At 35.5% G+C, this 72,089-nt stretch overlaps 1 protein-coding gene across 1 annotated transcript; it reads right to left on the bottom strand.

Moving 5' to 3' along the window:
• Positions 1-33,994: 33,994 nt before the first annotated feature.
• Positions 33,995-61,094, bottom strand: CHRM2 (cholinergic receptor muscarinic 2). The gene is made up of 3 exons (XM_054559871.1): positions 59,650-61,094; positions 34,877-35,069; positions 33,995-34,214 (listed from the first exon to the last, which is right to left on the bottom strand). The coding sequence occupies exons 1-2, from the start codon at positions 61,044-61,046 to the stop codon at positions 35,027-35,029; spliced, it is 1,440 nt and encodes a 479-aa protein (XP_054415846.1). The 5' UTR covers positions 61,047-61,094; the 3' UTR covers positions 33,995-34,214; positions 34,877-35,026.
• Positions 61,095-72,089: the final 10,995 nt, after the last annotated feature.

The following is a 72,089-nucleotide window of genomic DNA, read 5'->3' as shown; positions in this document are numbered from 1 at the left end:
GGATCATTTACTGGATTCTCCCACCTGGTGCAGGAAGTCTTTCTGCTGCATCTCTGACAGATGGTCAGCGAGCCTTTGCTGGGAAACCCCAGCCGTGAGAAACTTAGCAAACGCCCACTGCCACCACCACTGTGGGGAAGAAGGCTTGTTCAACCCTACAGGCATCCTTGCTAACTTCTTTTTTTTGTGTTCTTGCTTTTTGGAGCATTAAAAGACAGGCACTTCGTTTCTACTATATGACAACCCTTCAAATCAATGAAAGAGCTTTTGTGATTGTCCTACTATGATCCTAAGTTAAACCCATGAGTTTTCCTCATCTGCTCAACATGTGGCATTGCCTTCAGAATCTTCACTAGTCTGGTCACTCTACTCTTGATAGAATCAACCTGTTCATGGTTGCCCTAAAATGTGATTACCCAGGGAGGGATCACTTAGTTTGGGCTGCAGTGGGACTATGAATCCTGTGTGGAGATTACAAACTACTTTTATTGGCCTGGCCTAAGATTGCATTGCTTTTTAATGGCTGCATCAACATTATTTGCTTTTTGTAAGGATTAGAGTTACATAAGCTCTGTAAACATCTAAATTTTTCCATTTAACATGATTTTAGCCCATAATAGGTTTTTTAACCACATACTTAATGGTAAGATCATAGGCTAAGTTTTTTTTAACCACATACTTAATGGTAAGATTATATGCTAAATCTAATAAAATTAATCAGAATTTAGAAATTTATATCAGAATTCGTGAATTTTGACAAATTCACGAGTTCTGATAAATTTATCAACAACAAATTTGGATGTGGTGGCTCATGCCTATAGTCCCAGTACTTTGGGAGGTCTAGGTGGGGGGATCACTTAATCCCAGAAGTTTGAGACCAGCCTGGTCAACATAGTGAGACCCCTATCTCTACAAAAAAATGTAAAAAAGAAAACTTGGTCAGGTGTGGTGGCTTATGCCTGTAATATCAGCTACTCAGGAGGCTAAGGCAGGAGAATCACTTGAGCCTAGGAAGCAGAGGTTGCGGTGTGCCACGATGGCGCCATTGCACTCCAGTCTGGGCCACAGAGTGAGACCCTGTCTCGAAACAAAACAAAAAATAAAACAAAACAAAACAAAGAAAAGCAAAGCATATTTTGTGGTGGTGGCACACACCTGTGATCCCAGTTGCTCTGGAGGCTAAAGTGAGATGATTTCTGGAGCCTTGGAAGTTGAAGCTGCAGTGAACCATAATCTTGCCACTGCACTCTAGCCTGGGCAGCAGAGAAATACCCTGTTTCAAAACAAAAAATCAGAATTGCATGTACACCAACTCCCTCCAAAATTCTTGATTTTTGAGCTACAGATACATTATCCAAACTTTCTTGTAGGTAAGTCTTATTTTGAATCATCTTTGTATGTAACCTAAATATTTTTTTCTTTTTCTTTTTAAGACAGGGTGTTTCTCTGTCACCTATGCTGGTGTGCAGTGGCAAGATCACAGCTCACTGTAGCCTCAACCTCCTGAGTTCAAGTGATCCTCCAGCCTCAGCCTCCTGAGTATCTGGGGCTACAGACCTAAATATTTCTATGTAACTGGAGAATCTGGAACTTGTACCTTACTCACATGTGGTAGGAATAGTCATGTCTGACTATATTATGTGCATAACCAGGATATTGAGCAAGGATACTAATATGAAGTAGTATTCTTTATATTTTTCCTCTTTTTTTTTTTAAACTTATTTTAACGAATACTTTTTTCTATCCTTAACAACCCACTGGCAGCTTCTGTGGCTTTTCCTGCCGGTTTCAATTAATGTAAATTCATTTTAAAACACCTTTCACACTCCCACTTAAATGTCATCTTCCTTTCTCCCACTAGTACCAGGTAGGCCTCGGCTTGAGTTACTTGGAGTGGGTAGGATGCTCTTTCACTCTCCTTCAATCCCTGGGAGGGGAAGGGGCAGGAAGGCAGGGCTCAAGGAGGTTTGCTCTGTCTTGGGACCCAGATTATCTTCCTATATCAATGTATAACTCCTCTAGTGTTGAGGGTTGTGATTGGCAAGAGTGGAGAAGTGATGCCACTTGCATGATTTCTCATAGTTCCCATCCCTCTGCCTGACACTGAGTGCCACTTCATGGTCTTAGGAAGCAAGTGTCAACATGCTGAATCTTGCATGGAACACTGCACAGTTCTCTCACGTCCTGTGGGAGGTCTCTATCTGGCTGAACCTATAGCACCATTTCTTCCTCATAGATCTCAACACTGGCAGAATGTCCCAGGCCCCCTTAGCAATTGGCAGTTGAGTCTTGTAGTCTTGCACTTGTAGTCTTGACAAGTGATATTTTTGAAATCTCTTTTCTTTGGTTTGGGGAAGGGAAAAGACCCTTCCATTTCGTTATTTGAAAGGGAGAGAATTAATGTCTTAGCACAAGCACTGGACATGTCCTAAGGACCGTGATCTCATGGTTCTCTCTTTTGCTTCTCACACGTTGTCTACATGTAGAGTGAAGGCAATTGATGGGGATAATGGAGGTTCTTCTAATTCTTAGTGGGGTGTGTATGTGTGTGTGTGTGCACATGCACACATGTAGAGTGGTCTTCTTTAATAATAAGAGTTTCTGTTGAGGTTGTAGGGAATACCTCTTGATCTTCATCTGTTAGTTCCCTTGATAATTTCAGGGGAATAGAAACAGGAAAACAAGAGTCAACCAAATCTGCCTGGTTTCCTTTTCCAGTTTGGATGGATCATAAGACTCTCTCATTGTACTTTGCTAAGAAACATATATTTCCAGTGATTCTGATTTCATGGTTCTGGGTGGGTCCCAGGAATATATACAGACTCTTGATTGCACTCTCAACATCACATTGGTTGTGGGGTAATCTGAGGAAGTGTCTTAAGACCAACCATTTCCACTCTACATCTTAGGGTTCTTGTTAGATGCAGGGCTGCTCTACTGCCTTCAATCTCCTGTGCTACATTCTGAGAATCCAGACAAATACATTTTTTGCTGTAGAAGCCCCTCAGTCTTTCTTGGAGTACTCTTAGCGTCCCACTCGTATCTCTCTTCTTGGACTCCTAGAGGAACAGGGCTAGTTTCACAGGTTGAGATACCTTGAGGGCAGTTAATGTTGAAAGCACGTTCAGCTGCTTGCTCTTTTGGTGAGACAAAATTGAAAAATTAAAGTCAGGTGAGCAGTAATAACAACAATTGCAATAAGAAATTAATAAACGTATTAATAATGAAAATGTATTACAAATGAAAATTTGTAAATAATGAAAACTTCCCCAGTGCTGTCCAACCTCTTCCACCATGACGGCCCCTCACTCTCTCCATATATATGTATATCTCAAATATATATAGGATTAAATAGATGCTTATTGTGAGCATTCACATAGAAGAGAGTTTTCCCTGTTCTAATTCAATTAATTCAGGCATCTAGAATATTGATATTGATATTAATTTTGATGTATGCATATCCCAAATCTTATTATTCCTGCTTTTACTAGCAGCTTTTTCTTCTCTTTGAAGTCTTTTTACAGGAAGACACATGCTTTGATAAGAGTGGCAATTAGTAATTTTATTAATTGTAAATTATCAAGTAGACTTATCAAGCATAAAACCAGGAGTGGGATGGGGTGTTAGGGTAAAAACAGGTTTGACAGTATAAACTTACAAACTTACTGTCATCTACTTTGTATAAATACTTCACTTTTAAAGCTGATTCTTTGGGAAGTAAAAAGATGTCACAGCATACAAAATACTTGGCTGAGAGAATACTAAGTCAAAGAGAAACATACATAAGTCAGGGAAGAAAATTGTATTTTGAACCAGGAATGCAAAGTCTTATAGAGTGTAACTATATTTAGCAACACCTTGAAGGGCACTTCTTGGTTTCATCTGGTCTGTTTTGTATAGGGTTAGGCTCTCAACAAGTCAGACATTTAGGTAGAACTGTTTTTTTCCTAACTCTTCAATTATATAGTTGGTATATCATGAACTTCTTTTTGATCCTTTATGTTTGTTTAAAACACTACTAGATCTGAAGCTTTGTGTAGGGTTTGGCTTTTTACAAATGGATCTTTTCACAAGTGGATCTTCAGGTATTGTGCCCGAAGTTTCAGGTAGTAGAAATAACAAGGCATAATTGGAAAGATGAAAGCCAGTCTTATGGTATGATTATCTAAAGGATTCAGATGTGGGTGCAATTCATTTAAGTGAGACTGTTCATGGAGATTATAAATAAAGGTGCAAGAAAGAGGCTCAAAACACTTGCTTTTAGATTCAGGATGTAAAGAAATGTTTGTTGGCAAAGATAGCAGAATTGCCTGATGCCCACTGGTAGACATGAGAGAAACAGATTTGGCTGTACCATCAGATGGGGGAAATAATTTCCTTTTATATTAGGTGTTCTGTGCTAGTTTCTTTGTCTATTTGATTCTCTTCCACCGGAACAGAACCTGTTCTTTGACCAGCACTCTCTCACCAGCAGAACCAGGGAGCAGTACACTCCCCCTCAGGAAGAGAAGTCTCCTCTGGTAACTGCAGTATACACATGAGGTGTCCTACATTGACCTCTAAGTGTCTTCTTTGCTCTTATCCTTTCCTTTTATTTATTTATTTATTTATTTATTTAGTAGTCCTGCCTTGTCTTGGCTTGAGTCCAAGGTCCTTGGTTTGAATCTAGGCATTGATTTTTGATATTCTGATCATTCCAGGATGCTATCACCTTCCTTCTAGCTGAATAAGATGCCTTTTTTTTCCTTTCTCTCTCTAAGAAGAATTCTGAACTCTCAGGAAGATAGTAAATTTCCATTAGAGTGAATGATCATTTCCTCCAGAACCTCACAACTTTGAAACAGATTTACTCTTTGAGGAAAACTAGCTTGAAGAAACTCAGAAATTGCTGAGACATTTAGGTAGAATGTTTTTTAACTCTTCAGTTACATAGTTCTTATGAGCTTCTTTTTGATCTTTTGTTTGTTTTAAAATACTACTAGATCCAAAGCTTTGGCTCTAACAGTATCATATAATTAAGTTTATGTTTGTTGCCTTATAGGAAAATAGGTGTAAAAAGTAATAACTTTTAATTTGAGCCCCAAACTACCTTTGTTTTAAGGTAAGTCCAAGACCCTGTTGAAATACAACTAAAATGTATTCTGAATGTAATGTTCAGACTGCTTAACATATATAAACAGAACACCATAAAATCACAACATTGGCATTGGAGCTAGAGCTTCCTAATTTTTAAAAAGTATTGATCATGAAATATAAGGGAATTTAAACTTAACAAATATTTAAAATAAATAATCAGTTTATTTTATTGCTTGGAAGGAGGTGTTATTTAGTGAAGGTCAGTCAGAGAGTTGATTGTTACTTTAGCTTGGGGCTCGAGTTCACACAGACAAATACTAAATAATGTCAGGTATCAGCTCATTCATACAAAAAATTCATTTCATTGTCTGATTGAAGCAAATTTTATCCAAGAAAGGTCAACATTCCATATGTGATGGGGATTTTTTTTTTATTTCATTGAATATATGGTGTCCCTTCAAAGTAACTTCATTTTTCCCCATCCATCCTTGGTGAGTGAAGGGGAAGGCAGTTCACTTCTATTCTTTTCTGAATCTATAATCATTTAAAAAGGCAAAAAGTGGTGTTTCTAATTAATTGTATAATAAACGCAATTCCTGTATTTGCCAGCATGGCCTAGGGTGCTATGGATAATTGACTGAACAATAATTCTCTACTCCTGCCCTCTTTCTCAGAAATGTGCAATTAGAAACGCACTTTCAGTAATTCAACTATCACCATCAGTTGTTATGAGGACCCTACCCTATCATCTCTTTGCATTTAGTCATTTTAGAAGGAGAAGAAGCTTATTCTTACTGGTAAGAGTCCAGAGTCCTGGGCCTTGCACATCTCATCTATTCCTGAGTACTTAGCAGGTCTGTTAGGGTGTGAATACCTTGTATTCCAGTCTTGATTTCCTGAGAGGAACTTAGAGGAACTTATAAGATAGGCCACACTCTCCAATATTCTTCAGTTCACCTGTTCTGGGAAATAGGGATGATGATTGGAAGGGTCAATATGCCCTATTGCCTTGAGTCTAGAACCAGTGGTAAGCAGCTTGAACTCTGACTCCAGGATCTTTGCCTTGATCTTTCTTAGCCCTCCAGAACCAAAGATTCTAGAAAAATAAAGAAAAACCTCCCAGTCTCATTTCCCTAAGGGGCTCCAAAGATGTTTATAGAAATGTTCAAGGCACAAATGTCACATACTTTCTATAATCCTTTGCTTCACACTTCCAATTAAGATCCTGCCCCAGGCTTGTGACGTTGTAATCCCTGGCAAGAAGGAAAAGAATGAAAGCTAGTCTTGGTACCATTGCCACTCTCTCTTCCTCTTTTGACTCTTTCCATCCTTCTTTGCTGCGGTTTAGATGGCATAAAGGAGGCCCCAGGGTATGTACACAGTACTTATCATCTGATGTCTAATAAAGAGAAATTGAGGAGTCATTTGCGACCATTTGCTGAATTTCTACTGGATAATCTTATCTAGTATGAAGTAAATACTGAATTTAAAAAAATGAGTAAACTTTGTTTTAATGACTCAGACATCAAAATCTGTAACATTTATAAGCTATGAGCCATGAGCAACACTTTATCTCTCAAGAATTCTTTATTAGGAATACACAAACTACACAGTGGAATGATGTTGCTCTTAACCTTGAAAGTAAATAGAACACTTCTAATTTTTTTTTAATTTCTTGTTCAGATCTGCCGCAAATAGCACATTTGCAAAAAATCACAATGATGATTTATAATTTCTTAATTTTCATCAAGAAAACAAACAGGAGAAGAAAAAAACAAACAAAAAAAAAGCTTTACAGTCTTTCGTATTCTCTTCTCACTTGTTTGCATATAATTGCCCCTTGTCATAGACGGCTAAAGTTGTATGATGGCAGCCCAATACTCACTACCTGAAAAACTATTTTTGACCCAAAAAACTTGCTAAAGTCAAAAGTAGTTGTAACCTCATGCTTTAGCTGATTTGTAAACAAATAAAAACTGAAGTTTTCTGTAGAAATACCAATCAATGACTCATAGGCCATTTTGCATGTGTGGAGTTTAACTCTCTAATTAGTGTTTTTGAGAACAAATACTACCACTTAATAAACATTCAAAAATGATTAGGTAAGGCCATTGTGTTAAGTGGAAAGGCCTTTGAAGAAAATACGTTTTCCACCCCTTCATATTCATGTGCTTCTTTTACCTAATGCTTCCTGTATCAGATGGGAGTAAGCGTAACACTCCATGAATTTGTCCTCCTCTCCTTTTAAGTTGGTAAAATGAGGCCCACGTGTATTGTCTGGCATTTCCTGAGGGACCCAGATTGAATTGAAGAGTTCATTGAAACCCATAGGTCTTGGGACAGAATGAGGCATCACCTCATTGGAACTTAGTTGACTGCATGAGTCCTCTGTCCTCAAGTCTTTCTCAGATCATTTCTCAAGCTGGCTCCCAGCTTAGGGCAAAGAGAATCTCCACGATGTGCTGACTTCTAGCTTGCCACAGACACAATTCTACTCCAAAGTCAGCCTGGCATAGTAACATTGATATCAGGGAAGACATATCAGTTTGAGGCCATACAAAAGAAGAAAAATACCAGACACCATTTCAGCATCACTACAGTGAAAAGTAACCAATCTGGCAGGGGGCTTAGTAATGGCAACAGTGCCAGAAGGTAAGAGATTCATGGTAAATGTTTCCTGAATCTGTCCTTTTGTCCATTTTATTTCAGCTGAAATCCGACACTTTCCTCAGTGAAGTATAGGATGTGGGAGAGTATAGGAAGCGGGAGGAGTGGGAGAAAGACATTGTATTAGTCACCTTAAGTCAATATAACAAAATGCCACAGAGTGGGAGGCTTGAGCAACAGAAATTTATTTTCTCACACTTCAGGGGGCTGGAGGTCTGAAATGAGGGTGCCAGCATGGCCAGGCTCTGGTGAGGGCTCTCTTTCTGGTTTGCAGATAGCTGCCTTCTTGCTGTGTCTCACATGGCCTTTCCCCAGTGGTGTGTGTGTGTGTGTGTGTATGTGTGTGTATGGTGGGGGGCTCGGTGGGGGGGGGGTGCGGGGGGCAGGAGTGAGGAGAGAGACAGAGACAGCAAGAGAGAGAGAGATCTTCCTCTCCTTATAAGCCACCAGTCCTATCAATTAGGGACCCTCCCTTATGACTTCATTTAACCTAAATTATCCCCTAAAGACCCTATCTCCAAATACAGTCACAGTATCCAATTATGGTCCTAAAGACCCTGTTATCCAAATACAGGGTTAGAGTGTCACATATAAATTTTGGGGGGGGGATAAAATTCAGTCCATAGCAGATATAAAGATTGTGTTATATGACAGTGGTGGAAGAAAATCTTATCTATCCAGTGGAGAATAAGAATAAGGAAATAAAATCAACTGAATGAAGTAAGAAATAAGACCCACTCTAACAATCTGAAGTTGCAATATTGATCTCTGACAAAACAAGGATTTAATTCAGCAGATATCTTATGTGACAAAAGAGATGTTACATGTTAGTTCACAGAGCAATCAGAAAATAATTGTATTCATTAAAAATGAATATTAACATATACATCTAACAGTATAGCTTCAAAATATATAAAGCAATGATCAACCCACCTGAGAATTTCATTTTTACGAAAAATTTTATTTTATGCTAAGTCTATAAAATTCCTTAACTTCTACTGATATAATCGTTTATTTTTTTCACTTTTTTTTTGAATTTTTGAAATTCATTATCAGTTTTCAAGTTGGTACTCTTTGTTGTTTGTGGCTTATTATAATTTTGATTTGTGCTGAATTCTTTCTGCTAATATCATAAGTAGATTGTATGCATATGTATTTGTAAATACATATGCAGCCATCCCATTACTGGGTATATACCCAAAGGACTATAAATCATGCTGCTATAAAGACACATGCACACATATGTTTATTGCGGCATTATTCACAATAGCAAAGACTTGGAACCAACCCAAATGTCCAACAATGATAGACTGGATTAAGAAAATGTGGCACATATACACCATGGAATACTATGCAGCCATAAAAAATGATGAGTTCACGTCCTTTGTAGGGGCATGGATGAAATTGGAAATCATCATTCTCAGTAAACTATCGCAAGAACAAAAAGCCAAACACCGCATATTCTCACTCATAGGTGGGAATTGAACAATGAGAACACATGAACACATGGAAGGGGAACATCACACTTCGGGGACTGTTGTGGGGTGGGGGGAGGGGGGAGGGATAGCATTGGGAGATATACCTAATGCTAGATGACGAGTTAGTGGGTGCAGCGCACCAGCATGGCACATGTATACATATGTAACTTACCTGCACATTGCGCACATGTACCATAGAGCCTAAAGTATAATAATAATAATAATAATAATAATAATAATAATAAAAAGAAAAAAAAGATTTTCCTGAAAAACACTTTATACCGTCTTTATCAAGTTTTAATTAAAAATGTGATGCCCTCATAACATAAATTAATAAAGATTGTCATCTTTTCCTATTGTCTATTTTATTAGAATTATCTGATTACCAATAGTTTAGTTGTGGAGCCCTTTTTTTGTGATGCTTCCTTGTTAGATATCTATGTCTCATAAACCTTCTATGGTATTAATATCTTTTTGTTTTCTTGCTGCTTCTTTTTTTTTTTTTTTTAGACATAGTCTTGCTCTGTCGCCCAGGCTGGAGTGCAGTGGTGCAATCTCTCAGCTCACTACAACCTCTGCTTCCTGGGTTGAAGTGATTCTCCTGCCTCAGCCTCCCCAGTAGCTGGGATTACAGGCCACACAACCACACCTGGCTAATTTTTGTATTTTTAGTAGAGACAGTGTTTCACCATGTTGGCCAGGCTGGTCTTGAACTACTGACCTCAGGTGATTCACCAGCCTTGGCCTCTCAAAATGCTGAGATTACAGGTGTGAGCCACCATGCCCAGCCTCTTGCTTCATTTTGAGTCAGATTTAGAAATATATGTATATATATGATATATATATATAGAGCTAAGAAATTATTCATTTCCTTTAGTTTACAGCCTATTTGCCAAGAAGCTTGCATATAGTATTTTTTACACTTTTAAAATTTCTTCTGTATTTCATGTGGCTCTCCATTCTTATACCCAGTCTTTAATAATTTTGCACTCTCTCTCTCTCTCTCTCTCTCTCTTTTTCTTCTCCCTCTCCTCTTTCCTCCTTATTTAGATGTGCTGCATTGTCGGGATAGTGACACTGGTTTAGAAAGTTTCCTGCCTGGCCTGAAGGTGCCTTGGGATTAGCTTTTCTTCCTCCTAGTACTTGTCTATCAGGGAATCACAGGGATGGAGCACAGGAGCATCTGGGGCTGTGCGGGGTTCAGCATTTCAGATTTCAATGCTTATGGCCTTTAGACACATGCTTAAAGTTATAGACCTGTTTAGTCTTTCTAGTTCAACCTTATTCATATTGGCCTTTCTATACAGTGGATTCCTCGTTGCATCATTATTTGTTTTCGTTCAGTATTTGGCAGGTTTCATTCCTGCTTCTGACTGCCTCATTTCCCACATATAGGAATATGGGAGGAGGACATGTCTGTGAACATCTTTTTGGGCTGTGCCATATGAATAACAATTCGGCAGTGTAGAGAATTCTTATACACCCTAAAAAGCGTGTAGACTGCCTCATTTTTCTCTAACACCTAGTGGTCTGATCCTCCGAGATGTCTAGTATTTCTCCTCTGGCAAGGGAGCCCTTCTCTGTTTAGATTCTAACAAGTCCAACCAAAAATAGAAGGCACCAAAATATTGGCTCTTAGTAATAAGAAAAGATACATAGCCTTATATACAGAAGTTGTATGTTTAATTGCTAATAAGAATACTATATGCAACTCTGTTGCAACAGTTATGAAAACTGAAAGGAAAAACACTTTCCTAAGAAAATATCGTTTACCAAATTGATCCAGGTAGAAATAGAAAGCTTAAATAGATCTATTTCAGACAAGAGATTAGAAAGAAGATTATGATTTAGATATTCACACAAAATAGATTTCCTGCCAGGACTATCTTCCAGAAAGTGGAAATTATTTATACAGAATCTTGATGCAATAAAACTCAAGGCTTTTGTACACTGAGGATCTTTGTATTGGAACATCTAGGACTTCAGAATCCTGGTGGCCTTCTGTGTACACTAGCCACAGAGATATTTAAACAAAGAGAGAAATTGATAAAACCAATATTTAGGGGCTTTTAGTTCCCAAATTTAAGTAAAAAAAAAAAGCAAGAAAATAAGCTAAATATTCCCTTTTTTGAAATTTTCAAGGAAAAAGAAAATTAGGAGTATTTACAGTTTGGGACTAGTGAGAAATTGTTACTTGGGTATTATTTACGTCTCAGAGCTTTTTCAACTTTTTTTGTTTTTTAATAAAGCCTACTGATATTAAATTTAATCAATTTAATAAATATTAAATAATAAAGTTCAATGATTTTGCATATTCCCCAAAGTAGTAATTTCCTTTGGACACAGTATACCACTTTGCTTCAAAGGGTTGCACAGAAGGATAAAAAACAGAGTATGTGAGTTTGTGGAGCTATAATTTTCCACACTAAGCTAAGTGTGTGAAGCAGGTTCACTGTGCACTAGTTACCAATTTGTCTGAATCTGGTGAGACCGAACACCCATGCCTACAACAAGTTACATGAAGCGGGTTTGTTACTTACAGATACGCAGCAAGGAACAACTGAAGCCTAGGATTAACTGCCAGCTAATCCCCTAAGGCTCAGAAAAACTGCCCAGGATGGATGGAGTCACAACTACCCATGCCTCCCTTGCACCTACTGAGGGACCCACAAAAGCAGCCCATTCTGGGTTTTATACCTCAGGGTCACGTGACATGTTGTACTGAAGCCTGGAAGGACATCTTGTTTCCAGAAGGAACTGGAACAGGGCCTAGGCTGTTTCAGCCAACCCCCTCTCCCAATCCCATTTCAGGTTGTTGCATTCCCAGCACATTCTACAATTATTCTTGAGAACTATAAGCAGGCAAAGGTGAGAGACCTAGGTCGGTGCCAGGCCACCTAGAGAATAGTCTGCAAAATGAAAGTTACTTGGTAGAAAAGCTCAGAGCACCTTTCAATTGTCCTTTAATGGGAAGCTCGTCTTATCTCAGTGGCTACTTTTGCAATCTGAACTCTAAGCCAATTGTGAAATGTTTGACATGATCACAACCAGGCTACTAAATCATCTCTGCCTGGAAACTCCTCCAGAAGCACAGCAGGATGGAGCCACTTGGGACCTCAAAACTAATCTAGACCAAATCTGCACTCTGCCTGGGCAGGTCAACTTAAAGCTACTTTGCTCAAGGAGCAACCGAACAATAGGATTATTTGCAGCTTTACTCTTGTGGATCTCCTCTGTTTTTATCACAAATCTGTGTGTGAGGTAAGGTACCAATACAGAAAATGTAATGGAAAACATACCACTTGTCATAGCAAAAAAAATTTATAAAATGCCTATAAATTAACTTGGCAAAAATTTGAGAATTCATTTATACATCAATACTCAAAATAGTACAAAATACAAAAGATGACTTGTTTGCATGTAATAAAATAAATATCTCTGAATGAGAAAACTCAATATTCTAAAGATAAAATTTAGACTCAGATTTATATATAAATACATGCAATCCTCATCAAAATATACATAGGCTTTGGGGGAGGGTACCTATTGCAAAATGATACTAAATATTATGATTAGGTGTAAATAAATAAAAAGAACCAAGAAAAATCTGAACAAGAAGAATGAAGTGGTATGTGCCATGCTAAGCATTAACATATGTTATGTTGGCAGAATAAATAAAATCACATGATGTAAGAGAGGTTAGGTTAATGGAGCAAATATAGAGGAAAATCATGTATATTATTCTAGGTCCTTTTCATCTAGAAATACATTTTTCAACCCAGGGGAATTTTCTTGAATTATTTTGTTAATAATTTTATCTCCTCCATTTTTTTTCTACTGAGTTTGGAAGCCCTTTTAGTAATGTGTTAGATCTTATGGACTCTTTATTTAACTTTCTTATATTTTCTCTCTTGTTTTCCTACACAGTTGTTTTCTCCTTCTGCTATCTGGGTGATCACCTTAACTTTGTTTTTCACACTTTCTACTGCTATGATGCATTTACATTCAAGAGTTATTATCTACTATTATGCCTTTCATTCAAGAGTAATTATCTAATCTTTTTCAAGAATCCTTAATGTTTATAAAAATATTCTCTCTTTATTTCACAGTTAGAAAGTCTTATCTCTTTGATGTTGCTAATAATAGCTTCTTTCCTTAATGTTTCCCCTCTTAGATCTCATGCCTAAAACCTTAACCAAGTGACCAAATTGAGCATCATTAATTATTCTTAAGGGGGCCAATCGAAACGTATGTGTCCTTTTAATGTGATATAATAAGAATAAAAATAGCATCATCTATTGAGTAGATCTATGTTGAGAAATATAGAAATAAGTTAAATGACATCATGATAAAACAGTCGGTCAAATCCAGAATGTAGGATGTTATATCTACAAGACAACTTGACTAGGCTCCTTAAAATACAAATGTCATGAAAACAAAAAGCAGAAGGACTGCTTTATGTTAAAGGGTCTAAAGAGACAGAGAAACAAAATGCAATTCATAAAATCTAATTGCATTATATAATAAAAATGAAGCATTAATAACAATCACTTGTGGGAAAATTAAGTATGTAAGGGAAATGATATTATAGAATTATTAATTTTATTAGATGTGAAAATGACATTATATAGAAAAATCGCTTATTAGGAGATAAATGCTGAATTATATAGGAGTGATGTTTCATGATTCAGCACTTCAGAAAGAGAGAGAGAACACACAAATGTGGTAGGTAAAATGTTCTCTGCACTATCATCTTTTCTTTAGGATTGACACTTTTGAAAATAAAAGTTGAGGAAAGAGGTTATCTTCCTTAAGAATCTGTTTCTTTTAAGTTACCTCTTTTTTTATGTCTTTTTTTTTACGTTCACGTTTACAGGATATCCTCAGATGGCAAGGTAATCTCGGTTGTTATCTGGAGGGTTTAAGGCTGAGTGCTTGGGTGCTAGTAGGAAGAAAAAGTCAGGAATTTGGAATTTCAACATTCATTTTATAAACCTACACTTAGTTCTCCATTTTCACTTTAGCTCGCTCCCCAACCACATGTATTCCTCCAGCCCCCTAGTGTAGAGACCTTCTAATTTATCCTATTCTAAGCATCAACTTCAAGTAAGAAAGAGACGGTTAAGTAGTTAGGTAATGGAAGACGAAGATCAAGAGGGTATAACAGACTTTGATGTGAGCCTCTGCCTTTCATTCCACCCTCACTTCTACTCAGAGGTACCTGGCACTGTCAATCCCTGTGGCTATTTGGGATTCCCCACGGCCACCTAGGATTCAGCTTTCTTGTATTTGCTAAATCAGTTACAACTCATCCACTTGCTTTCATCTTCCAAAAGTCTGCTATATTTGTCTCTTTCTCAGCTATTTTAGTTCTTATAGATTTCTGACTGCTGCTTTTAAAAAATCCGTTCACTCTTAGTAGAATTTCAGAGATAAGCAAGGATATATATGTGTCTATAGTTCATCATATGTAACCAACTTTCCCAGGACAATAGATGGATAAAGAAAACATTGAAGATATGTTGCTAAAAAGCACAATATATCTTTTTCTTTTTAAAAGCTAATATTCAAGAATCCTAGTTTTATAATTTTATTAGTCCGTTATCATGCTGCTAATAAAAACATACCAGAAACTGGGTAATTTACAAAGGAAGGAAGTTTAATGGACTCACAGGTCCACATGGCTGGGGAGGCCTCACAATCATGGTGGAAGGTGAAGGAAGTGCAACGGCACGTCTTACATGGTGGCAGGCAAGAGGGCTTGTGCAGGGGAACTTCCATTTATAAAACCATCAGATCTCGTGAGACTTAACCACTACCACCACAAGAACAGTATGGGGGAATCTACCCTTATGATTCAGTTATCTCCACCTGGCCTCACCCTTGACACGTGGGGATTATTAAAATTCAAGGTGAGATTTGGGTGGGGACACAGCCAAACCATATCATATAATGTTAACTTATATATGCACAGAAAGGGTATTGAGATGTCATACCTCCAAATTGTATTTATAAATTGTATTTATAAAAATTGCTAGGATAAAACTTCAGGTGAATTTTTATTTTCTTGTTTATCTCTATTGCTAAATTTTTATAGTAACAAATGTTAATTCTGTAAAATGAAAAACATGTAAAAGCTGCCCCCACCCAAAAAAGCATATAACTTGTACATTTTGTCTGTTTCTTTATAGGAAGAGAATAGCAGAATTTAAAACAATACTAGGAATATGAAGTGGAATTCATGTGATTTCAAATAATGTTCCCAGTCTTAACTATTAGCGTGCTTTTCTTCAATGGCAAGTCTCTTTCTGCTAAACACTATATGGTATGACTGCAATAGAGAACCAAACATTTTTCATAATTGTTCAAAGAATGGATTTTGCTGTCTCCCTTCATGATCATATTTTAAAGGCCTAGTCTTAATAGAAAGGTAGACTTACTCTTTTTCCTTAGCTAGCAATAAGGGTTTTTTTTCTCCTATGCAAACCAGAGCTTCCAAACTATGGCTTCTAGGTAGATGAGATGAAAGAAGTGTCAGCTTAAGTCCATCAGGCATAGCTAAATCTGATTTTGAATAAGTATCCATCCATAATGAATTCAGTAACACACTTGGAAGGAGGAAAGCAATCATAAGATCTCTATATAAAAGCTTTCAGAGGAAATGATGGCACCCAGTTCTGCTCTCTGATTGTCTTTCACAAGGAAGCCAGTCCCAGGACGCCATGGAGTCATGTTCGTTTGCCTTCTTGCCTCTTCTTTTTCCAGTAAGCTGAGCAGAAGTAGACAGATAGGGCATACACTTTCAAGAATTCATTTTCACATTTTATTATTTCAAGTGTAAATCAAAATTGGAGAATGATACATTACTTGATGAATTGCAAATTTCTAAGAGGAAAGGGTGCTAGTAAATTGATCTTTCAGATAGCTAGGAAACATAGATCAATAGACCAGTGTCATGAATTTCCTTGCTTTCTATTCTGCTGCCCTTAACATTTAAGTCCATATATCTCTCTGTGTCTCCACCTTTAGACAATCTGATCTTGGAATCAGGAGGAGAGCTCTAATTCACAGACTTTGTAGCTTAGCATCAATTTCCATTTTTTCCTATTGATGCCCTGCATTTACCACTGAAGTCTCTTAACTAGCAGCTGACCTGTTCTTGCACCAGATTTTTTTTTCTAGGTTGCTTTTAGTTTCCATTCTCCTACTGTGGTTCCCATTCCAGGCTACCAAATTCTTGTACTTTGGAACTCTGGCAGACTTAAATCTGTGCTTCTACCTGCTCCTCTCCTTTAGCTGCTTTCTGCAATTATGATCCCAAAGTGGCTTTGCTTACAGAATCACTGCTAAAAGTGCACTCCCTGTCAACCACTTTCTTTTTTCACTTCTTTTTATTTTAAAAAAATTATTGAAAATAAAAATTGTATATATTTATGGTGTGCAATGTAATTGTTGAATATATGTAAACATTGTAGAATGGCTGAATAAAGCCAATTGACATATGTATTACCACACATACTTATGTTTTAGTAGTAAGAACATTTAAAATTTACTTACTTAGCAATTTTCAATAATATAATATACATATATTTTTATTAATTATAGTCACAATTATGGGCAGTAGATCTATGGATCTTATTCTTCCTGTCTAACTTAATTTTGTATGCTTTGACCAGCATCTCCCCAGTCCCTCCACCCTCTGGCCACTGATAACCACTATTCTACTCTCTGTTTCTATGAGTTTGACTTTTTTAGAATCTATATGTACATGAGATCATGTGGTATTTGTCTCTCTGTTCCTGGCTTGTTTTATGTAACAACCATGTTGTCACAAATGACAGGATTTCCATCTTTTTTAAGGTTGAAGAGTATTTCCTCATATATATGCCACATTTTCTTTATCTATTCAACTACTGATAAATACTTAGATTCTTACAATATCTTGGCTGTTGTGAATAAGCTACAATGAACATTGCAGTGCAGTTGTCTCTTGGACACACTGATTTCATTTTTTTAACTTTTATTTTAAGTTCAGGAGTACATGTGCATGTTTTATGTGCATGCAAATTGTGTCATGGTGGTTTGTTGTTCAGATTATTTCATTACCCAGGTATTAAGCTTAGTGCTTATTTATTATTTTTCCTGATCCTCTTTCTCCTCCTACCCTCCACCCTCCTAAAAACCCCTGTGTGTGTTGTTCCCCTCTATGTGTCTATGTGTTCTCATGATTTAGCTCCCACTTATAAGTGAGAACATGTGGTATTTTTTGTTTGTTTCTGCATTCGTTTGCTAAGAATAATGGCCTCCAGCTCCAGCTCCATTCATGTCCCTGCAAGGGAAATGACCTCATTCATTTTTATGGCTGCATTTTATGCCATGGTGTATATGTACCACATTTTCTTTACCCAGTCTATCATTGATGAGCATTTAGGTTGATTCCATGTCTTTGTTATTGTGATTCGTGCTGCAATGAACATACACATGCATGTGTCTTCACGATAGAATGATTTCATTTCTTTAGGATACATACCCACAAGTGGGATTGCTGGATCATATAGTAGTTCTATTTTAACTTTTCGAGAACCCTCCATACGGTTTTCCTTATGGTTGCATAAATTTACATTCTCACAACAATGTATAAGGGTTCCCTCACCTCCAGTATTTGACAGTAGCAATCCTAATACGTGTGATGTAATATTTCATTGTGGCTTTCATTTGTATTTCCTTCATAACTAATAATATTGAACACCTTTTCATATACCTGTTGGCTACTTATATGTCTTCTTTTGAGAAATGTCTATTCAAGTCTTTCGCCCATTTTTTGACCAGATTATTTGTTTCCTTTGCCACTGGGTTAAGTTCCTTATATATTTTGGATACTAACTCCTTGTCAGTTGTATGGCTTGCAAATATATTCTCTTATTCTCTAGGTTGTCTCTTCACTCTAGCGATTGTTTCCTTTGCTGTGCAGAAGCTTTTTAGTTGGATTCAATCCTATTTTTATATTTATGTGTTTGTTATCCATGCTTTCAGAGTCATATAAAAAATCTTTGCCCAAACCAATGTCATAGAACTTTTCCCCTATGTGCTCTTCTAGTAGTTATATATAGTAGTTTCAGGTCTTATATTTGAGTCTTTAATTTTTTTGCGTGTGTTGATTTTTGGGTACAGTATGAAATGAGGGCCTCATTTCGTTCTTCTACATGTGGATTTTTAGTTTTTGAAAAATAATTTATTAAAGAAACTGTCTTTTTGCCACTGTGTGATCTTGGCATCTGTGTTGAATAATAATTGACCATAAATGCATCGGTTTATTTCTGGGTTCTCTATTCAGTCTCATTACTCTATGTGTATGTTTCTTTGATTACTATAGCTTTTGTAGTAGGTTTTGAAATCAGGTATTGTGATGCCTCCAGCTTTGTTCTTTTTGCCCAAGATTTCTTTTGCTGTTCAGGGTTTTTCATGGTTTCAAATAAGTTTTAAGATTTTTTTCTCTTTCTGTAAAAAATGTCATTGGAATTTGGGTAGGAAATTATTGAATTTGTAGATCTCTGCCAACTACTTTCTAATCAAGTCCAGAGTCCTAGTTCTCTTAGTATCTTCCATGTAAGATTCTCTATGTATAAACTCAGAAGGTATAAAGCTGGTATCTCTTTGCTTAGTGAAAATAATCTGGAGCATTTCTTCTTCTTGTATGTGGATTTCACTCGATTATAGGAATCAAGAGTTTTGAATCACTCAGCTCCTAGCTGGTGGTCTTTATAGACTGCATTTAATCTCTTTCGAATTTGGAGCAGGATGAAAACCACTAGCTGTACCTGCTGGAGAAGTATTCTCTGCAGATATTTGGGACTCCAACTCTATCAAATTTTCAGATGAGCTTTTCCCTGCAGCTTGTCCTAGGCAGGCTGTAGCTCAGGGGTCCATGGTCTTAGTTTATCTGGAACAAACCTAGTTTATATCGATATTCCCAATGTTCCATTTGGTTAGCCATACACCTTACTCCCCTCTCTTGCCTTGACCAGCTACTTTTATTCTCAGAAGTGTCCTGGTTTGAATGGTAAATTATCTGACCACTCTTGTTATACAATCTTATTTTAATTCTTCCATGTAAATATCTAAAGACAATGATCTTTGATCATTAAATTGCATCTCTGTTGTATTAGTATCCTTGCTATGTTCAAGAATAGGGAAATGTTCATTATTAAAATAAGTCAGAAGGTAAAATTAGTCTTTATAAACTGGTCTGGAGGATTTTGGTTAATCAACAATTCTAATTGAGAGATAATTACTAATGTATTACTCAAAGATTAATGTTTCTTTCAACATATATTTGAAGTTCTTCTAATCTTCAAAGTAGATTTTCTACGTGTTGAAGCATGCTATAAATATAACCTGGACACATTAGTAAAGGGCTTATACTCAGGGTATTACTACATATTTGTCATACTAAATCTTATCTATTTTGGAACTGTGTATCTGAGTTCACCCATGGTTCTCTCATTTAATTCTATACAGATATATCTATACACATACAGTTTTGTTGTTGTTGTTATGTGAAGGCTTATTTAACCAAAATAGACATCACATACTATTTTATGTATCTTGCTTTTCACACTCAAAAAATCTTATATAAATCACTTCAAAGCAAGTTATGTTAGAATAATTCACTTTTAATTGCAATATAATATTTATACATACTATACCAAAATATATCCAACTATTCTTCTGTTGATGGACATTTACATTGTATCTAGTAGTATGAACAATACTATTATAATCATTCTTAAATAGATGCATTTAAAATTATTATTTTTATTTTTACGAACTAGATTCGCAGAAATGAAATAATTTCTGAGCCCACATATCTGTGTGTTGTTAATTTTCATTGAAGTTTTCAGTTGGTCTACTGTATTAGGTGATTCTCACACTGCTATAAAGATACTACCCGAGACTGGGTAATTTATAAGCGAAGGAGGCTTAGTTGACTCACAGTTCTGCCGGCCTGGGTGGGGGGTCTCAGGAAAGTTAACTATCATGGGGAAAGTGGAAGCAAGGACCTTCTTCACATGGTGGCATGAGAGAGAAGTGCAAGCAGGGAAAATGCCAGATGCTTATAACTCACTCACTGTCATGAGGACAGCAGGGGGAAACCACCCCTATGCTCCAATCACCTCCCACCAGGTCTCTCACTTAATACCTGGGGATTACGTTTCAAGGTAAGATTTGGGTGGGGACACAAAGCCTAACCATATCAGTCTTCTACATGGGCAGAGTATTTCTTCTTGGTATTTCTTTCACTAATGAATAAATATCATTCATCATGGCAATACGTATTAAAGCATTTCATGTATATGTTTTGTTGTAATGGTTAAATGGTAAGTAATGGCATTGCTTCTTATATTTCTTTTTATATTTTAGAGTTTTATTTATATATAAGTTAAACGACAAAACCACTCATTTTAAGAGTACAGTTTGATGAGTTTGCTAAGTTAAAACAGCCATGAAATCACCACAAAAATGAAGCCTGGTATTGACTACCTAATATGCAGAGCACAGTGCAAAATGAATGTGGGTCTCTTTGTTCAAATATTGTTAAGAATTTCAATACTAAATACCCCGATTTGATTGTTATACAATGTCTACATGTATGGAAACATCAAATTGTACCACATAAATAGGTACAATTATAATGTGTCAATATAAAAAAGAAATGAAAAATAGTGACAGCAGAGCATTAAATAAAATGCAGAGTTCTAAGGACTTGTGTGACCGCACATGTCAAACACCCATGGAGCTGGCCCTGCTTCCATCAGCTCCCAAAAGTTCTCATTCCTTTTCAGTTAGTCTTTTGCGTTGGGTAGCCATTGCTCTAAATGTTGTCCGTCAAGTTTTGCCTTTTCTAGAATTTCTTAAAAATTGAGTCACATACTATATTGTCTTTTATGTGCAGCTTTAAGTTTCATTGTTTTTCACTACTATTTATTCATTTTCTCTTGCATAAATTTCCTTTATGATATTTATTTCTCTTCTTACTCTACTAAACTATTTTCAGGTTTAATTTTTATAGCTTCTTAAGGTTGACACTTAGATGTTGGTTTTTTCTTTCTTGCCTTGTAGTATAAGTATTTATTATTCTAAATGTCCTTACAAACACTACTTTAGTTGCATTTCATAAATTATGATATGCCATATTTTCATTTTCACTGATTTCAAAATATTTTCTTATTTCCATTGTGATTTCTTCTTTGACCTCTGGGCTATTTAGAAAATGTGCATGTTAAAAAAACAAAACAAACAAACAAACAAAAAACCCAAAACTACATATTTGTAGATTTTCCAGACCTCTTTTGTTATTGATTTTTTTGTTGTTCTTTGTTTGTTTGAGACGGAGTCTCACTCTGTCACCCAGGCTAGAGTTTAGTGGCACCATCTTGGGTCGCTGCAACTTTCACCTCCCGGGTTTAAGCAATTTTCTTGCCTCAGCTTCCTGAGTAGCTAGGACTACAGGTACACGCCACCACCCCTAGCTAATTTTTGTATTTTTAGTAGAGGCAGGATTTCACCATGTTGGCCAGGCTGGTCTCAAACTCCTGACCTCAAGTAATTTCCCCCCCTCAGCCTCCCTAGTGCTGGGATTATAGGCATAAGCCACCACGCCCGGCTTTGTTATTGATTTCTAATTTAATTCTGTTGATTTTCAGAACATACTTCATATAAATTAAATCTGTTTTAATTTATTGGGACTCTTTTTCTGGTATAGCATGTTGTCTATACTGAATATTCTGTGTGCACTTGAAAATAAATTTATTTCCTTGTTATTGAGTGTTTGGTAGATATCAATTAAAACAATTTGATTGATTGTGCTGTTCAAGTCATCTATGACTTTACTGCTTTTCTGTATACTGGATATGTTTGCTAGAGAGAAGTGTGGCAATCTCCAGTGATATTTGTCCATTTACAGTTTTATTTTTTCAATTATGTTAGTTTTTTTTTCAGGTATTTGTTAAATGTACATAGATTTGTAATTGTTATGTGATCCTGCTATAGTGACTCGTATCATTATGGAATAATATTTTTCTTTGTCCCTAGTAATATGAATTTTGTTAAAGTCTATTTTTCTCTATATTAATATAGTCACTCCAGGTCTCTTATGTTTACTGTTACTGTGGTATATTTTTCCATTATTTTGTTTTCAACCTATATTGTCTTTGATTTTAACTACATCTCTTATAAACAGCACATAGTTGACTTTGCCTTTTTTATTCAAATGAATAATCTCTCCTTTCATTAGAATGCTTAGACCCTTTACATTAATATTAGTTGAAGTATGATGGCTCTATTGTTATTCTGGCCTGCCATTTTACTATTTGTGTTTGATTTAACATATTTCTTGTTGCCCCTTCCTTGCCTTGCTTTGTGTTAAACAAATATATATATTTAAATGCTTTATTGATGTTTTAGCTATGTATCTTTGTGTGATTTTAAGGGTTGCTTTTGTGATTATAGTTCTTTAACTCTTTAAAATTTACTTCATTTTATTCTCATTTACTTCTGTTAAAGTATAGAAAATTTATACCAACAGAGATCCATTTCCCTGCTTTGTCATATATTAATATCTAAAGGCATTATTAACCTAACAATACATGGTTAATGGTTTTGCTTTAAAAAGGCATGTCTTTTAAATACATTGATTAAGTTTTTGCAAGGCACATCTTTAAAATAAATTAATAAAATAGGATAAAATGTATATAATATTTTTTATACTTACCAACAGTCACCAGCTCCTATGCTCTTCATTTCTTCTTTTGGATCTGAGTTACCATTTGATGTCATTTCCCCTCAGTCTTCCTTTAACATTTTTTACAGCACGCAAGTCATAGAACACAGGTTTGTTAGCAGTTGCATCTCATACTGTTTGCTTGTGTAGAAATGTCTTTAATTTGCCTTTATTTTTGAAGGGTACTCTTACTAGATATATAATTCTAAGTTAACAAGTATTTTTTTCTCTCAGGTCTTTGTATTATTTCAGTGCTTTCTGGTCTCCATTAAATCTATTAAACATATCATTCTTTCATTGGAGGTGATTGGTTACTGCTCCCTCTTGTTGCTTCCAAAATTTTCTCTTTATTCTTTGTGAAGCATTTTTCATGTTGTATTTGCAGAATGTTTTTCTTTGTGTTTATCTCACTTGTGGTTTGGTGTGCGTTTTTATTCTGTAAATTAATGTTTTTCACCATATTTGGAAAGTTTTGAGCTATTACTTCTAAAGGTTTTTCTATCCTTTCTTGTTTCTCTTTGGGATACCAACTACATATATTGAAACACTTAATATTGATCCACAAATCTCTGAGTTTCTGTTCTTTTTTCCTCAAATTTTTTCCCTCTCCTATTAGGACTGAATCATCTGCATTGATTTGTCCTTAAATTCACTTATTTCTTCTTCTAACATCTTGAATCTGCTGTTGAGTCCTTTTAGCACAGTGTTCATTTTGGTTATTACACTTTTAAGGTCTAGAAAGAATTTCTATTTGCTTCTTTTTTATATTGTTAATTTATTTGTAAATATATCCCTGAGTGCTCTCTCATTATTAGTATTTTTTTCCTAAATTATTTGACTATTTTCTTTTCTTCCATATAAGCCAAATTCTCTGTTTCTTTGGAACTGTAGTAAACTTCGGTTGAAAACAAAGTTAATATATATAATATATTGTACTGGTTCTAGGTATAGTTTTGTTCTCTGAGGGTTACTTTTTGTGTTGTGATAATGAACAATTAGCTAACAACTCAATCTGTGAAATTTATCTACTGCTCAGTGTGCAACTGAAATCTATCTTTTTTTCCCTTGTTCCCTGTGACTTTGTAACTCAGACAACTAAAGCCAGTAAAATTTCCATCTTCTCCTGTCTGAATAAGGAATAGATTCAAATACATGAAAAGTTTGTAAGATTCCCTAGACTCTCAGTTTCTTTTTCTGGCTCCATGGTATCTACTGCGTTTACCTGTAGTTTATCACTCGGCCAGAAACGTGTAGTGTCTGCTATTCCAGCTTCCAAATCTCTCCCTTGAATTATTAGCTTCAGTGACATCTGCCATAAACTGTCTGACAACTTCAGCTCAAGGAAGAGTGAAGGGAGTATCCCTATGCAAAGAAGTCACAAAATCAAATTTTTACCAGATAACAGAAGTTCACTAATTTTTAAAAATGAGTAAACACTTCTCCTAGAGTTGTTTATAGTTAATGATTTCCAGTATCCTTTAATAGTTGTTTTTAATGGTTTTGTTTGGTTTATGCTTTTTATTTGCAGAAAGGAATTATACAACTTTGTCAAGCTACCAAAAATCTTCACTTACATTTATATTTTCCTCACTACTATGGATTTAAATGGCTCTACATAATTATGGTCATTTCCTCTGGCTCTTCCATAAATTATCTTTTCATAATCTTGTAATTTTTTCTATTCAGCTACTTGCTTTTTTCTTCAAAATATTTAAAAACTTTTAAGCTACTTTAGAAATTAACAATTTGCCATCTCCATTGCAAAACTGTGTTTAGATTTATCATTTGTCTATGAACTTTGCTTCTGCATTGTTTTGCTGAAGGGAAAATTAAAAATCATTAATTTTTACCTATGTCAATATGCTGTGTTTCTTTTATGCTCTGGCTTTCTAGTCTTGTTTATGTTTAAAAAATTCTCCCAATGCATTGATAGTACTGTTAGTTTTTGATATTTTCCCTAAAATATTAATGTTTAATTTTTAAATTAAATTTGTTAATGCGTTTATTTCTTTAAATAGGCATGTTAGTGGTCCATTTAATGTTTTTAAATGGTTAGCTATTATATTAGCTCAATTTATATAACATCAGTGCTTTCCCTACTAAACTACATTTAACAGATATTAACTTTTCATATACATCAAGATATAATTATAGATCTGCTATTCTGTTCCATTAATATTTTGTTTATTTATTTTTCTAGTAAGAAGTGAGGCAAATCTCCTTACTGCTTTTTATTGTTTCATTGGATATTCTCAGCCCTTTTGGATAAATAAAAACCATAGGAACATACTAACTGATTAGTGTTCTAATTGATATTACATTAAATACATTTAAATAAAATTAACATTTTAAGATTTTAATGTTTCTAATAGCAAATTATGCATTGGCATTAATTCAAATTTTAGTTTATGCTTTGTATTCGTGTTTGGCTTATTCTTTTCTTAATTTCGTTCTTCTTCATGCATATTCACTTTATTCCTACATGATGTACAGATTTTTTTGTGAAAATAAAGTTGGTATTTTCCTGTCCATTTTAAGTGCTTACTGTTTTGTAATACAAACATGTTAATTTTCTACATTTGTGTTGCTACTGGACTCCTTAATAGATCATTTAATTCTAACAGATGTTGTATCAGAGCTTTTGAATTGGCTGGAATTTCAATCTCATCAATCAGAAGGAATTTTATCACTCAAAAGTATTTTTGACATTTATTCTTACTTATATAAGTTTTCTTATTTTAATGCATTTTATTTGCAAAAGCAGCCAAAATAATATGAAGTGATAATGATGACAGTAAGGATCCCTGTGTAGTCACTAATCATATTTGAAATGTGCTTCAAATAAGTATTTTTAAAAGTATTAAAATATTATTTACTTTAAGTGTCAGATAAATAAACTTTATAATATTTAAGTAATTTTCTTTCATTGATTCTTTAGAGTGTTTATTCAGAACTAATATTGCAATTTATTAAATGCTTTTAAAGCATTGATTAATGTAATCATATTTATTTTTCTACTTAAGTGTATTGATATAAAAGATTATGGTGAATGCTTCCTGATGATGAATTATTTTTACAATGCTTGAATAAACCTTACCAGATCGTACTGCATTACTCTTCTGACACCCAATTAAATTCTATATGCTAAGGCTTTATTTAAGCCTCTTAAATTATTATACATAAATAAAGAAGATCTGAATAAATGGAAACATTTCATCCACATAGATTAAAACACTCAATACTTTATACATGAAAATCTTTTCAAAATGGACCTCTATATTCAATGCACTCCCTATCTAAATTTTAGCAGATTTTTATTGTTGTTGTTGCAGAAACTGACAAGGAAGTCCTAAAATGTATATGAGAAGGCAACACACAAAGCAGCTAGAAAAAAATGTGAAAAGGAATAACAAAGTTTCAAGACTTTCACTTCTTTATTTCAAAATTTATTTAAAGCTACAGTTATTAAGACAGAATGCTACTGGCATAAGGATACTCATATGAGTCAACATAACAATATTGAAAGTCCAGAAATAATTCCTTATATTTGTAGCAAATTGACTTTTGACAAATGTCCCAAGGCAATTCAATAGATATTTTGTTAAGTAAATTGTTCTGGAACCACAGTATGTCCACAAGCCAATATATGCACTTCAACTCGTACCATACACAGACATGAACTCAAAATGGATCACAGACTTAAATGTAAGAATGAAAACAATAAAACTTTTAGAAGAAAACAAGAAAAATCTTTGAGCCCTAGAATTAAGCAAAGATTTCTTATATATGACATCAAAGCATGGTCCATGAAAGAGAAAATTGTTACATTTTATCTCATCAATATTCAAAACTTTTGTACTTTAAAAGAAACCATTAAGAGAATGAAAAGACAAACCACAGACTGGGATAAAATATTTATAAAACATATAAGTGTAATAAGACATTATTTTATACAAAATAGAATACTTAAAATTAATGTAAGAGAACAATAAATGTTGGTGAGGATGTAGACAAAATAGAAACCCTCGTACATTAATGATGGTAATGTAAAATGGTGCAATACTTTGGAAAACAGTTTGGTAGTTTCTTAAAAAATTAAACATAAAAGTACCATAAGCCCTGACAATTCAATTCTAGGTACTTACCTAAGATAAATAAACCCCTATGTCTACACAAAGCTTTGCATATAAGGCTACACATTGTGAATATTACATGCATACAGTAATAATATTTATAATAGTTAGAATTTAGAAACAAGTGTTCATCAACTTGTGAATGGATAGACAACATGGGGTATTCCATGCAGTAAAATATTATCCAGCAATTAAAGAGAAAATAACTATTGATACGTTCTCCATCATAGATGAACCACAAAAAAATTTTGCTAAGTGAAAGAAGTCAGATACAAGAGACTGGATGTTATATTAGTGCATTTATAGGGAATGTCCAGAAAAGTTAAATTTATAAAGAGAGAAAGTAGGCCAGGCATGGTGGCTCATGCCTATAATCCCAGTGCTTTGGGAGGCCAAGGTGGGCAGATCACTTGAGGTCAGGAGTTTGAGATCAGCCTGGCTAACATGGCAAAACGCCATTTCTACTACAAATACAAAAAAAAAAAAAAAAAAAAAAATGCCGGGCGTCATGGTGCATGCCTGTAATTCCGGCTACTCAGGAGGCTGAGGCAGGAGAATCATTTGAACTCAGGAAGTGAAGGTTGCTGTGAGCTGAGATCCTGCCGCTGCACTCCAGCCTGGGTAACATAGTGAGACTCCTTCCCACAAAAACAAAAAAAACAAAAAGCAAAAGACAGAAAGTAAATTCATGGCTTAATGTGCCCTGGGAATGGGAACAAGAATTAACTGTAAATGAAAATGAAATGAACGATCTTTTTTTTTCTCTCTCTGTTTGGTAGAATGGGGAATGAAAATGTTCTAAAACTGATTTGTGGTGGTGATTACATCTTTTAGTAAAGTAACTAAAATCATGGAGTGGTACACTTAAAATGGGTAAATATTATGATATATAAAATATGACACAACAAAGTTGTTCCAAATCTATTGGTCAGACATTGGTGCCAATTTCTGGATTCTCTATTCTTTCCCATAAATCCAAATGTCTATCTTACTCCAATTTTGTTTTAGTTGTTTAACATTGCTTTGCTATTCTAGGTCATTTGCCTGTATATATTAAATTTAGAATCAGTTTGACAATTTCTAAAAAAGAATGCCTACTTGGATTTTGATTTGGCTTCCATTAAATCTATAATATTAATTAGGAAGGAAGGGACAATTCAACAATATTGAGTACAGGTTGAGTATCCCTAATCCAAAAATCTGAAATCCAAAAGGCTGCAAAATTCAAAACTTTTGAATATCAACACGACACAAGTGAAAACACATATGACAGATCACAGTCAAAACTTTCTTTTATGGACATAATTATTTAAATACCTTTAATGCTTAAAATAATAATTAATTATTTAAAATACTGTATAAAATTACCTTTGGTCTATGTGTATGAGGTATTCATAAAACAATCATAAATTTTGTGGTTAAGCTTGGCTCCCATCTTTGAGATATATCACTATGTATATGAAAATAGTCCAAAATCTGAACAAATCTGAAAACTGAAATACTTCTGGTCCCAAGCATTTGAATAAGAGATATTCAACCTGTGTTCCCAAATAATTCTATGAGGCACTTACTCTGATATCCAAACTGTATTAGTCTGTTTTCATACTGCTAATAAAGACATACCCAAGACTAGATAATTTATAAAGGAAAGACGTTTAATTGACTCACAGTCCCACATGGCTGGGGAGGCCTCGCAATGATGGCTGAAGGTGAATGAGGAGCGAAGTCACGTCTTACATGGTGGCAGGCAAGAGTCTGTGCAAGTGAACTGCACTTTTAAAAAACCATCAGATCTTGTGAGACTTATTCACTATCATAAGAACAACATGGAAAAAAACCCACCCCCATGATTCAATTACCTCCCATCAGGTCCCTCCCACAACACAGGGGGATTATGGGGGCTATAATTCAAGATGAGATTTGGGTGGGGACATAGCCAAACCATATCACAAACCAAACAAAGATACCACAAAATAAACTATAGAGTAATACCCCTTATGACCATAACAGATGCAACAATTTTGTTTAAATTCAGTAAATGCAGTTAATTAATGTGAAAAAAAATATAGCACATCATGTTCAACTGGAGTATATTCAAGGAATACTAGGTTAGCTTAATATTTCAATATCAATCTATGTAATTTATCATATTAACAGGTTAAAAATATCTCATTAAATATCTCTACATATGATATTTATTTTTAAAAAATGCCCATTTTCAGTTTGCTGTAGTATATAGAAATACAATTAATTTTTTAAATATTGATTTTGTGTCTTGTGACTATTATATAACTGATTTAGGATTTTCTACATAAACACCGTGTTGTCTGTGAAGAAAGACAGTTTTACTTCTTCCTTTTCAATGTCTGCCTTTTCTTTCTCCCTTTCTTTAATGCACTGACTGGCACCCCCAACGCAGTGTTGATTGAGGAGATGACAGGAGACATACTTGCCTTGAACATCTTAGGGGGAAAAGCACTTACTCTTTCATCTTAACTATGATGTTTACCAAGAGATTTTCTACCTATCCTTCATCACTTTGAGGAAGTTTCCTTCTAGTCCAAGTTTGCTGACAGCTATTACTGTGACAAGTGTTGAGTTTTGTCAACTATTTTTCTGAATGTTTGGAGTCATTTGAGTCATTCTCACCCAACCAGGACTAGGAAAGTCCTTAGTAACATTGGCTGGCCCAATAGCCCTAACTCTTGTACTCTAGACCTCCCAGAAATTCTGTGAGCCATCTTTTATCTCTGTAATAAATTAATTGACTGCTTCAAGCAGAGTTTGTTTCTCTTATGAGAATTATAAAACCTCACAGACACAATCATCTATATTTTATATAAAATCTCAGCCATTTTGTTGTAATTCCTAAAACATTTTCTGATTTTTAGCTTCCAGTTATTTATCTATTTATTTATTTGTTGGAAAAGTGTAATTATATTTTGGGTTTTCAGACTTCTTCCCTGTCTTCCACATACAATTGTTCTTTTTTCCTTCTTAATAGCATTTGTTTCTCTTATGGGCATAGGAATTTCTTCTAAGGAAAATATTAAGTAGCAGTGTTCTTCTTACCTGGGTTCTGAGCAAATGGAAATTAAAACGACAAAACAGAAGTAAATGACAGTCCACATATCATGTATATTAATGATAGAGTGAAGTTGGGGACATGATGTATGTGTGAGGAAGTGCACTTTCTAACACAGGACACCAGAGGCTGACTTACCCACCAAACTGAGACCATAGTGCACCAGAATAAAATGCCAAATGGAATATATAATACATCATTATTAACTGCAGTCACCATGCAGTGCCATAGATTACTAAAACTTAGTCCTCCCATCTAACTGAGACTTCACACCTTTTCATTAACATCTTCCCTTTCCCCATCTCTTCCTTCCTCCCTAACCTCTAATAGTCACCTTTCTACTCTCTGTTTCTATGATATTGACATTCTTAGATTCCACGTATCTAAGATCATACAGTGTTTGTCTCTTTGTGCCTGCTTATTTTACTTAACATAATGTCTTCCAGTTCTATCTATGTTGTTGCTAATGATGGAATCTCCTTATTTTTAATTCTGTACAGTATTTTACTGCATATATGCTATATACCACAATTCCTTTATCCATTCATCTACTGATGGACACTTAGGTTGCTTCCATATTTTGGTTATTGTGAATAATGCTGAAATAAACATGAGAGTGCCGACATCTCTTTGACATACTGATTCCTTTGGCTATACACCCATAAGAGGGATTGCTAGATCATATGGTATTATATTTTTCAAAATTGCCAAAAGAATTAATTTTTAACATTCTTACCATAAAAAGAGATAAGTTGGTGAGGTGATGTATATTTTAATTCGGTTCAGTTTTTTACAATGTAGACATAGGTCAAAACATTGCATTGTACCTTCTGAATATACACAATTAGTATTTGTCAACTAAAAATAAATAAATATATATTTTTTAAAAAACAGTGAAAGAAAAACCTTTAAAATGGAGAAACAGCAGATAACACTTGCAGGTAGCTAGCTCTTGCAGAGAAGGGTTAAGGTAAGCTGAGCTTACCTTACTTACTCTACTCCCTTCACTCACAGAATGAGACGGGGCCAGGGCCAAGCATGTCATTGCTTACCCTACTCCCTTCACTCACAGAATGAGACGGGGCCAGGGCCAAGCATGTCATTTGCACCATTTGGAAGGAAAAATCAGATTCAAAGACACGCTATTTCTCCTAACATAGGAAGCAATATCTTTTTTAATTACTTGGAAGGAAGTAATTAATTGTGCATTTTTGAGTTCTCCTTTGTTCCCTAATTATCTCTGATTCCTCTAAGTAATTTTGTGAGGTTTTTTGCGTGCTTTGCTCAGTCTTGCTATTCCATGTTTCTGGCTTTACTCCAGCATCGGACTTGCTGTGATCATCAATTCATGTTAAAAAATGAGTCAATGAAACACTGAGCATGGGCTCTTGAATGAAGATGTTCTTCTTTCCACTGTACCTCTCTAATCTTTATTTATTTATTGACACATAAGTCAATAAGAGTCTTCCTGGGCTTTAGGCTGAGGATTATAACAGTCAGGTTATACTCAAATGGTGAGCAGAGCTGGGAATTATTTTTCTTAGACTCAGATAACAGAGAGACTGCAGTGTTAAAGACCGTGGACTCTGAAGCCTAAAATAGATTATCAGAGACAATTTTGTAATCATCCTAAAACTTCCAGGCAGATTCATAGTTTTACAGTTTTAGGAAGATAAAAATCTTTTGTCATTTGAAAGCTACTCAATTGAAGAATTACTGGGGATAAATAGATATTGCCTATAAAAGAGTTTACTTTTTAAATGGCCAAACTAAAACAATATGAGGTATTTAGATAATTTAGAGCTTATCAATATTGAAAAATAATTCTATTTTTCAGTAAATAAATGAATAAAATTTTCTGAATGTATCCCATCAACATTTCCTGTGGGGCATTCATGTGCATTTAATATAGTAACACTTTTAAAACGGAGTAAATATCTAGGCAAGTGATTCTCTAAAGTCTTTGTAGAATAGTAATCCCAGAAGATAACCCTTAAAATCCCTAAGCAATTTACTTAGTTTTCCTTTTGGGACTCATACTGCATGCTAACACATTCTAAGAAGCCATCAGTAAACAAACTTGTATCACTTTTTCCCAAATAGTTTGCCCTAATCATCATTTTCACATTAAAACTCATGAATATATCTTAGGACTTCAAGGCTAAACAGAGCATACTTTAGAAAATGCGGATCTAAGTTCATACTCTGTCCTAGTAAGCTAAAATGTATGGAAAGATAATAAAAAGCACAGTTATTATAGTACATTTTTGCCAAAGAGAAATGTGCAAAGTTTGTGCTATTTTAGTCAAATCATGTGGGAAACAACTATCAAATGCTTCAGCCAAAGATTTTTGCACTCAGGCACTTAATGACTGAGGTCCCTACATGCATCATTGATGATGATAGGAACTTTTTAAGGAATATTTGAGACTCTTCAAAATAAAACAATTTCTTGGAGAAAAATATGAGCAGGTGAACCTTCATTTAGGAGATAAATGTTTTGCTGTCAAAATACTTGTCTAAAATTCTGCTGTCTTTTAGGTTATAGACACTTTTTGTTAAAACACATATCTAGGTAAACATGACTAAAAATGATTAAAGCATAAAATGCTAAATGTGCTAGTAAAGTAAATGACATTCAAAAGACAGTTTGAAGAACTTCTTATCAAAATGGATTCTAGCAATTCTAGTTTTAGAATATGAAGATAGCATCTAGAATGGAATGGAATTAAAATCATCATGTTCACTGATGGTCACACTTATTTTTAAGCAGCAACACCATTATTTTAAAAAGAAATCTTACTCCGAATTATAATATTAAAAACTGATCAAAGTTGTGTTGAACTGATTAGAATCAAGTGGCCACCAGCTTCCCTCATCGCCTGACAGCATCTGCTTTACCCTCAGTAATGATTCAACAGCGTCCTCTAAAGGACCTTTTGACAAAGAGATTCCTATACTTCTACCTCCTGGGAGACAGCTCTGTGGGTCTCAGGGAAAACACTGATTTGGTGTAACATGATCACATTTCAGAAGTCCCCTTCTGTTCAAACGTTTCAGTGTTTGGAAACCTACCTCCTTAAATAGTAAGATTCTAAGGTGTGGCTTCTAGTGCTTTCTTCTAACTTGCATAGTTGTGGATTTCACTGTTAATTTTCCTTGCGGTATTTTCTGGGAGGTTCTGTGACTTCATGGTGTCATTATGGATTTCATTTGCAATTCACTAAAAAAAAAGTGGATAATGACTGTACTCAGCACTACTGGATTATAGCCATCACCTCAAAGAAGTCTTTTGTGAGTCTCTCTGCTAGAATAAAGTTTAATCTTTCCTCTTTATTTTTCCTGTTACAACTTAGGAGTTCCATTTTTTTAATGTTAATGTGTATGAAAGGCTTGGTATTCCCGTTGGTCTGGGGTAATCTTGAATAGGGAACATGACTCTCCATTTCTTCTACGTCTTTCATAGCACAGAATAGAAAAATAACAGCAATGCTGATTAACTCATGGAGTCACTGTAATTAATTCACTATCGTAAGTGGTTCCATAAAAAGAAAGAGGATCACATAATGGGAACCAAAGGACTAAAATGGCTTAAGATCCAAGGCAATCATATTTTAAATTGAAATGATCTTGAAAAGGTTACTGTTGATTAATTTTGAGCATCAAATTCTATTTGAAGAGCACCGGGAAATTCAACTCAATGAAGGAAGCTCCTAGAGAATCCTTGGGAAAAGTAACAAGCTCCTTTGTTTTATCTTGATTGTTTTGTGTTTTTACTTATCAGGTTTTTGTAAGACAAAGCTCTTCTCATCATGGCAATGTGGAGATAAACAGAAAAAGAAAGCACTAGGAAGTGTTCTTTCTGATAATAGCATAATGAAGTTACAGGTGTCTTCTTCTTCCTCTTCTCTTTCTCTTGCTTTTTCTTCCCCTTCTTCTCTTCCTCCTTCCCCCTCCTCCTTCTTCTGTGTTTAATGAGGTCATTCTTATCTAGGCTAAAAGATGGTTCATGTTACTCATTATCAATTCAGCATGAGAAGATGAATCACTTTCATAACAGGGTGTGTGTGTGTGTGTAAACTGTTCCTGGTTGTCATGCCATAGTAAAGACTTTAAACCATAGACAAAGCCCTGTGAGCAATTCCATTAAAGAATTGGAAAGTGCTCATGTTTACCATTCATGGAACAGGTATATCCAGGGGACCTGCCAGACCCAAGTTGAATTGAAATTGGAAACGAAAACAAAAACAAAAACAAAACAAAAAACACCTTTTTTGTTTGTTTGTTTGTTTTTGGAGACAGAGTCTTGCTGTGGCGTGATCTCACGTCACTGCAACTTCTGCCTCCAGGTTCAAGTGATTCTCCTACCTCAGCCTCCCAAGTAGATGGGATTACAAGCACGCACCACCAGCCCTGATAATTTTTGTATTTTTGGTAGAGACGGGGTTTTACCATGTTGGCCAGGCTGGTCTCGAACTCCTGGCCTCAAGTAATCTGCCTGCCTTAGCCTCCCAAAGGAAAAAAAAGAAAAAAAAAAAAAACAACAAAACAAAATGAATTAAATAAAACTCGAAAACAAAACAAAATGTTTTATCACTTTCAGAGTTTATACCCAAGAATAAAGTTATTCCCCTTTGGGAAATAAGTAATCACTTACTTTCTCTCCAATTTGTTTTGTTTTCTTTGAATTGTTCATTCACTCTTTAAAATTCAGGTTTGTTGCTTACAGTCTTTTGTGAGTTTTCCAGGCAGACTTACACATCCCCACCTCCCAGCTTTGAAGATCTGTGTAAGTGATTTTAGTAGATCATTTCACATCATATTGTAGTAATTTGGTTTTCTCTGAATAACTGAAATGACCAAAAACAAAGATCCCTGATTAACTTATAAGCTGTTCATGGCAGATGCTATTTATCACACAAGGAAAATGGTATTTTATTTTTGAATATCTTGCCCTCCTAAGAGATTTTACTTCACATTCCTACTTAACCCATTTTCCAAATGATGTCATCTGGAGAGGGAAAGTGGGCACAGGGGATCCAGAGCAAAGGCTATTTGCCCCCGCTTTGTGTGATTCTTATCTTTGAATTGCTACAGAAATTTAATGAAATTCTCTTACAGCACAATTGCACTGGACCATAATGCTTCATTCACCAGGCTTTAGTTTTCTTTTTCCACAAAGTACATACTATTACTATGTTATAATGTAATGGTCAGGATTGAATTCTTATATTGAATCCTACTCACTGTTTACGTGACAACTCCAAATGCTACTATAATTAAATCAGCCCATATTCAAACCCATCAAGGCTCTTCTGAAAGCCTTAAGTAGAAATAACTACCATTTGTTGAATAGCTTTAGGCTTTTGAAACCAGAAGAGAAATAAATGATTTAAAAAACAAAAAACAAATCACCAAAATGTGGTGCTTTTGAAAGTAAATGCCAGCATTGGGATAACTCAGCTGAACTGTGAGCCCTTAGCTGCTCCAGATATTTGACTATGTCCTTCAAATTTAAAAACTACTAAAGAGCTAAAAAAAAGGCACTCATATATAGAATATTTTTCTGGGAATATATGGTTGACTATCATTTTCAAGCAAAGATTGTAAATGCATTATATGTCTGGCAAGAATCTTGGATTTAAGAAAACCACAGAGGTCACAATATCTTCATTAAACCATAGTAAAAATATTTGGAAAAAGAAAGCCAGGATCTTAAAAATGCCTAAGGACCTAATACCAGTTCAAGAAACAAAATTTATGTCACTCATTTATAGTGGATCTTATTTTTACCTTAATATTTAGATTCTGATGATTTCTATAGTTCTTTAAGAAGCATGATTTGGATACGAATGCTGAGTATAAAAGAAAACAATTTTTGAAACCTTACCGCAGTGACAGCCTAGTAGTAATGAACACACTCAATGTCCAGATCTTGGCTTCTTTTTACCATTCTCCAATAAACAAACTCAGGGATCCCTGGAGAAATGGCTGATTCTAGGGCTGGGATGGTGTAAGTACAAGTTGAACCTGGAACTTACTTGTGGTCTCAAAAGTTAAAAACATGTTCAAACAAAACAAAACAGACAACAAAACAAAGGGTTGAGACAAGTCAAATTGACACAGGAACCAACTTCAAAGAGCTTCCAATTATCAAAGCTAAAACAATTTTTACAGTAAAATAATTATAGTATTGGATTATATCACAATGAATAAACAAATATCCATGAGTGCTGACGGATGTGAATAAATAATTGAGTAAATAAATAAAACATGGAGAAAGAGCAAATCATTGTTAGAGAAGAATTACAAATAATTGTCAATTTTCCTCCCCTTTAGTATGGACTGGACTTAGTGATTCACTTATAAGGAACAGAATATGAAAAGGGGGAAAATAGTAACTCTGTAGCAGAGAAACCTGCTAGATACAGCCTTAACCAAGTAATCAAGGTTAACATCATCAGTGATCAGTCATGTTGATATCATATAACCTCTGATTTGATGCAATGAAAGGACACTTCACCTCTGTGGTATAATTCTCCAAAACTCAGAACCCTAGTTACTATGATCTGAATGTGTGTGTCTCCCTCAAATCCATATGTTCAAACCTTAACCCCTAAGGTGATGGTTTTAGGAGGTGGTCTTTGGGAGTAGAGCCTTCATGGATGGGATTAGCTCTTTTATAAAAGAGCCCCCCAGAGATCTGCTTAAGCCCTTGCACCATGCAAGGACTCTGCAAAAGATGCCATCTGTAAACCAGTTAAGGGGCCCTCACCAGATAACAGATCTGATGGTGCCTAGATCTTGGACTTTTCAGCCTCTAGCACTGCAAGAAATAAACTTACAGGGCTTGTAAGCACTCAGCTTATGATATTTTGCCATGTCAGCCCAAGACACTTGTCTAATCACAAGAAAACATCAAGCAAACCCAAATTGAGGACTATTCTACAAAAAACCTTCTTTATGAGTAATATTCAAAAGTGTCAAAGTCATGAAAAACAAGACAGAAATTGTCACAGACTAAAAGAGACGAAGGAGACATGATGACTAAATGTGGCATGTAATCTTGGATTTGATCCTGGAACAGAAAAAGAATACTAGTAGAAAAACTGGAAAAGTCTAAATTAAGTCTGTAGTTTAGTTAATAGTATTGTTAACAAAGTTAAGATTTTAGTTTTGACAAACGTATTATAGTTAAATAAAATGCTAACATTAGGGAAAGCTGGTTGAAGGGCATATGGGAGCTCTGCATTATCTTTAAAACTTTCTTTTAATCTAAAATTATTTCAAAGTAAAAAGTTAAGATAGGATCTTTACACAAAATTGATACTTTTAGAATAAGTGCTTTCCATATGTAATGGGAAAGCATTTACTTCATCCAGGAACTTTTATTCCTATTCTCCCCATGTGCTAGAAAACACATATTTCAAGGACAAAACTGATATTTATGATCCTTAAAAAGATCACTAAAATACATGGGTCTACAAGGACTGAACCTGTAACCAGAGCCAGTGGTTCTCAGTTCTCACTGTGCATCAAGCATGTAGGGTGCTTAATAAAATACAGAGGCTAGGGCCATATCCCGAGGCTCAGGTTTCATTGATCTTAGGTAAAGCCAAGAAATGAGTATTACTTTAAGATTGTTCCAGTTGATTCTATTATGTAGCTAGGCTTGAGACCTACTGTATTAAATCTATTGAGACATGTAGGAACTGAGATTCCAAAAAAAGGATGAAAAAATAAAAAAAGCCAGGAACTTAATGTTATCATAAATCCCCAACAGAGCCATTAGTTAATTTTCAAGGGGGGAAAAAGCCAAATATGATTGTTCTAGTAATAGACTAATTATTCATATATCACAATTATAGGACAGATATGGGAAGTGTCAGGAGTACCAGAATTGAATATAGAATTGTCTTCATAAATAAATGTTGATTTTTCTACATTGGATGGAATGTAAAGAAAGAGAGAGTCAAAGCAGCATGGGAGAAATGCATGAAAATGAGGATCTGTCACTTATTTTGCCCAAGGCTGTCCTATTAGCCTTACCCAATCAGAGTGGCAGTCTTTTCTTTATGGCTGGTATCCCTTCAGATTAGTATTCATAGATTGCATTGTTATTGGTAAGTGACTTTCATAACATATTAGCTACTATGCATACTAATTCAGAATGATAGAAGAGTACTAATATGAGAATAAATTTGTACTTGATTTCCAACTGACTTCATGGTGCCTCTGAATGTCAAGAACTGAAAAGAGAGAGAGAAAGAGAGAGCAAAAACAAGTTAGAGCAATTGGGAATGAGAGAGAGAAAAGGGAAGAGGGAAGAGAGAAATGGGGTTGGAGGTGGGGGCAGAGCTGAATTCTTATCTCCAGCAACCCTAATCCTACACACATCTAAATCAGCCTTAATGGGCTTTTTAAATAACAAGGACGGCTTTGTTGTCCCTGTAGTTTACAATTCAGAATTTACTCATCTTTTTTTCAACAGGGATTAGGAATCCTCACAGCTCAAAAAGCGCCCTGAAAAAAGAATGAAATCATGTTTTTTGCAGCAACATGATTGGAAGTGGAAGCCATTACTTAAGTGAAATAACTCAGAAAAAGAAAGTCAAATACCACATGTTCTCCTTTATAAGAGGGAGCTTAAAAATGCTTACACATGGACATATGGAGTGGAATAATAGACATTGGAGACGCCAAAAGATGGGAGGTGGGAACAGGGTGAGGGATGAGAAATTACCTATTGGGTATAATTTACATATTCGAGTGAAGGTTACACTGAAAGTCCAGACTTCATTATGCAATATATGCATGTAACAAAACTGTACGTGTACCCCACAAGTGTATATATTTTTGTAAAAATAAAAGTAACTTGGATTATACTACTGATTTTGATGACTTGACCTTAGAGCTTGATGTTAGGGTATTTTTAAAAAATATACTTTGGTTTAATTTTTTCACATGTATTTTACCACTATTTGCTATAGATTGGCTGTTTGGGCCCTGCAAAATTCCTATGTTTAAATTCCAATCCCCAATGTGATGGCATTAGGTGGAGAGCCTTTGGTAGGTGTTTAGATCATGAGGATGGACTCCTCATAAGTGGAATTAGTGACCTTATAAGAAAAGACCCCAGAGAGCTCCCTCTCCACCCCTTCTGCCACATGAAGAAGCAGCAAGAAAATGGCAGTCTATGAAGCAGGAAGTAGACCCTCAACAGACACAGAATCTACTGGTCCTTTGGTCTGGGATTTCCCAGCCTCCAGAACTGTGAGAAATAAACTTCTGTTGTATATAAGCCCTCCAGTCTGTGGTAGTTTGTTTTCAGCCCAAACAGGCTAAGACACTATTAAAAACACATTTATTGAACATTTGCTATGTGGCAAGTTTTATTCTGAGTTTAAGGAGTCCCACTATGTGATGCATAGACAAATTGTTATTGTCACAGGAAAGGGGTCCCAATCCAGACCCCAAGAGAGGGTTCTTGGATCTCGTGCAAGAAAGAATTCAGGGCGAGTCCACAGTGCAAAGTGAAAGCAAGTTTATTAAGAAAGTAAAGGAATAAACAAAATGGCAACTCCATAGACAGAGCAGCCCCGAGAGCTGCTGGTTGCCCATTTTTGTTTCTTGATGATACGCTAAACAAGGGGTAGATTATTTGTGCCTCCCCTTTTTAGACCATATAGGGTAACTTCCTGACGTTGCCATGGCATTTGTAAGCTGTCATGGCACTGGTGGGAGTGTAGCAGTTTTAAGCAACCAAATCTCCTGAGAACTCACTTTCTTGACAACAGCAAGGGGGAAGTCTGTCCCCATGATCCAATTACCTCCCACCAGACCCCTCCTCCAACATTGGGGATTACAGTTCGACATGAGATTTGGGTTGGGACACATTTCTATAGTTTTAGCAATTTTATGCATGTAATCTTTTGGGATTGAATTTTTTTCATTCACTATAATTCCCCGGGGAATCATCCAAGCTGTTGTATATTTCAGTAGTTTATTATTTGTACTGCTAAATAGTACACCATGATATGACATACCAGAGTTTGTTCAACCATTCACTTGTTCATCTGAGTTGTTTCCAATTTGGGGCTATTACAAACAAAAGTGGTATAAACATTCATGGATGAGATTTTGTGTGAACATAAGTCTTCGTTTCCCTGGGATAAACTCAGGAGTACAAATTGCTGGGTTGGATAGTAAATACGTGGTTGGTTTTTAAGACACTGCCAATCTGTTTTCCAGAGTGACTGTACTATTTTGCATTCCCATTAATAATGTATGAGTGATCTAATTTCTCCACATCCTGGCCAGCATTTGGTGTTGTTTATGTATGTATTAGCCATTGTCATTAGTGTGTTGTGATATTTCACTGTGGTTCTCATTTTTATTTCCCTGATGGCTAATACTTATTCGACATCAGTGTATCTTCTCTTGTGAAATGTCTGTTCATGTCTTATGCTCATTTTCTAATTAGATTGCTTGCTTTTTTTATTGTGGAGGTTTGAAAGCTCTTCAAATACTCTGTATACTATTTTTGCAAATATTTTCTCACTGTTCATATCTTGTCTTTTCATCTTGTCCACAGTCTTGCAGAGAGCAACGGTTTTTAATTTTTATATCAGTTTTTCCTTTTATGTCTCATGCTTTCGATGTCAAATCTAAGGTCACTTTTTCTAGCCTTAGAAATCAAGTATTTTTTCCTATGTTTTTTTTCCCTAAAAGTTTTGTAAATTTATACTTACTTTCAACTTTATAATGCATTTGCATTATATTTGGTATAAGGTATGAGGCTTAGGTTGAAGTTCACATTTTTGTTGTAGATGTCTAATTGCTCTAGCATCATTTGGTGAAAAGGCTATTTTCCTTCTTTTTTAAATGTTTGGTAGAATTTTCCAGTTAAACCATCTGGCCTGGTGACTATTTGGGGGGCTATTAGTTTTAAATTATAAATTCAATTTTCTTAATTGTTATGGAGCTATTCAAATTATTTACTTCACATTGGATGAGTTGTGGTTATTTGTGTTTTCAAGGAGGTGACCTGTTTTATCAAAGTTGTCCATTTTATACATGTATAATTTTTTGTAGCATTCTGTAATCATCCTTTGGGTTATTTGCAGGATGTATAGTGATATATGCTGTTTAACTTCTGAGATCAGTAATTAGTATCTTCGCTCTTTATATTCCTTTGTTCATCTTTCTAAAGGTTTGCCAATTTTATTGGTGTTTTCATACAAGCAGCTGTTTGTTTCATTTTTTTTTTTGAAAGTAATTTTCGCTTTTACCATTTTATTGCAAATTTTCAAATTTCTCATGAAAACAGAAATATGAACAAGTTCATCAGCAGTCTGGAAATAACTCATACTTGTAGTGAAATTACAAATTGTCCTTTTAAAGAAATGCAATAATTATCCATATAAAATGGAATATCTTTATGCCTTAAATTGCATTTTATTAATAATAAGAATATAAACTTTTCCATATCAAATAGTCTCTAATTTATATTTCTGTTTTTGGAGGGCCACCATTTCATATATTCTGCCAATTTTGGAGGGCCACCATTCATATATTCTGCCAATTTTTTATGAAGTTTGTCTCTTTGCTATTGATCTGCAAAAGCTGTTTATATAGTAAGGACATTAATATTTTTCATTGTGTACATTGCAAATAATTTCTAGTTTGGCTTTATCGTTAAGGAAGTTTTGTAACAAATTTTAAAAAAAGTTTTCAAAAGCAAACATAAAAATCTTTTTTTTTTCTTTATGATTTCTGCTTTGGATATCAAGGCCTCTTTTTTTTTTTTTTTTTTTTGACTGAGTCTTGCTCTGTCACCCAGGCTGGATGTAGTGGCATGATCTTGGCTCACTGCAACCTCCACCTCCCAGGTTCAAGTGATTCTCCTGCCTCAGCTTCCCAAGTAGCTGGGACTACAGGTGTGCACCACCACACCTGGCTAATTTTTGTATTTTTAGTAGAGACAGGGTTTCACCATGTTGGCCAGGATGATCTTGATCTCTTGACCTCGTGATCTTCCTGCCTCTGCCTCCCACAGTGCTGGGATTACAGGCGTGAGCCACCGTGTCTGGCCATTTTTTTTTTTTAAATAACCTCATCTCTTTAAAAAGCAATTCCCTTTTTTATGTGATCTATCATTTGTGTCTGACCCTTTCCCAAAGAGTAACTTTCTTTTTTGTTTTTAACTTTTATTTTAGGTTCAGGGGTACATGTGCAGGTTTGCTATATAGGTAAATTGTGTGTCATGGGGGGTTTGGTGAACAGATATTTCATCACCCAGGTAATAAGCATAGTACCTGATAGGTAGTTTTTTGATCCTCACATTCCTCCCACCCTCCACCCTCAAGTAGGCCCTAGTGTCTATTTTTCCCTTCTTTGTGTCCATGTTTCCTTAACGTTTGTCTCCCACTTATAAGTGAGAACATTCAGTATTTGATTTTCTCTTCCTGCATTAATTGGCCTAGGATAATGACCTCCAGCTGCATTCATGTTGCTGCAAAGGATATGATTTCATTCTTTTTTATGACCACATAGTGTTGCATGGTGTATACATCGTACCTCATTTTCTTTATCCAATCCACCATTGATGGGCATCTAAGTTGATTCCATATCTGTGCTATTGTGAATAGTGCTGCAATGAACATACAAGTACACGTGTCTTTTTGGTAGAACAATTTACTTTCCTCTGTGTCCTTACCCAGTAATGGGATTGCTGAGTTGAATGGTAGTTCTATTTTAAGTTCTTTTTTTTTTTTTCCACAGGGTGTTGGTGTCCCCCTGTTGCCCAGGCTGGAGTGCAGTGGCAAGACTGGCTCACTGCAACCTCCACCTCCTGGGCTCAAGCGATCATCCCACCTCATCCTCCAGGAGCTGGGACTACAGGTACATGGCACCATGCCCTGCTAATTCTTTGAGAAATCTCCATACTGCTTTCTACAGTAGCTGAACTAATTTACATTCACACTAGCAGTGTATAAACATTCTTTATTCTCTGCAACCCTTCAACCATCTGTATTTTTTTGACTTTTTAATAGCCATTCTGACTGGTGTGAGATGGTATTTCATTGTGGTTTTGATTTGGATGTCTCCAGTGATTAGTGATGTTGAGCATTTTCATATGCTTGCTGGCTGCGCATATGTCTTCTTTAAAAAACTGTCTACTTGTGTCCTTTGCCCACCTTTTAATGAAGTTGTTTTTTTGCTTGTTAATGTGTTTAAGTTCCTTATAGATTCTGGCTATTAGACCTTTGTCAAATGCATGGTTTGCAAATATTTTCTCCCATTCCGGTGGTTGTCTGTTTACTCTGTTGATAGTTTATTTTGCAGTTCAGAAACTCTTTAGTTTAATTAGGTCCCATTTGTGAATTTTTGTTGCAATGGTTTTTGGGGTCTTCTTCATGAAATCTCTGCCATAGCCTATGCCCAAAATGGTATTTCCAGGATTATCTTCCAGAGTTTCTATACATTTAGATTTTATATTTAAAAGGCTTAAGTTTCTAAAGTGTTTTTCTCAGATGTATGATATTAAAAAGGGAGGCAGATAGTAATAGTCACTCAATTCATGAGATATTCTGTAATTGGTAGTGTTTGTAAAGATCTTTATGTCTTCTTGATATAAGTGGACATTTTAATGTGTTTTGAAGCCTCTAAACTTTGAGCATTTCTGACCAAATGAAATAACATACAAAATGAAACACATTATTATATTTGATTCGGGAAGAAACTTATAATTCACACTTTTGTAGATGAGGAGGCCAGAACAGAAGAAGCAAGAGGTAGGGATAATCAAAATATCAGAATACTTAAGTTTGTCTCACAGGTAACTGGCATCTAAATAATGTTAGAGTCTTCCCCAAACTTATGAAATATTTCCAAATGTTCCAAAAGAGTAAGATGATCTTACTTGCCTTCAGATAAAGAGAATAAATGTGCCCCTGCCTAGTACAAGAACTAGTTCTGTTGCTTATATAATGCAATAACTTCAAATTCTCAAAATCTGAATTTCTTAGTGATTCTAATGATTTTCATAGTTATGTTTATCTTTCCAATCAAAAGAGCTCAATTTTAGAACAGTGGTAAATATTTTAGAGAATTGGAGTGTTGATTCATGTTTTCTTTCATTTTGTTCATTGCTGCTTATGATTTATGTAGAGCAAATGTGTTCTTTGTCTTCTGTTTTGGGAAGATACATTAATCTTGAGTTCAGATTATAATAATGAGTAAATATTTCAAAACCGTCTTCTAAATAACCACTGTGACACTTTGTTTAAAATCATCTTTATGTATATCCACTTGGCTTCAGCTACACAGGCTATGTGATGGAAAAAAACTTTTGGATCTTCCCTGTGCAGTACTGGATCTCACAACCCCAGAATAGAGCCAGATAAATCACTTTCACTCCATAAATATTTTCTGAATAAATGATTTTATGAACAAATGGAAGAATTTGTATTAATTGGCTCCTGGTTGGTTTGGTCAAACAATCAAATTAAGTCGTAATTCTAAAATAGATGTCTAATTTTCTATTGTCCTCTGAATTCTTAATCCTTGTGCTCGTACTGATATTCTGGCTTTTGAATCCATCGCTTCAGAATTGGAGTCCAAAATTACCTTTTAAACATTTCATGGGAATTAAAGAATCTTATGCTTTCTATTTTCATAAACAATACTTATTTATTACCTAAGGACATAGTTGGTAACAATCCATTCAGAATCGATGCATTGAGGAAAGTTTAATAAAGGCGCTATGTGCAGAGGTGAGGATGGTGTTTAGGAAATCCATACAAAAGAGAACAGTGCAAGATGCTGGGGCTAGTAACAGAGAAGTGCCATTACCACCCTTCAGCCTGAAAGGCCAAGGGAGGGGGATGTTACTGGACCCAGATTGCAGGCCACTTGGTTGGCCTCTTGTAGGAGGACACAGCCAAGTTGTGGTGGGTGACCTCAACTAAAAACTAGAAGATAAGTTTTAGTTATGGCTAAGAAGCATATTAAGGCAATGCATATAGGTCAGCTTCCCAGAATCCACAGAGCAGGATGGAGAATGTAGTGGACCAGGAGGGGCTGGAGAAAGATACTCAGCATGCCTTGATACATAATGTTGGAATCCAGATGTAAGGACTCTGCCTAATGACTGATGATAAAGTATTTTATTGTGCTTCCTACACTAAGCCAACTGCTTACCTGAACAAATCTCTCTCTATTGCTCCGTTCAGTTGTCCTAGCTCTATGTCATTCACTAATGGGAACTCCGTAATTTGCTACAGTCCTTAGCTCTAGCTTATCTCTTCAATTTGACTTTTTCTTGCACGTCTGATTTTCCTTTGAATCAAAAAATTGTTACTGACTCTTGAGACAGTTCATGTAAGAAATATGATTAGAGCTCTTGGGAGTGAATAAAGAAAATTGAAAACACTGCTTTCCTATAGGAAACATCAGCTTTCATATTCAGTAATTTAATTTGAAAACCTCAAGCAGCTTCATCAGAATTTATCCTAAAATATTTCTAAAGATGACTTTGATTTGCTCACCCTCCTCCCTCCACCACATACACAAAATAGAAGGAAAGAATTTAATTTTAGCAAGTTGGATTCTATCTAACATATCAGATCTTGATGATTCACAAATTATTTTGAAAAGTGAATATAGTAGCCATTTGAATGGGCATGCTATTTTGAAGTAAATAAAAAAAAAACTAAAACCACTGGATCTCATGGCTGGCCCCAACCAACCCCATGGGAAAAATGTAGCCAACTAGTCTGGACTGATATGACCCCAAGTAGCATTTGTTTACCTTGGAACAATATTCTGAAATTATCTGAGAGTAACCCTGGAAAGACTTGCCTTATAAACTCCACCTCATTAGGGTTGGAAGATACAATAACCTCTACTATAAGCGCATATCAACTCTATTTTTGGTCCCTTAATCTTCTACTGCCTGAGTGTGCACTTTTAAATATGAGAGAACAAGCCAGGCATGATGGCATGTGCCTATAGTCTCAGCTACTTGGGAGGCTGAGGCAGGAGGATCACTTGAGCCCAAGAGTTTGAGACCAGTCTGGGCAACATAGTGAGACAATATCTCTAAAATTAAAATTAAAAAAATACGAGGGAACAATTTGTTTCCTTATGTGCAGGAATTCAAAGTGATATAGGCCAAGTCATTTAACTTCTAAATTAAATATCCCTTATCTGAAAAAGGTGATAATAGTGTCCACCTTATAGGGTAGGTGTAAGGATTAGCTTGGGTGAAGTGTGTGATGTTCACTGTATAAATTGGTAGGCACTTTATGAAGGGGCATTTTGTTCCACTAACAATGGTTTCTATGGTTTTGCTTGAGATTAATAAGAATAGTTCTGTTTAAAGACTAATATCAAAGTATCTGACCATCTAATAGAAATTTCAAAAAGCTCTATAACTGTAAGAGGCTCAAGAGGGTTTAAAGAGGGGGGAAACTCAGGCCTAGACTTAAGTTGCCTCTGTGTGCCCAAGAAGCAGAACTCCCTGGTCAAGTCTCCAAAGTGGAAGTTTCCTTTAATGTAGGATTGAGAGCTGGGCAAACACTTCTCACTGGGGACTGCAGGTCTTGGGGATAAAGGACAGGGCATTGGTGGAAAAGAAGGGCTGGGAGAAGAGACCCTTTTTGCTGTGTCCCCAAGCCAGCCTCGCCCTCGAATTCTGCAGGCCCCGCGCTCCCTCAGACACCTGTTATATTTATGGACCAGACACTAGGGGAGCATCAAGCACAGCCTGTCTGGGTGCAGCTTCTTCAGCTGTCTGGCTACACCATAGAAACTGGGCATTTCAGGAGGCATCACTCGGGTCACCCTGAAAAGCCCCTGGGGGGTTGCAATCCTGGAAAATATTTCAAGTAGCTGCTTGAGCTGGATGTACAAAGAAATTAGCAATAAAATAATGCTGTAATGTTGTATGATACTTCAACTGTACAATAATATTGTCACTTATCATAAATGTACCATGGTTTTGTTAGCAATAAAACCATAAATAGAAATAACAATGAAAAGAAATCTATTAATCAGGTGTTAATATAGGAATATATACTGTACATATATTGCATTATATAAGTATATTATATATTATATATGTAAATATACATTACATATACATATATTATACATATATATAGATATATACATATTCCCCAGAGGTTTAGACTGAGGAAACCAGGTCAAGCTGCTTCTCAGGTGCTTCCTGTATAATTAACCACTTTTAGATTTGAGTCTTGGCTATTCCATGTGCATCTGTGACCTTGGGCAATTACTTGATCTCAGAGAGCTTCCAGTTCCTCATCTATAAAATGAGTACAAAAATTTCTCATATGATTAACACCAGATCTAAAAAAATACCTGGAATGTAAAATGAGCTAGAACAGTGTAAGATATCAATAACCTTATTACTGTAATTTACATAACTATTTAAGCAAAACGCTAAAATGATTTGAGCAATGTCTCAAAAGAAAAGAATAATTATATTCTATCTGGAGTGTTTCATAGTTAATTCCCTTTACTGAGGAAATGGTCTCAAGTTTCCAGAAGTATCACTTATTTCAGAAAAGCACCAGCTGGGTTTACAGGACACTTAGGACTATGCAAAGTGAAGGCTAAAAGCTCTGGAATCTTCAGTCTCTATTACAGTTTTCCATGACAGTAAGTGTTATACATATACAACCTTGAGTACTCCTCTTTGTCAGGCACTCTGCTAGGAGCTTTTCAAACTCTAATTACTTCTAATCCTCAAATTAGTGCTTATATAAATATATATATAATTTATAGCAATACTATGTATATATAAATATGGACTATCTTTACATATGAAGAAATTAAATAACTTTCTCAAATTTAGATATCTAGAAAGTAAGGAAAAAATGTTAGTGAGAGAAGAGTGATCATGTATAAAGCACTGTCTTAGGTGAACAAATGTAGATGTGGTCTTTGAACTTTCAAAGCGTATATTCTATAGGTGGAGACAAAAATTTAGTCAAATAATCTCTCATGCATAAATAAAATTTCAGCTATGAAAATTGCTATGGGAGCTATAGTGGGGGATTTGATGTAGTTAGAACACTCAGGGAGATGTACCAGAAAGTCTCATCCTGGATCTGAGATGCAAAGGGTACTTAGGAGTTATCCAGGTAATGATGGGTGAGGAGAGCTTTCCAGGCAAAGTATGATTAAGTGCATGTGCCAAGGTCCTTTAGCAGTGGGTGCATGACGAGGACAGGTGTGGCTTGTGCCAATGTGGCAAGCGCTGTGCAATCACATGGGAGTGTGGTGAGAGGTGAGGATGGAGAGGAAGGAGGGGCTATGCCGTGAAGTGCTCCTAGGCCAGATAAAGGATTCTGGACTTTGGCAAAGGAGGGAATCACCCACAGATTTGAAGCAGATTTACCTTCTGAAAAGACTGCTCTGGTTTCAGTATAGAAGACATATGGGATGGGGTCAGAGCTGATGTGGTAAAATCAGTTAGGCTACCTGTGCTGTGTAGAGGTATTAGTGGAAATGGGAGAAGTTCATAGATTTAACAGATTTGATATTTATGAGGTAAAATTGGGAGGACTGGAGGTATAATTAGAGGTGAAAGTCAAAGGTAGTGCTTTGGTTTCTGTTTTGTGCAACTGAGTAGAGGATGGGTTAGGAAATAGCAGAATGGGGCCAATTTTGAGGGTGAAATCAGGAAGGTAGCCTTGAACATGTTGAGGTTGAGAAAGGTGTGAGAAATCCACAAGGGGTGCTCAGGTGGGTAGACAATAGTCTATACAGTGCTGGTGTTCAATGGAGAAGCCTGGGATAGAGGTAAGATTTATGTTCTGTCACATTTAAGATGATAATAAAAGCTGAGGTTATAGATAAGATCAGATCAGGATAGAATAATGAAATGAGACAGAGGCCAACGTGAAGCATCAAGGAAGTTGAACTGCTGATTTCCAGGGAGGCTGAAGCAAAGTCTTTATGACCATTACAGTCTATAGAGAGCATCTGCTCTTGAAAGTGGGGATAAGCGATAAATAAGGTTGTAACCAACCTCAAGACTGAAAGAATCTAAGTTTATATCATAACCTTGAGTGCACGAATACTTCTGAATAAATTCTTCCTAGGGCTGGAATTGCTACCACCTCATTGACAAGAACACAGTCAGCTCCAAGCCAAGTCACCGTGGTACTTCTTGACCTGTGTACACTTGAGGACATTTGATATGAGTTTTTGTGGGTGTTGACTTTCTTCTTGTTTGGAGAGAGAAAAACCATATTGGATAGATGTCTTAAAATCAATTCTTTGTGGAAAGTATACAAAAACAGGAATACTTCCTGACACGTCTAGTCCACTAAGTACTGATCTAGAAACCAGGCAAACCTGGAGTCCATCTATCCAACACTTTAGGAATGCCAGAAATGTAGAACAGTTGGTAGAACGAGTACTCCTGAGCAATTTTCATCTGGTAGATAGTGAAAGCAAAATGAAAAGTCTTTAAGGGCAGAGCCAGAGCTCCCGGTAATTTGCACTGAAATTAGTACTTAATCAAGTGAGGAACTTGCACTAATTGACATTCTTTCTTAAAGAGTAGTCAGGAGTACAGAGTCTGGTTTCCAAGATACTCACAGAGATATTCTAAACATGACGAATCATTTGATAAGGGGAGTTACGGTGGTTTTTTGTTTGTTTGTCTTTTTTTCCTTTTTGTGGAGAACAGGGTCTCACCATGTTGCCCAGGCAGGTCTCTATCTCTTGGGTTCAAGCTATCTTCTCGCCTCTGCCTCCCTAAGTGGTAAGATTACAGGCGTGAGCCACTATGTCTGGTCATGATGAATCATTGTCTTTTTTAAAAAAGCAAAATATTTTATTGTTGTATTTGTTGTATTTTCTGACTGGCGTAAGGATTCATTTAGGGATATAGTTTGGCAAAAACACATCCAAGGACACGGCATGTAAATATTATTCTTCAACTCTTTCTGAGACTTGGCATCACTGTTTCCTCAGTACTGAATTTGGAAGTTGAAATATCTTTGTATATATGCATCATCAACACTTGAGCCAATACTCCTTTGGTATGCTGAGTATTTTCCATTGGTACATACCTCATTCCCTGCATTTGCAAGTCATTTTCCATTAAATTCCTAGTACTGTTTCTTTAAACATGTTCTTTCTCTTTTATAAATAAAGCATACAATATGTATATAATTATACACACTTGTATAAATACGTGAACTTGATAGTAAAACTAACTATATGTATACAGTTATATATAATCCCCTATCCAATTTATATATAAAATTTGGATTATCTTTAAAGATCCTGTCAAAAATTATCCTTATGTCATTTGTAGAATATAAAACATATCTTTTTAAAAGAATACTAACATTCTTCAATTTTTCTAGTATGTAAATTTTCACTCTTAAATAACCTGTGTGATTTGGAATTCACATACATTTAAATAGTTGCCTTTTATTACAGAATTTTTTAAGACTAGGATTCTATACTACGTGTGTATTTCTCTCAAGTGAATGCTATATATCTTACTCATAAAAAAGTGAAGCAGTGGAAACAAATAAGAAAGATAACAGGTTCCTTTGTCATTCAAATTTTTAGAAATCATTACAGCTAAGGTAACAGTATAATCCTAATTTGTCATTTACGTAAAGTATTTCACCTGTACATGGCCAAGAAATACTGTTTGTTAAAATTTGCTTCCAAATAAGTATGCATATATGAAACAAACTTTAGATCCAATTTTCATCATGTCTGAAATTTTAATAATTTTATTTTCATTCATTTCTCCCAAGTTTGTGATAGTGTAGAGTTCCTCATACACTCTGTACCCAACAGGGGGCTCGACAGACTTTAATTTCTTGATTTAGGACTAATACCTAATGATGACTCATTCCCAGCTGCTGATTGTGCATGCTGAGATCTGCATTAAAACAGCACAGTCTAGATTACTTCACGGGGTGGCCATGAGACAGTGTCCACCACTTTGTGAACAAACTTTTAGAGCCCATGAGACCACAGCGGCAATTGCTGCATATTGTTCAGAAATAATTACAAATGGCAGTCATTAAGTACATAGAATTGCTTTTACATTGTATGTTATATTTTTGCACTTTGCTCATTTTTTTTTTTTTTTTTTTTTTTGCTATTTAGTGTATGTGTCATTATTAGCAGTTTTCTTATACAGCCATGTACCACTTAACAATGTTTGGTCAAGGACAAACTGCATCTAAGATGGTGTCCACATATGAGTAGTCCATTCCATAAGATTATAATACTGTAATTTTACTGTACTTTTTGTATGTTTTTATGTATTTAGATACACAAATACCACTGTTTTGCAACTACCTACAGTATTCAGTACAGTTACTTGCTGTACAGGTTTGTAGTCCGGGCTACAATATACAATAGGCTATACCATATAGCCTAGGTGTGTAGTAGGCTGTGATGGTTAATCCTGCGTGTCAACTTGACTGGATTGAAGAATTCAAAGCATTAATTCTGGGCATGTCTGTGAGGGCGTTGCCAAAAGAGGTTAACATTTGAGTCAGTGGACTGGGAAAGGCAGATCCACCCTTAATCTGGTGAGTACAATCTAGTCAGCTGCCAGTGAATATAAAGCAGACAGAAATATGTGAAAAAGTGAGATGGCCCTAGCCTCCCAGTCTACATCTTTCTCCCCTGCCAGATGCTTCCTGCCCTCAAACATGGGACTCCAAGTTCTTCAGTTTGGGACTTGGACTGGCTCTCCTTGCTCCTCAGCTTGCAGACAGCTTACTGTGAGACCTTATAATCATGTAAGTTAAGACTTAATAAACTCCCATTTTTATATATATATATATATATATATAAATACCTATGTATATCTTTATGTATATGTATGTATGTATCTGTCTGTCTATCTATATATCTATCTATCTATCTATCTATCTATCTATCATCTATCTATCTATCTAGTTCTGTCCCTGTAGGAGAACACTGACTAATACGTAGGCTATACCATATAGATTTGTGTATGTATACCTTAGGATACTCACACAACAACAAAATTGCCTAAACATTTCTCAGAACGCATCCCTGTTGTTAAAATATGCATGACTGTATTTTTTTAAAAAATTGGTTTTGCTTTCTGAGATAGCAGTGTCAACTACAACACAAAAGCAATCCTCAGAAAAATAGCAATTTTTGTGTTTGCCTTTCAAAACATTTATAAAAATTACCTTTAAAACATTTTAAAAGATAAAAAAACTAAAAAGAGATGAAATAACTAGACATAAGAAAAAAACATAATAAATGGACATAAGAAAACATTACAAAAATTTATTTTTCCAAAATAATAAATAATAATAATGGTTTAGTAAAAGAAATTCTGTTAAACTTTTATTATTCATTTGAGAGAGTTGAGGGATAATTTGTTTTCTTTTCTCACTGGGACTTCATATTTTATCGTTCCTGTTTCATTCTAAATTTTATTCCTTATGGATTTTTTTCTGCTTAAATACAAACTTGTTCAGGTTACATTTTCCATGCAGGTTAAGTTATCCAGTAGGACTGAGAAAAAAGGAAATTATATTGTTCAACCACTTAATATTTGATGTTTAAATTACTTTGATTTACTTCTTTATTAATAATTTTTAAAAGTGAGATACCAAGAAAATAAAAATAATCAGATTGTTAATCTTACTTTTCCTCAAGATGGAAGATGCATACATGGCTTTCCTGTTTATTAACTCAGAACACAAGACATTTTGACCATTTGCTCATCTGTTGCATATTAACAGTAAGCTTCATTTCTAAATTTCTATACATTCCATAAGTACAAAGAGCTATATGGCTAAAAAAAAAAAAGTCTGAGAGGGATTTTTGGAAGAAATGTGCAGAGAAGTTATCACTGTTTCCTCTCCTCAGCACTCTAGATTGTTATGCTGACATTTAAAGCACCATCTTATATAGTAGTAGCATAGTGCTTGAGGACACCCATTGTGAAGATATGAATTTGTAGATATGTTTTGTATGTGTTATGATGTATTTCTCTGATATAAACATGTTTTCTCACCATGACCCCATGTAATCACTGGTATGTGATGAAGAGATGGCCTGCAGACAACTGGAAGGCTGTTGGTGGCAGACAGAGAGCTAAAACTCACTCATATGATTCTAACAGATTTAGAAAACTGTGCAGGGAACTGACCATTGAGCAAAGAGGAGCAAATAGAATTTTTTCTTAAACACCACTCAGCTGAACTCTAGAGTTCAATGGCCTCTAGTAATATTCCAAATGCTTTTGGAAGTAGTAGAAAGGTTATGCCTCTGGGCACTGTCAAGATAGGATGAGACCTGTGTGTGTTTGTATGCATGTATGTGTGTGTATTTGTATGGGCATATGTGTGTTTCTGTACCTGAGTATTTATGGTTGTGTATGTTTCTTTGTGTGAGTATGTGTGTGTTAAGGAGGAAGAGGTTGATGGATTACTTCTTAAATGCAAATATTTTTTACTTGCCGGTAATTCTAAACAATATTATAGCAGAATGATTCTTTCTTAATACTCATATGAAAGGAAAAAGAATGTGTTTAAATGCAGTCTCTGGAAAAATACATGATGTAGGTGATGATAGAAAAATATATACTTAAAATATATATTTTAGTGGAGATATCACAGACAGAAGTCAAGCATCTATTGCATTTGTCTTTAAACCTTGATATGTGCTATGGCTTGAGTATGGTTTCTCTCCACCAAAACTCATATTGAGACTTGGTCCCAAGTGTAACAGTGTTGAGAGGTGGTGGGACCTTTAAGAGATATTTGTGTCATCAGGGGTGCCCCTTTCTGAGGGAATTAATGCCCTTTTGCTAGAGAGAGTGCATTCTTGCAGGTCTAGGTTAGTTACCATAAAAGTAGGTCATTATAAAGTGAGATTGTCCCTTGTATTTTGCCTCTTTTGCACAGGCTTCCACCATGTAATTGCATCCACCATGTTACAGTGCAGCATGAGGCCCTAACCAGGTGCAGCAGCCCTATTTTGAACTTTCCAGCCTCCAGAACCATGAGCCAAATAAACCTCTTTTCCTTATAATTTGCCCAGTCTCAAGTATTCTGTTATATCAACAGAAAACAAATTAAGACATTATTCTAATGGTGATTCAAGTAAATTTATCATTATGGTTAGTTTTAATCCCTGGTGTAAGAGCATGGCACTAAAAGCTTCTCAAGAGAGAAAATATTGGAAACATGTTATGAGGTGGAAAATTCTTCCTTAATGATGTTTTTGCTGTTTCAATATTTGCAATCATCTAGTCAGGAATAGCATTTGGCATTTCATCGATACAGAATTCAATTCAGTTCTCAAAAATGAAATGAGAACACTTCACTGGAACAATATAAAACTAATAGGAATTGATAGAAAACTCAAATATTTTTCTTTTTCTAGAAATGACTTTGGTATAGACAAACACATCAATTCACAGTGTGAATTGTCATAGGTAAAATTTAGAAAGTAAATAGACATAGAATTATGCCTTAAAATTTGAAGAGAACTCAAATTAATTAAAAAATGACTACAACTGCCTGACTTGGTCTCTAAAAGGTGTAATAGTAATCCTTTAAATGTTCATATTTACACTTTTTATATTAAAATGTAAACATCTCCTGGAATTGCACGTACAGTGCCAACTAATATTATAACTGTATTAGCTAACTACAGATTTGTGTTAATGGATCAACGCAAATGTTCTTGGAAATGTGGGTAGTCGAGAGGCAAACAAGGAAAGGAAGAGGATTGCTATTGAGAAAATATAGGCCACTTAGAAAAAAAAAATCCCACTTAAAATTTCATGGGGAAACTTCCAATATTATGCTATACCTCATTAAACATTTCTGGAATTTAATGTATGGGATGTTGTATTGGACCGAAATTGAAAAGAGTGATTTATTAAAATATGGTGCTTATACAAATTTTACCTTGATTGTCAGAGTGAAAAGCATTCTGAAGGTCATCCTTTTCTCCCAGTATGATTATTTTTTATTCCACTAAAATCAGTTAATTTGGAAGAGAGTGAAACTGTATGAGAAAGGGTTGGTTGCAACCTCATCAAGTAATCAGACACTAGATCAACACAGCTGTTGGAACAGTACCAGCTGGGAAGATTCTAGTCAGAAGAGGCATGTCAGGGGCACAGGCGAATAAAGCATTGTTGTCACAGGGAGTGATACCAGAAAAAATTATTAATTTATTCCTGTAAGAGATATTTAAAATCTGCCCTGCTCTTAAAGATCATAAAACGGTTTAATCTTAATATGGGATTTTGGCTGTTCTTAAATCTCTTCCTTCAAATGAAAATAATATTTTCTTTGAAAATTGGGCATATAAAATCAACTTTGTTATTCAGAAGCAACATATACCATATTGCATATTAAGAGTTTGTGTATAATATATTTATTTGCATACAGAAATATGTATTTCTATTGTACATTTTATTATTTTATTTATAGAATATATATATATATATATATTTAGCACATAGCATATTCCAGGAAGATACATTAAATATGCACACATTTCATGCTACAGCGTGCACTCTTTAAGAGAAGCATTTTTAAGAGGCATGGTATTGAATATACATGCTGAGAATACACTTTGCACAATTTCATCCAGCTTTGGGTGCTTTCCTAAACTATTTGCAACACCGGTACTATGGTTGTTGAAAGGGATATTATGAAACTGGGGCGAGGAGGAAACTATCAATGAACTAAGTAGGAGAAAATAAAAACAGACTTCATTGCTGAGTAATTGTTGCCATCATTTTGAATTCCCATCTCTCCCAACGTCAGATCTTCAGGATCAAAAAAGCAAATGAACAAAGAGCAGGAGTATGTTGGACATCCAGCTTGTACATTTCAAATCAGAAAGCTTACCCCTTGTGGCTTCTCATATTGGTTACTCTGCCCTAATACTTGGGAGCTGGCATTAAATTAATGATGAACTGGTAAAAGGAAAATCATTTCTTGTTTCGAAGAAATGAACAGACTTTTTCCATATTCTTAATCTCCTCTTCTTATAAGACCACTCTGGGATAGCTACATTATTGCTATGAGGAGAGAAAAAACAAAGACCTTACAGATTCACCTTTCCAGTAAATGCAAAGAAGATAAATGACATTGTTTCTGAAAGAGGCTCTTAATATTTTTTGAAAGGAAAAATTGCAGCTCCAGTAGAAACTGATCATATCAACTGCAAATATTTTGATGGCCAACTGCTGCAACCTCAACTGACTAGATTTGTGGCAATCATAATTGAACATTAAGATGCTGGAAAAAAGATGTGCGATATGCATAGTCTGGTGATTTTTGATATGTAGATGTGGCCTGAGTTCCCAATCTGTGACTGACACATACACCAGACTCAGGAGAAAAGTGTTTCTGATACATGATTGGTGAGTATTACCTTTTTCTAACAGGTGAGCAATTTGCATTGATATTCTAAAAATAATGCAGAATTATTTTCCCACTAATAAGAGGCAAGCTTTAGAAATCCCTTAAAGTAGACAAGAATTTCTCAACCTTGGCACTATTGACATTTTGAGCCAAATAATATTTGTTTAAAGGAGTTGGGGGAAAATGTCCTGAGCATTATAGGCTATTTAGCAGCATTCCCAGCCTCTATGCACTAGATACCAATAGCATTCCTCCCAGTGTGGCAACCAAAAATGTCTTTACACATTGCTAAGTGTCCCCTTTTGGGGAGAGGGGAATTGTCTCTGTTTCAGAGCCACTGAAATAGACAAATCCAGCAGTGGTTAATAAAAATCCTTGAATATAATCTCCATGTCTCTCCAATCATCTATCATTTTCAGCATTCCTTCCATTTTTCTGATCTGTTTGACAAAGTTTCCATGGTGTCAGTCTATCTTCAATTTCTTTCTTTAACGTGACAGTTTCTCTTTCAATGAGGTTGCGGTGGCTGTGGCAAGGATCAGTAACAGAGGGAGGAAAAGGAAGGATACAATGGCAGCAGAGACTAAAAGCTTGATTCATGGTGCATTGGATTGTTAGAGCAAACAAAAAAAGACCCCGAATCCTGAATTCTGGATGCCAAAGGGTTCTTCCCAACTGAAGCCAAACCTACATCATAATAATACAATAAATTAAAAAGGGAAATACTTGGCTAGTCAATTCTCTGGTTTTCAGAAACTCGAGGAGCCCACTGGCTTGATGTTATTTCCATTCAACTGATTCCTTCATTTGAATAAACAATATGAAAATAAATATGAATTTAAAATGTAAAAGTGCATGTTGAAGTAACTGTAGGTAAGGGAATCTCTATAAATGAATGCTTTAAATATGGAAGATTAGTTTGGGGGTAATGACTGAAGTTATTTAAACAGGAAATTGTTTTTACGAAGGATAAGTCAAATATAAATACTGCTGGCAATTTGCTTCTTACTAAGTTATAAGTTTTTTGGTTTTTTTTTCCTCATGCTTTTTTTCCTCCTTAACTCTCCAAAATGTTGAGGTGGCATCTATGAGGCTAATCATACAAAATAACTCTTTTAAGTGCTGGGGTCTAATATTGACAAATTTACCATGTAACTAACATTATTATTACTGGACAAGATATCATAAATCTGAAATCCAAAATATGAAATTTGCAAATGCATTTATAATTTGATTGCCATTGATTGAGCCATTTTTAGAAAATCTCATTGGAAAACTACAGCAAATAGTGTAAGAAAAATATAAAGGATAAAAATAACTAGCTGTGTGTGAATCCGTATAATCCTAATCCTATATTTATTTAGACGACCAAATAAAAAATCTCTATGTGGCAAGATTCTATATAATGCCACCACTTAGATAATAGTTCCTGACATGATTATTATGGTCTGGAATTAGATGGTGAGATGTGGCATGGCAACAGCCACCTACATCCTTCTGTCAGATTCTGTGAGCTCGTTTGGCCTCTATTTAGTTAGCCACTACATTTCTGTCACAAAGATTACTATAATTCTATTGATAAGAGAATTTTGAAGTTAAATAATGTTAGGGAGAATTGACAATTTGAGGAATATGGAATATGTCATTGTTTCAGTAATAGCTTTTAAAATACCATTTTTCCCCTTTCACGGGGTCATAGATAATTGCAGACAACTTCACTTGGTTATAATTTGAATATCATCCTTTAGCAGGCATTGGATAGAAGGTCCTATTCTCTAGGGACTGGCCCAGAAATCACTGGTGCTATGTGAGTATGTTAATCCTGTTTAGGATTCCAAATAAATAAAACAGCATTCCTTTCTGCTGACAAAGTCAGGAGTTCATTTTCTATAAGTTAACATTTCATACATGGGTCAGGCAAATTCAGGTTGAAATAGAATGTCCTAAACTTCTATTTTTTAATCTTAAAATTCACCTGATTTTAATAAACTTGGTCCAACTAGATCATCCATTATTTAATTTGATGAAACCTCAACTTTACAATGACGTTGGTTTCTTAAACAGGTTTATGTTTTAGGTAGGATATTCTGTTGAAATTAAAGGCTATTTAGGAGAAAATCAGATTGGTTTAAACATTTCGCATATAGGATCATAAACGCACTAAATCCTTATAGGCCTTGATATCCCCAACTAATGCAAAGGACACAGTGAGGAGGGGTGAAACGTCTATTTTCATGGCTGTCTCTGGCTAGATTTAGTGAAAGTCCTGTAGGTTTTGCCTATAAACAATATAGAACAGGGATGTACAAAATAGTGGCATAACAAGAAGAAAAATGGTGTGACCTAGTTGGGGTTTTTGTTTGTTTGCTTTCTCTTCATGGTGGGAAAAAGAAAGGCAAAAAATAAGCATTTATTACATTGCAATCCTTTAAATAGGACCGTAACAAAAGAATAAAATATGCTTAACACTCTAGAGACCATTTCTGCATCCTTCTTTGATTTTCTTTCTTTACGTCCCCATTGTATAGTGCCTATTTCTTTATGTTTAAGTCTCCATGTTTACCTTGTAACTGTGGCATTTCCTTCTCTTAAGGACACATGAGAACAACAACAACAAAAGTAACAAAAAAGGAACAAGGTTATTCCTCTTGTGCAGAGACTGATAAAATTGTAGATTCAGAAGCCCTTCTTCAAGAGAGTGTGAGAAAGAGTATATCGTTTCTTAAATCCACAATCCCAACATGTTTCTTTCATTGTCTCATTGCTCCTAATACTGACAGTTTATAAGGTGCAATTTTTGAAAACTGGAGCCTAGGCGTGATAAGTGTGTCACTGCTGGGCTCCTGAATTGCACGTTTTGTAATCAGACTATAAAGTGCAATGGCAGAGATTTTAAAACTAGGAGCTCATTTATCCCTTTTATTCTTCTCAAGCTCCCCTTGCCCACCTTCTATCTTTTTCAAAGATGTTTTACCTTGTAGCGCCTATGTTCTTATAATGACACATGAGAAGGTGTTTAAAGGTCTTCTTGAAGGTGGCATTACAAAGTGCATAGCAGGCAGGGTTGATAGTGCTGTTGATGTAACAAAGCCAGTAACCAATTGTCCACACAGTGTTGGGGATGCAAGGTGCACAAAAGGTGTTAATGAGCACCATGACATTGTATGGGGCCCAAGTGATGATGAAAGCCAACAGAATAGCCAAGATTGTCCTGGTGACTTTCTTTTCCCGGGAAGGAGGAGGCTTCTTTTTTGCAGGCTGCTTAGTCATCTTCACAATCTTGCGGGCTACAATATTCTGCTTTTCATCTCCATTCTGACCTGAAGACCCCACTACCTCCACGGTGGTATTAGTTGGGGTACATGAGTCAATTTTGGGGGTCTTGGTGCCAATTCTGATGCATGTTTGCTTAGAATTCTCATCTTTGGAATGGCCCAGGGAAGTGGAGACTGTGTTTTCATCCTGGGTTATTTCGTCATCTCTCATATTAGAGGCAACAGCACTGACTGAGGTGGAGTCATTGGAGCTCTCCTTCTCTTCTCCCTGAACACAGTTTTCAGTCACAGGATCTCTGGGGGCTTTGCCATTCTGGATTTTGTTGTGCTCCAGGCCATCGTCACTGCTGGGCATGTTGTTATTGTTTGGCTTCACTATCCTTCCTTGTACCAGACTTGGAGAAACGGGGTCTTGGTTGGCAACAGGCTCCTTCTTGTCCTTCTTTATCCTGCTCTTGCTGGCTCGGGATATGTGCCAGTACAGCACAGTCATGATGATCACTGGCAAATAGAAGGCTGCAATGGCCGTACCAAAGGTGACAGCAGCATTGGAAAAAAACTGAATGTAGCACTCCCCATCCTCCACAGTTCTCACCCCTACAATGAACTGCCAGAAGAGAATGGCTGGAGCCCAGAGGATGAAAGAGAGGACCCAGGCAGCTGCAATCATCATACCTGCCATTTTTGTGGTCCGCTTGACTGGGTAGGTCAGAGGTTTTGTGACACAGAAGTACCTGTCAAAGCTGATGATGAGCAGATTCATAACCGAGGCATTGCTGACCACATAGTCCAGGGCTAGCCAAAGGTCACACACAACAGGTCCCAAAGGCCAGTAACCAATCACAGTGTAGAGGGTGTACAAGTTCATGGAGAAAACACCTATGATAAGGTCAGCACAGGCCAAGCTGAACAAAAAGTAATTGTTGACAGTCTGGAGGTGGCGGTTGACTTTAATGGAAACCATGACTAGGATGTTCCCGATAATGGTCACCAAACTGAGGGATCCAGCCACCAGGACAATAAACACCACTTCAAATGTCTTATAAGGACTGGTAAGAGCCAGGCTATTGTTAGAGGAGTTTGTTGAGTTATTCATTTTGTGTTCTCTAATCAGTAGCCAAGTAGCAAATAAACATTTAAACCTGCAAGGAAATAGAATAAAATTAACAAACATAATATAAACATCGCTTTAAAATACATAATGTTGTTTCCTTTTAAGCCACATTATTTTCTCCCAAATCTCCCTTCCCCTGCATGATTACTGTCTCTACCTGCTTCAAGTCCCCATATAAAAATCAAGACCTTTAAATGGAGGATTCAAAAGGACCTTTCAGGCTGGCAATGAACTTGAAGTCCAGTAATGTTTTGAATATGTCCTTATCCAGATATGAGTATCTATCTACCTAACTATCTACCTATATGTCTCATCAATCAATGAAACTTAGCATAATACTGATAAATTGAATTAAATAAACCAAAATTACAAACAACACTTTCTAAAACATCAAGAGATTCCTGAAATAGACAAAAATTAGTAAACTAGTGAGAGGACACAGTTATAGAAGAAAGCATAGAACGTGTAATATTGAATGTGTGACTTTTACAGTTAACAGTGCCTCTCCTCATGGAAGCTCTAAGCCTTTTCCACAGTAATACTGAGGATGGTGAAAATAAAGATAATATAATAATATTTTATTAGCCAATATACTCTCCCTAGATGAGAATTATTTTCCTCTGGCCTCTATTTTATTTCATACTTGTAATCAGTATTACATAGTCAGCATTTCTAATATTCCATATCTTACAAAAGAATATTTGCTTATTAAATGCATATTGAATTGAATAAGCCAAAATTATGCATAAGACTTTCCAAAGCATAAAGAGATTTCTGGAATAGACATACAAATTAATACATCAATAAGAAGACAAAATTATGGGAGAAAATACCACTTTTCTGAATGTTTTATTTTTCAAACCACTATCAAATCTGTTATCTTACTATTCTTTCTGCCAAACTTTTTGTTTTGTAGAAGGAACTAAGTTTCAGAAAGATGAAATCCCAGTTTGTTCAATCATTCATTCTTTCAGTTTGTGCTCACATATCTGTTGAGCAGCTCCTCTTAATTATGTTTTCTGGACATTCAATGATGATTAAAACAAGGTCTCTGCCTGGTGGCAGACATGGGTTGATGAAGAAGCAATTATTAAACCTGAATGCACTTCTTGTTTCCCTATCCTGTTGTGTGTAAGTAAACACATAATCATCATTTTTGAGATAATATCATTGAAGTCTGATGATAATTGAGTGATCTTTCATAAGGGAAAATGTATATTGGGGATTTAGAGAAGAAAGTTCAGAATTCATCAAAGAGATATGACACATTTCTGGAGAAACAGCATCTGAAGGAGAAACTAGCCCAAGTTCCACCTCTTTTTGAAAAAATTGCTGCGAGCTGTCAGAAAATAAGCATTGTTGAGAAATTAAAATTTGGGAATATTGATTAGTTTGGATGCTATTATGGGTAGTGGTTTGCCCTTGAAATCCATGTAGAAAATAATTTGGTAAGCAACTTCATAACACAAATAACATTTAAACAAATAATTTATTCTGCTTTGGAAAGTCAATTGTTTTCCAGTATTTTATTTGACAAAACCCAAATAATGGGATTTGGCCTTAATATAATAAGACCCAAAATTCAGAAGCCAGAAAGGAAAATATATGTAACTGTTGCATATTCCTTTAAAATTTTTGCATAGAGCAAAAAAGTCAAAATAACAATTGAGAACAATATTTGTTAATTGCACGATAGAAAATTATCCAATGTCTTTAATATAATAGAGTTTTGGCAAAAAAGGAAAGATGAAAGATGAATAGTCTAAAACATTGATGTAGTAGTTCAATCAAAGAAAAATTAAACATTAATGACTTTTAAACATATGAAATGATACTCAACCCCACAGTTTAAAGATGCAAATCCAGACAGTGGAAAACAATTTTCCATCCATAGTATTAATGGTAGTGTTGAATACTTTTGGTGGGACTAGTGGGATAATCACCACGAAGGACAATTTATCTATATTTATAGAACTTTAAATCTATATCTATAAAAATTTATTAAGAAACACTTGTCTCAGGAATGCCACATTTAGGAATGTGTCTTTCAGATATAGTCATAAAAATGTACAAAGAGGTCTACTCAAGTATGTTCACTCAGAAATGTTGTTATAGCAAAAAATCCCTAGATATATTAAAACTATTCATTGACAAGGGATTGGTTAAATATATTACGAATACTCTTACAATGGAATATTATGCAGCTATTAAAACAGGTAGGTATTTGTGTCCTGGCATTGCTGTGGAAAGTTATATAGTTAGAAGATGACATAATCATAATGAGACATAGATTATTACAGAATATAATTTTATTTAAGCAAAAAGGTGATTATATGTAATATTACATATGTATGCCTGCAGCTCATTGGGAAATATTGAAGAGTTTAATCAGGGAAATGATGTTAATGGAATGCAACTTAGATCAGTTGAATTATTTTAATCAGATTTCTCTTTGACAATCCTTTTTTGCGATTAATCATACAATTGTGTATTCATGGTAATTTATTTGAACAAAAACATTTTATTATCCCAGTTCTTCTTCCAACAATTTCTTAATAGCTCAGCTAACTATAAGATCAGAATTGTGACTTGCTTATAAAAGCATTTTCTCTGTTTATTAGATAAATTCATGGACAGTTTGGAGTTGAGCTATATGTATATCTGTTTCATAAAATGTTAATATTAATTCACTTAGTTTGAAAAATACAAAAAATGAATGTATTGGCTCTGCATTTTAATTATTCATAATTTTGATAAAGCGTAGGACTTATATCCTAGTTTTTAAAAGATTTTTGATAATTTCATCTGGAGAATAATGAATAACGCTGATGTTGAAAAGTAGGGATTCGAAATCAACTAGTTTGATGAGGATCTAAATTGCTAAGGTCCAAAATCCCCAAAATTACAATCCTGAAAAATTAAAATTCTGAATGTTGAAATTCTGAAAGCTGAATTCTGGAAGAGGGATTGGCATTTCACTTGCATGCAGGATAGTCGCATCACGTTGCCTGCATCATGTTATGTAGAACCATCACCTTGTTACTGTTTTTATTTGGAAATAACATACAGTTTGAGGAGATGTATATGAGCACTAGGCTGACAAGTGGTGGACTTGTGAACTTAATTTTAGGTGTCAACTTGGCAGAATTAAGGAATACCTAGAAACCTAATAAAATATTAATTCTGATGTGTCTGTGAGGGTGTTTCCAGAGGCAATTCGTGTTTGAGTGTGAGTAGACTAGATGGGGAATTTTGCCCTCAGTGTTGGAGTGCACCATCCAATTGGCTAGAGCCCAGTGAGAACAATTTCAGAAGGTGACTTGATCTTTCTCAGAAACTATGATAGACTTTTCTTCTGCGGTCTTGGACATCAGAATTCCAGGCAGACCAGGCTTTGAACTCCAGGACTTACACCAGGAGCCCTAGGATGCTGAGGCTTTTGGCCTCATTCTAAGAGGTATACCATCCACTTCCCTAGTTCTGAGGCCTTTGGACTTAGCCTGAGCCATGCATCCTGGGGTCTCAGGCTTGTGGATGGCTTGTCATGGGACTTCTAAGCCACCATAAACCATAAACACGTGAGCCAATTCTCCTAATAAATCCATATGTATATATATATATATATATATATATATATATATATATATATACGCATGTACACACATATTCTATTGGTTCTGTCTCTCTGGAGATTCCTAACTAATACAGATTTGGTATTAGAGAAGCTGAATACCATGCCTCAAATATATATTATCTCACTTAACATTAACAACTATATAAAATTTATGGAACAAGTTCTGTCGTCCCCTTAATGAGATAAAGAAAACTGAGGTTGCACAAGTGATTAAAGCAACTTATTCTTGATCACAATCACAAAGCTAATGAGTAAATAATCTACAACTAAAACCAGCATCCTTACCTTGCAGTTATACACACTCGCTCTGTTTCCCTTGCCCTTTGAAGAATTATACTCTATCCAGTAATGTGTGGAATTTTTAGGCAGCAGGACAGTGATGAACTACACTCAGAGGTTGCTAGTTGAAGACATTTGGTTTCCGGTAAACTGGAATTCTTACTTAAGTAGAACACAATAAATTTATGTAATGTTAACAAACTTAGTTGCTATTACAGTCTCTGAATTTTTAGAGTTATAATATTTGCTTGATTACACTAATACTGTATGTAAAAGTGGAAAACATTTTTCTTAGAAGCAATCGCAAGCAGTGGAAGGCTGTCATTTCTTTCTCTCAGCATGATGCACAGGCCATGTAGAATCGTTCCTCTTCCTTTAAAGAAAGCAGTTTCCTCCTGCAAACTGCATGCCGATTCTACTCTTTAAATTTCTGTAAAAGTTTTTAGTTCTGTTGTGGCATCGTAGGGTGGTGTTAAAGCAATAAAAGTTGATGAAATAACATAATCACATGAGACTACACAATGAAGATGACCTTCAAGAACTCACCATCTTAAGATGGCAAGTGTATAGCAATAGCCCATTTGGTATTTTACTGCCTAGTTTATGACTAAGGCCTGGAAGTACTATGGAAACTTATAAGACAATGTTTCTGCCCTCAGTTTGTTCACTACTTGACTTCCCATACATGGCAGGCAAGACAGAACCACAGTTTAACGTTAATCTTCCTTGAAAAGGTGTGGGTGCTAATCTTTGCTCTTAATTATTAGCTGTGTGACTCTGAGCATGTCATTTAAATTTCATGAACCTCAATTTTCTTTTTTCTCAAACAGGAATAATAATAACCCTCTTTTTCTTTCAGAGTTGTAGTAAGGATTAAAGTGAGATAATGTCTCTGAACTATGATCTATTAGTATTAAGTATTAAACCAATGCTGTTAATGTTAAAATTTGACAAGTGAGTATAGAATTATCACCTTTCTTAAGAGTGAACAGAAAATTATGTGTATGTGTATGTGTGTGTATCAGCTATCTTAGGAGTGGGAAGGTGTGGGGGGCAGGGTTAGAGGTAACACTAAATTGTCATTATCAATGATATTAAATTATCGATAATACTAAATTATCAATACTACTACTGGTAATGATAATTAACATGTCTTGAGCATAATTACTCTCCAAAACAACTCCTGAAGTGTTAGGATGTTTATTATACTCCTTTTATAAATGTTGAACTAAATATCAAATAATTAAGCTACTTGAGATTCAAACCGAGGGCACCCAACTCCCGACTCTACTATGAATACTCAGTCTTGGGCAGAGGAACAGTCTCATGTAGCTGCTACTGCTCACTCACACATTTCTCCTTCTGACCTAATATGACTAAGTCCTACACCCCGACATCAAGTTGGGACCTTGGTTTAGACAACAGAGTGAGAATCATTGTGTCCAGGACAATACTGGGGCTTTGGGCAGGAGACCTTCACAATAAGCTAGGGAGTCAGTAAGTAGGGTTCTGCACATGAAAATATGTGACATTTAAGATTCAAAAAATTGTCTTAAAATTAATCTTCATAAAACATATCACCATGTGAATTAATGAATAGATTCCCATATAAGTATTCACATCAATGGACAAAAAAAGTTCTAAATATTGACAATGACAGATTTTTCTGAATTGTTACAGAGAGAATTAACATAATTAAAAAATAAACTCTGATATACATTTAGATAAAAGTGGAGAATTAAATAAAAAACAAATGGAATTTTCTTCACACACTGCTGAGGTCAGGCAGGATGCCTGATGTATGATGAATGCTTTTGTAGGTGAATTTCTAATATAATAAGCTAATAATGAATTGTCAATACATAAGTAATCTGAGTTTTGGGATTTTTGCGTGTTATTTTATTTAATTCTCACAGTAGCACTGAAAAGAATGATTATTATCTTTTCCAATTGTATAGATGATAATGATAACAGACCCAGCAAGTGCTGTGATTCAAATTTAGGTCTATCTGACTCCTGGACCATGTTATTTCCACTATATTACACAATGGCATAAAACCTGCCCCATTAAAAACGTTTTCTAGAAGAAATAGAAAAGTCAAGAAAAAATGAATCCATGGTTGATAACAGCTGAAATCCAGTGACAGAGAAGACATGTAATTGTATAAAAAAATTTCAGAACAAGAAGGAAGTTTGGAAATGAAGAGGAATTCACTTAACGTTTAATTTGTAATTGTTTCTATTTCTTTAATTTTTGTTTTAAAAATGTAATCTTAGTATACATGCTTCCTATAGATTTTTTAAATTCTGCTGCTATTATCAAAAAATGGCACATTATCAAAAAATGGCAGAGTTCTTTGGGCGTTTCTTGCCCATCTTTCAACCATTAAGATCTTAAAAGTGGCACATTCACTTAGCAAGTAACAGTGATAAGATAATGAGCCTTATCAATGTTGGCTCAAATGACCAAAACTGATAGAATAGTGATAAGGCCCATGTTAGCCTTCAAATTTTGTATATGAGGGCTAAACACCATAGAATGTCTTTAGAGAATTACAAGTTTACTTCAACAATATTATGTTTAGATACGTAGCTTTCAGTACAAATTATTACTAAAGAAAACATAAAAAATATAATCATCATGCAAATATGGCAGCAATTCTGGGAAATATCAGAGTATCATTGGAAGCAAGGGTTCACCTACTGAGGAGCCAGCGGTTGGTAGTAAAGCATACTTAAGTATTATCTCTTCCCCACCTTAAGAATGAGATGTGGTTATCATTGATGAGAAAGCAAATGAAGCTTATTCATTTTTAATTTCATATATTTGCAAATAAATATGTTTTATAATAATCCAATGAATGACATTCCAGCTATATTTTTTTTCTGACATAGGAGAGATGACCATTCAGGTATATAATCCATATCCTATTGTAGGTCTTTTAATATTCAGTTAATCCCACTAATTCATAAACTGCATTGGTGAATGTGTTAAATAGGCTTTGAGATTATGTTATCAATAATCAATCACTCCTTCCATTAATGATGCCAAAGAGAAAGACAAGAAAAAGAAAAAGAGAACTGGGGAGAGACTTATTTAAGGATGTCTTGGAGAACAAAGTCCCCTTTCTCTAAAGAAAGGTTTGATTGTACACAGTTTTGATATTGATGCAGGTGATGATAACATAGTTTGCTTACATTATAATGACCCTTACCAATCTTGAATGTCCTTAAATTTTGCTTACAGATGGAAGCGAGTCCTGGCCTGGGGCTCGGGAGACAGTCCAGCCCTGCTAGCTAGCAATATTGACATTCCACAGTCTGAGTGCTTTGACAACATCACACAAAATGAAGTAAATTTCCACTTTTTGTTTTTTCTTTTAATCTGGTTTTCCTTTGAGCCATGCAACACATTATGAGTCATTGTACATATTTAGAGCTTTTTTATGAGCTCCTGAATCTCACTACAACAGCAGTTGTGGTGGGGGTGGTGGCCGCAAGGAGTAGTGGGGGCCCTGCTAAGAAATCATGGCTCTCTAGCTTTCTTTATTTCAAAATATCTTACTGAATTACTCTTCTGAGGAGAGGCACACATGCCCTCAAGGGCTGTGGGGGATAGAAGTGAAGTAGGAATGGGTGACCAACGAAACAGAACACATTCTTGTCAACAAGGAATTTGCCGTCTAGGGGAGATACAAATTGCTGGTGAATTTTCCAATTTTCTAAAACAACAATGGCCCAATATCATGCTAAGCAACAAGGCTGAGAAACCATGGAGCAAGGCTGGTCAGATGTGGTGAAATAAATACAGAAAGCTCCCTGGAAACCTTTCCTAAATCTGTATCTCCCTTTCCCTTTCTCTTTTTCTCCTTTCCTGTACCACTGGCTTGTATCTGACATTTTTGGTTTTTGTTTGTTTGATTGATTTTTTACTATTCTCACGATTCTGCATTATAGTTTCTTCTAAAGAAAGTACAAAATACTGATGGTGGGTTTCTGCTTCAGTACATTGAGCCTGACAACCTGTAGGTTCAAAAACACACAGAATAAGACAGCCATGTCCTCACCTACACTGAGTTTTTATATTTCATCTGAAAAGATGTGTTGAAAGTATTCTAGAGGGATGTATAAGTTGTCCTTCTTTAGGAAATTACAGCATAGGATGGCAGATTTTACCAGATATGCATTATGTACAATGTTTGGGGGAGAAAAAAAGCCACACCAAACACATACTGCATTTTATCAAGCTGTACCCTTAAGGTTTGTGTGCAGTGCTAGATGTGAGTTGCACTTTTGTGAAACAGAAAAAAAAATGTAAAAGAAAATTATAGAACAGAATGAAAGTAGCTGATAAAGCAAACTGATTCTCACATCAGTACAAATAGAAGAGAATTCATGACTTTTTCCAATGTAAAAAAGATCAGGATTATGCAAGGCCTTATTACAGTGTAAACATGCTTGCCGTTTTGGCTGCCTGTCAAACATAATACTATTCTTAGTGATGCTGGGACAAACTTCCACTCCATGTCAGCCAAGCTATCTTTTCTCCTCTTCAAAGCACATTCTAAACACCACTTACCCGAAAACAGTGTCATGACTAAGGGGGAAACGGGTGTAAAAGCGACTTAACTGGGACCTTTGTCCTTGTCACTACATCCATGGCACCTTTTTGTTAATTCGTTCACATAATATACACCTCCTGCCAAAAAGGAAGAGGTCTGGACAAGTCTAAATAGAATGAAACCTGGAAATACCCAACCCTTAGACTTTTAAAAATGAAATTCCATCTGAGAGAGGACTTCAGCATCCACCTTTTTCTGTACCAAGGATTTGACAGAACTCAAGTATTGATGATGAATGTAATCTAGTAAATGGTGCTGACTAAACAATGTGCTCTAAAGCAAACAGCAGCAAAAGTGGAGAAAGCCCTCTGTCTAAAGGTTGTTTTGTTCCCGCAAGGAAGAAGAGTGAAAGGAAAATGGAAGCAATTCTTGGAGAGCTACAGACTGTCTATGATTAGGCAGCTGTATTTGAATCAATCTGTCTCTCTTACCGTCTTGAGAAACTGGAAATTTGTATAGTCGGCTTTTAGAATTTTGTTTTGTTTTTTCCTAAAGTCGGCAGGCTGCTGGTTTAATAACTCTAAATTAGTTAATTCATTGCTTTGAATTAAAAATGTGAATCAAATTTGCAGAGAATTGAGGCTTTTTAGGACTATGATAGAAAATTCTAGAATAAAACAGTTGTTCTAGAGAAGCTGAGCAGCTCCAAACAAAACATCCTTTTAGGGATCCTTTTCAATGGTCTATGTGCCCATTGGAAGCTGAGACAAAGCACATGGCAACGTGGAGCTTTGGATAGTAGGTCAAGGACAACTTTAAAGACAGGAACGAAAGTCAGTTTGGGAGAAGAGAGAAGATAAAGAGGAAGTTAGTACTTTTCCTCTGAAGAATAGACCAGGATAGTTGGGATAAGAATAAGTGAGATTAGAGGCTGTGAAAATATTAGGAGGTGCACATAGAAGTGAAATTTTTTTCTGAGTATATAGAAAACAAATATTCAGATAGCATATCTTATAACAGTTAAGTAGAGACAAGGACACTTAGTTATACTTAGGAATATATATTTATTTTAAGCATGTCTCTACTTAAGGCTGCATTGCTTATGGAAAGAAAGAGAAAATTGCTCTTTTCATTAAAATGCCTATTTCCATGAAAAGTAAAGCAAGTGGATTGTGTTTTATAGACATGCTATTATTGGTCATCGCCTCTTAAAACACATGCACTGATAAGTATGAGCTTAATAGACACACCATCACTCTTCTAGTAGCCATCCTAGAATGTAGGTATAGGGTACAGAGAAACCAGTTTGCCCCCATATAGCTAAATCTTGGTTCTTCTAACTTTTCAATGACAGAAATGACACAGGCCTCATATAATTAAGATTCATACCAGATTCAACGAAGCTGTAAAAATAAAATAGTAATGAAGTGTAGAGAGTAATGGGAAGCAACTATTTTTATTGTTTCCAGTCGAAAGACAAAATGATTGTTTCCCCAGAGTTTGATTGCAGACTATTTCTAGAACTGAGCCAAATGACCGCAGTGTTATCCCATGAAAACTTGAAAAAATGAGAGCAGGGAGAAGATTAAAGTCTTTACTAAATGATCTAATGGCAATTGAGATGAAGAAACATAAAAAGCTGCATCAACTCAGCAAAGATTTTTTATCTAAAGCACTAATTTAGAATTAAAATAAAGCCAGTTGGTCAGAGAGAATGAAGAGGTTTATGTGGTAAATCAGGGCAGCCAACTCTCCAGACTGCTTGAAATGAAACCACTTTTTGGTTTATGACCTCTTGGGAATCACAGCATAATTGAATATATGTAAGATAAGTCATCACATGCTGTGCTCACCCTCTCTTCCAAAGACCTCAGCCCCTTCCCTCTTCCAACACCCTTAGTGTGAGACTACATCAATATTTAAATACCCTGACTCCTCTTTACCTCCCGACTCTCCAAATACCTGTCTCCCATTTAGACTGAGATATAATTACCAAACCATAATCTTTACCTCTATCAGGGAGTATGTTCCATGTGGACTGTGCCCAGTGTGAAAGCTAGGATAAGAAAGTGGCATTTCCCTTCTTGAAATAAACCATCTTGACTTGGAAATGTCCCCAGTACATTTCTTCTGCCCCCATCTCTACCGTGTCATCTGATAAAAAGTAGCTAAATTGTGAGTAGTTTACATACAGAAGTATTTAAGTACAATTTCCGTTCCTAAATAATGCCTGAGAATGGAAGATCTTCCAGTAGACAGCAAATGGATTGGTACTTGTTCATAAATCTTCTAGGCAGGGTGGTTTTTCCTTGAAGCACAATTGTATTAGTCCATTCTCAGAGTGCTATGAAGAAATACCCAAGACCGTGCAATTTATAAAGGAATGAGGTTTGATTGACCCACAGTTTCACAGGACTGGAAAGACCTCAGGAAACTTACAAGCATGGCAGAAGGGGAAGCAAAGGAGGCAAGGGAGAGAAGTGCCGAGCAAAAGGGGAAAATCCCCTTATCAAATCATCAGATCTCATGAGAACTCACTAGCTATCACAA

This window comes from Pongo abelii, chromosome 6 (assembly GCF_028885655.2).
Source record: "Pongo abelii isolate AG06213 chromosome 6, NHGRI_mPonAbe1-v2.0_pri, whole genome shotgun sequence".
Lineage (NCBI taxonomy): Eukaryota > Metazoa > Chordata > Mammalia > Primates > Hominidae > Pongo > Pongo abelii.
The sequence above is the reverse complement of the archived record's forward strand: the minus strand, read 5'-3'. Positions and strand labels throughout refer to the sequence as shown.

Excerpts from the sequence above, each read along its gene's own strand:
- CHRM2 (XM_054559871.1), bottom strand. The coding sequence starts at position 61,046 with ATGAATAACTCAACAAACTCCTCTAACAATAGCCTGGCTCTTACCAGT. Across the intron at positions 35,070-59,649 it reads AAGAACATAGGCGCTACAAG|TTATTCAGAGAAAACCAAAT; the intron begins GTAAAACATCTT and ends TGGTCATTTCAG.